Below are 63,059 nucleotides of genomic sequence, written 5' to 3'. Positions count from 1 at the left end.
AGCTAATTCCAACAATCAAGTCTGCCCTTTTTCTTGGTAATCCCATCTTAATTTTCTTAACCAGTCAATGCTGCAAATGTTACTTTTTTTTTTCATGGAGAATTCTGTAATGTTTCAGTTTATGCTCTTAAAATTTGAAGATTGCATCAATTAATTTTTTCAAGAAAATGAAAATATTTCTTTTCCATATTTTTGGTTCCCCAGTTTCCATTGAAGGCCAAATGAATTTAGGTAGAATATGGTATACTAAGAATATGACCCTTTTCTGTTCTTTTTTAATGTTGGATTGAATAGAAATTCTATTACCTCTTTTGATACATTAAAGAAAGCAAAGTAAATAATGTATGATTGGATCAAATGTGTCCAAATTTTCCTGTTTACTTTTAGATTAGGTTTGATTGGCGATGCCATTTCTAGGAAGCAAGACCAAGTCAATTGACATGGACAGGTCTTCCACTTCTGGTTGTCCCACTCTCATCTTGTCTCTAATGGAGGTAGCACTCAGACTGCAAATTGGCCTCCCAATGGAGGATAAAGGGAGTGACCCTCAAAGGCCTTGCAAAGTTGAAGTGTGAAAACAAACAAAATTAAGTGTTACCTTTTTTATATGTTTTCTTTTAAGGTTATTGGTTTCAATAGCAATTTTGCTTGCTATAAATCTTTGTTGGTGTCTAAAACCAAAGAAATGCTGCAAATATAAATGAAATCAAGGATTTTCTTTTCCATGAACAATTCAAAAAATCTGAAAGAAAAATCATTGAAAGCAAACTCATTTGTAATTTGGATATGTAGCTAGTTAAACGCCAAGGCCAGTTCCATGTTTTCCAGGTACTGCATCGCCAAAGTCTGACATTTCTTTATCCTTCTGTCTATCACTAAAATGTCAATTTCCTTATACAGGTGGTCAAGGTTTTTAGCTGAATGACCCATATTTTGTAATGGTTACCTTAGGACCTTTGTGTATATCTGCTTGTTATAAATTGTTTGGAATTTGGAAATGTTTAGCATTCCTATACCTTTCAGAGTTTCCCCTACTAAATTAGCTTTTTCTTTGCTGGGAACAAAGAAAAGAGGAAAAAATTGACAAAGAGCTACTTTGGTGTTACAACATACAAGTGGTGTCAATTAAATTGCCTAAAAGAGAAGCAGGCTTGATTTATGGGACATTAATTTTCAACATTCTAGGATCATAAGGAGTATAAAAAGAAAAAGTTTCCAAACCACTTTCTTAATTGGTGTAATTACATAATAGTATTTATTACTATTTTAATTTTTAGACAAGAACACTTTACATAATTTCTACCTCAGAGTTTCCTTAGTGTTACAGGTTTTTTCCTTAATCTTTTTTTTTTAATTTATATTTGTGGCGGAAAAATGAAACTTCCCCTTAGTTTCAATGCAATTAATTGAAAATGACACCCATTTCATTGCAAGCAAAATATTTTTCCATAATCTTGTGGAAAATATGTTCCTTTGCAGTGTCCCTGTTTAGTTTGATTGACTGTGCAAAGGAGCTAGTTCCACTATTAATTAACCTTATTGATCATCTTATTTTTGTCAATTAGGCGTAGTTAATACTGCAAGACTTTTTTGTTGGTGCAAAGTGCATATGCCAGCTTTAATAGATTCTTCATAAACAATTGATAAATTTATTACAAGAAAACCTTTGATAGTTGCACTATTGATCAGGTATAATAAGATTATGACCCTTTTTTGTTCTTTCAATTTGGGATTGACTAGAAATTTTATTACCTCTTTTGATACATTAAAGAAGGCAAAGTAAAGTAAATAATGTATGCCTGAATCAAATGTGTCCAAATTTTCCTCTTTGCTTTTAGATTAGCTTTAATTGGCAATGCCATTGCTGGGAAGCAAGACCAAGTCAATTGACATGGACAGGTCTTCCACTTTTAGTTGTCCAGCTCTCATATTTTCTCTAATGGAGGTAGCATTCATACCGCAAATTGGCTTCCCTGTGGAGGATAAAGGAATGACCCTTCAACACGTAGAAAAGACCCTGAAAATTGATCCTATTGAAGTGTGAAATCAAACAAAACATGGAAAAAAATGTCCTAGTTCTTGGCGGAATTTTTGTTGTAATTATAGAAATACGCGACTGTGCCATGTTTGGGACTGGTCGAACTCAGCAGCCTATATAGTAAACACACCCTTCGTTCATAACAATCACATCGTACCAATAATATTGAAATTCTCTTATTGAGAAAGATGTGGAGACCCTATCAATTCCTTTGCCTTGTTTTGTTCTTCCTGTTTATTCAAAGCTAATCTTTCGCTATCTTATTCTCCAACGACTCAGCTTTGCTCTACTGATAGTGATAAATTTTCCAATACAAGGAATTCCAACACAACTCACTGGTTAGTGGTTATATCAAGGAATTCCAATACAACTCACTGGTAGTGATAAATTTTCAAAACAATAACCTCCAAGGTCCTGTTCCATCTTCAATAACTCAGCTTGTGAACCTTGCTACTCTTGATTTATCCTCGAATAATCTAAGTGGTAACGTGGAGTTTGGAATGTTCTCAAAACTCAGAAATCTCAAATACCTTAGACTTCAATATAATAGTCTATCCTTGAACTCTAATGGTTTACATTTTCTAATCTTCCACAATTGCATTTGGCTTCTTGCAATGTCAGCGAATTCCCCCAACTTTTGAGAGGCTTGTTCTATTTAGACCTTTCCAACAATAGAATTTATGGCAAGATTCCCAAGTGGATGTGGGATGTGGGATATGGGGAAAGACACTTTGAGTCACTTAAATCTGTCTCAAACTCTTTGACAGATTTTGAACAACTTCCATGGAAGGAAATTTATATTCTTGATCTAAGCTTCAATTAAAATTCGTGGAGTTCTTCCGGTTCCACCTTCGACTACAATGATCTTTTCCATTTCAAATAATAGATTGAGCAGAGAGATCTCTCCCCTAATATGCAATGCAAGTTCTCTTGAAATTCTTGACTTGTCTTACAACAACTTGAGTGGAATTATTCCACAATTTTTTGACCATTTAAGCCAAAGTGTTTGGGTGTTGAATCTACAGATGAACAAGTTTTCTGGAACCATTCCTCCAACATTTGAAAAGGGATGCCAATAAAGTAATCTTGACCTACATGGCAATCAATTAGAAGAGCCTTTAACACAATCCATTGTTAATTGTAGAGGTCTGGAAGTACTAGATGTTGGTAACAACAAGATCAATGATACATTTCCTCGTTGCTTGGGAAGTCTTTCTCAGCTTCAAGTTCTCGTATTGAAGTCAAACAAAATGCACGGTTCCATAACTAGCATTGGATCCCGTCTTTCTTTCTATAAAATCCAAAATTTTGGCATCTAAAGTAATTATTTTACTGGACCATTACCTGTGAGATATATAAAGAATTTTAGGGCTATGATAAATCCCACAAGAAATGGAAGTACAAAGCCATACATGGCCGTTAGTTACGATAGTAGCTTTTATAGCTATTCCATTGGAATTGTTATAAAAGGACTCGAGATTGAATTGGTGAAAATTTTCACCTTGCTAACTAGCATTGACCTCTTGAATAATAAGTTTCAAGGAGAGATTCCAAAGGTTATTGGAAAGCTTAACTCGCTCAAAGGGCTTAACCTTTCTCATAATAACCTTAGTGGTTTTATATCCACATCAATGGGGAATTTGACTAGTCTTAAATGGGTAGACCTCTCTTCAAACAAGCTGGTTGCAAAAATTTCGAAGCAATTGGTGGATCTGACATCCCTTTAATTCTTTCTTAAACCTTTCGGAGAATGAACTATTTGGGTGTATTCCTCGAGGTGAACAGTTCAACACATTCGAAAACAATTCCCACGTAGGGAATGAAAGATTACGTGGTTTTCCACTCTCTGGAGAATGCAACAACAATGCACCACCACCACCACAACCGCCACCTTCAAACTTATTGGAAGAAGATGGCTCAAAATCAAAACATTGCTTTGGCTGGAAAGTAGTGTTGACAGGTTATAGATGTGGAGTGATATTTGGATTGGTGATGGGATGTGTTATTTTTCCAAAATGGGTTGTGACTATGGTCAAAGGCCAACATCAAAAGAGGCCAAAGAGGTCAAGGATTGGCAATCGCAGTGGTGGAGGAAGAATGACCAAGTCAATGCAATTGATGTTCAAGCAATTGTGTTAGCAGTTTCGTAATTTCTTGTTTTGCTATCTATCAAATGTTTTGCCTTGTTCAGGCAAGTCTTTGTTTTTGTTATTGTATTTAATAATGTGTGTAGTGTTCGCATCTTGTATGGTTGCAGATATTTATGTCTTCTTCCATAACTTTAGTTTCAATTTTCTTACTCTATATATAATCTCTGCTACTGGTCTACAGAAAAAAAAAAAAAATGAAGCCCAAATTGTAATAAAAAAATACAAAAGAATTTGCTGTTTTACTTTGCAAGAGACTAGAAAGGGGAAAGGGCAGAGTTCCATGTTCTGTCAACATTACCCTGTATCTCATGATAAAAGAAACAAAAATTGCATTGAACCTTATTATTCATGAAACCAACAATGAGGTTTCCCCACCTGGAAAACTATATCTAAAAAAAATATTAAGGCCATTGGAAATGGAAGCCATAACTGAAAATTCACCAACAGAATTTATTGGTAAATGGCTTAAAAAAATTCTAAGATATGAGAAATATAGAAAGAAACTGATCTGATTCTTTGCATGTATATTCATAGAGTTAATAAGATTCATATTTTATTTTGGTTCTTAAATTTAAAAAAGTTCTAATTAAATTCTTAATTAATTGTTTAAAATTATTCTATTTTAGTCTTTTCATATATGGAATTATCTAAATTGACGACAAATACCAACTAACACCATGTCAACTAACATCTCACGTAACAAATGAGAGATTAAAATAAAATTCCCTCAAAGTTTAGGGATAAAAGATGAAACTATTTAAAAAATTTTATAAATTTCATATACGTTTTATTAAATTTAAAATTATAAAAATTCAATATCATTTTAAAAATAAAAAATTATTTTCTATTAAAAATATATTTATAAAATATTATAATTTAAAATATTTTTTAACTTTTATTATGATATGATTTATCAATAAAATAATATTTTCAATAGAAATTAATTTTGAAAAAATAAACATGAAATTGAAATTTTCAAAATAGTATTGTTAAAATTACATATCATTTTTAAATTAAGCAAAAAATTTTATATTGGTTTAAGAAATTAAATAAAAACTCTATATCATATTCAAATATTATGTAAAAATTTTTAGATCATTTTCAAAAATAAATTTTTTAATCTATTCAAAAATATAAAAACTTTATATTTATATAAGACAAAAAATATAATTTAAAAAATTTTTATTTTTTATAAATCATATCTTATAAATATATTTAAAAAGGAAAAATAAAATGTATTTAATATTTTAAAAAATAAAAATATTTGGATAGACTATGACTTATGAGTATAGTAATGTTGTTAATAAATTGTTTTTGTTTTTAAAATGTATTAATTTTTTAGAAAAAGAATTTGAAAATTTTAACTTAATTTAAAATTTTGATTATCTATTTTCGATTTACTACAAAAATCTATCTAATATGTTTTATTAAACAAAAAAATGCAAATATATATATAAATATAAATATAAATATAATATTTTTATAACATGTGTATAAAATATATAAAATTTTGAGATAATTTCGTTTTTTATCCTCAAATTTTAAGAGAATTTTATTTTGATTTATTATTTATCATGTGAGATGCTAGCTAATATTATTATGCAGTGCCAGCTAACTTTTATTGTCAATTTAGATGGTTTCATATACGAAAAAATCAAAATATGACAACTTTAAATAATTACGGATTCAGCTAAAATTTTTTAAAATTTACTATTCAAAGTATAATTTAGATTAAAGTTTAGAGAGTGCAGATGCTATTAACCCATATTCATATAGTTCTTTCAGGCATGCCTCCCATCTCTTCTTATTTTACACTTCAAACGATGGTGGTTTTTTTTTTTTTTTTGCAGCAAACAAATTCAAATTTTTACCAGTAATCTTGATTCATCAATTAATAAGGTTAGAATTTATTTTTCACCTAATCTTTTACATCTTTAATCAAAAGATGGTATGTTGTATTGTTTATTTGTAGTTATGTACAATTGTAGCAGTAAAATTCTTTATCTTGATTTATCAATTCATAAGGTTATAATTTACTCTTTACCAAATTTTTTACGTGGATGAAGTTGAAATTTTCCTATTCATTTTACCAAATTTTGTGTTGATTTTAACTGAATGAAGCAATGACATGAATTAGATTGGACATTTTTATAACCCTCAAGCAATAAGACGGTAGAAGAAAATTCTCCTATTTAGTAGTATATCTTGCTAATCTGATTCCAACAACGGACAAAAAACACAAATTCCAGGGCAATAGCTTTAATTCTAATTTACAACAAATGATGGGTCGTGTTTTAAAGAATAGAGTATGCCTTCTCCACATTTTGATTACCAGTAATGTACATGGAAGAAATGAACAAACTACCAACATTGAGTTGTTTACTCAAACAAACAAATGGTGAAGCTGAATTTGAAGATTCAAAAGTTGCTTCAGCAAAGAGTGACTTGTCTATGAAACAGAGATTTCACAACAGAGTACTTGGACAAGACCACTGATTTCGAAAAATAATATCTACAAGCAAGCAAGAGAATGAAATAGTATAACTTTTCAGAAGAGAAGTAAAACAACAGAAGCAAGCATCACAGTTTTCTTACTTGAAAGTTCATCACATAATTGTGGAAATAAGAAGCTCAATCTTTCAGCAATTTTTTTTTTTTTATTTTTGAAATACCAAATACTGTTTCTAAATATAGATTGGAAGATTCCGGTTAGTTGTTTTGGGAGAAAATTGTAATTTCAAATTCTATGGTGGCAGGTTTTGTAATTTCCGCTTCGGTCACTTCCCAAGTGCAGGCAAAATCTTTCCTTCACCAAACACAAGCCTTCTCGCAAAAACCCCCTCTTGGAGTAATGAAGAGACCACCTTTGGAATTCTCTTTATCCCAATAAAACCTGAAACTCCCCTTCTTTTTCCTTTTTTCCACTTCCAATTTTGTTTAAACAAGTTTCAATCTTTTTTGCTTTTTTTTTTATATTATTTACTTATTGATGGAAATGGCACTTGAACCCTCAATTCTCCGCCAACCCACTTCCATTTCTTTAACAAGGTCATCATCTTTCATGCTTTTTAATCGAAATTTGAGGTACCCATCAAAATTTTTATCCAAAACTAATTACTACCCAACTCCTGTTATTTCAAGCTTTCCTAATCCCCAAGTTTTCAAAGCCTTTGAATTGCTGAAAACGGGTGCTTTTGGAAGTCAAACCAGTTTGGGATTGTTAAGTGAAGAAAATGAAGATGTCGGTAATGATCAGAATTTGGCTTCGGTGAAAAGAGGAATTTTGGAGGCAATGGTTTGTGGTGTGTTGGTCTTTGATTGTAACAGTGACTACTGTAGAAGGAGGGGTTAATGCTGGTTATGGAGTGATTGGGCGGTCCATGTTGATGTTAAGGAATGCTTGGCCTAAGGTATCTATGCTTCCTAAAGTGTTCAAGGAGCAAGGTTTGGCTTTGACAGCGCTTTTAGTTTTGTCTGCTTTCTTCTCAATGGCAGAGACTGCTATAACTACATTATGCCCTTGGAAGGTATTGATTTCTTTGACTCAGGATTGGATAGCTTTTATACTCATTGAATGCATATTAGTGGTTGTTTAGTTTTGGAAATCAAAATGCAATGATACAGATTGTTGCAAGTTGGAAAGAATGTAGATTCTTTGGTCAATTTATAATGCAGTCGATTGAATATTTTCTTTTTTGTGATTATTGTGCAAATTTCTTGGGTGACTTGATATATATTTGGCTTAAGTTAGGAGAGTCGAGAAAGGCAAGCAACTTATATAAGCCATAGCGAACAACAACATAAAGTATTTATCATCTCAACTGTTAAACCCCAAGTCTTCATATGTTCTTTACTATAGCATTTTGGTAAAGGAATAAGACAAGTTTTCTGAAGCATAGATTGCCCTTTATTTTTCAAGTTAGGGAGGGTTGAAGTAGATTTGATGCAAGTTTTCTTCATTGTATACTGGTTTTCTCTAGTTTGTCATGTACTCATGTTATCAAGCCTTAAAGAAATCTGTCATCCATTGTTCATTTGGTGTTAATCCATGTCAGATACGTGAGCTGGCCCAAAAAGAGTCCGAAGATGGTGCTTTCAAAATGCTTCATAGTGATGTAAGTCGGTCTCTTACAACCATTCTTATTGGCACCACATGCTCCTCTTTTCTTGCGATCGCCTTGCTATGTTCCTTTTACATTTTTTTCAGCTTAAGATTTATTATAGATTTTATTTCTGTACTCTGTGTGGTCAATGTTGGAGCAACTGCTTTAGTCACAGACGCCGCAACAGCAATATTTGGGGAAGCTGGTGTTAGTGCGGCAACTGGAGTAATGACTGTATGTATCAATATCCTGTTGTTTGATTTGTTTTTGGGTGTGTGTAGCATGTCTGCCCATCTTTGTGTCTTTCTCATATTGTGAATTTATGTTAAGTCAGTAAAATTATTAATCAGTTAACTTGTGGTTGGCCAGCACATGAATATAGGCAAGTGAACTGATGTATATACTTCATGCAATAAATATGCAAAACCAGTTAACGTTTCTTGAATGGTGCTAGGTTGCCATATTGCTTCTAACTGTGATCACTCCAAAGAGTATAGCTGTTCGCAACTCCACAGAAATTGCCAGTTTTGTGGTAAGTTTTTTCTTTTCTTTCCCCATCATTTGGGTCTTTAAATTTCATTACCAGCCGAATGTGTGTAATACCCCAGCCCAAATGATAATTGGGCTAGATTATTACTAGCACCCATTGGTTTATTAAGAGATTAATTAGTAAAATAAAAAGTGGCTGAGGTATTATATGAGAGAATACCTAGTCTTCTTTGTTTATCCTACAACAGAGAAGAAAATGGGAGCTCTTTTTCTTCATCTTCCTTAGGGTTAGGGAGCTTGAAAAATCAAGTTGGAGATTTGAAATCAGAGATACAATCGAATTAATCTCCTAAATGTGACTATATGCCCTCTTTATATTTAAGAAAAATATAATGTTGGTTGCTATTATTTGGAGTTGAAGTTATAGGAGAAAAATAAAAAAAAAATTGTGAAATCTTTCATTAATCTTCATGATCTATTTGGGTAAATTCTTAGGCTTTGTTTACTTCCAAGTTATTAAGATTTAAGGTTGATTATTGAGTGGATTTTAAGGGTTGAAAGTTGAGATTTGGGTTTTTAAAGGTTGAAGGAGAAATTCTGTTTTTGGATGAGATGTTATTATCTGCAACAATGAACTTAAATGATATTCTGTATTAATGGGTAAGTTATTACTATAAGTATTATATACTGTTGGAAAGCTCATTGAATCTACTTTCGAATGAAATAAACGGAAGTTGATTCCGAGTTTTTCTATGAAGAGTTATCTAATTTTTACTTAAAGATATGAGGTTGCATGGCAGCAGCATCAGTGATGAATTATGAAAATTGTCTTAAATTTTATAGAAGGAGTTACAGAATAAGCCATATATATTTGAAAAGTGTATTGAGTCTATTTTCTAACGAAACAAGCAGAACTGAATTCCAAGTCTTCTATGAATAAATATTTAATTTTTACTAGAAGGTATACATGCTGTCTGGCAGCAGCATATGATGTGGATTGCAAAAATTATCACAATTAATCTACAAGGAATTACATGTGAGCCATATATGGGTAGAAAGCTTATCGAGTCTAATTTCTAACATACTAAAAATATCTTAATTCCAAATTATATATCTTGAGATATAGTCATTTCAGTGAAAGGAGCTCAGACTGCCAGTATTAATTAGTTGATTTAACTCTTGTATAACTTAGTTGTTTTTGGTATAAATGGTCTCAAAAAGGGTTAATTAATTTTTGATATGTTAAAATGATCTTGAATAGGTTGTTAATTATTTTGGGGAGAAAAATTAAGTGATGGAATCGAAAGTAAGTAAGTAAAATCTCACACATTTTGCTTGTTTTCGAATCTATGTATATATATATGTTTTTAAATGAGTAAGTGTTTTATTTCTTTATTGTCTATATATAAAAATAGGATCAAGCATATAATTATTGTGTATTTTGCTATGTAAATGATGAATCATGCTTATGAATGAAATGACAAAAGTATTTATGCTTAAATAACAATTTTATGATATCTACAAAATTATATCCCTAGGAAGTACGTAGTATGATTGACACTAGAACTAGTTCTAGGTCATGGCTAACGGGTTATAGTAGTTAGCATATCCATTATCATATAGCCCTGACTAATGAGTTATAGTAGTTAGCATAAGGCCTTGGCTAGCAGGTTATAATAGTTAATAGTGATCATAAGGATGAAATTATCGATATGGCCAATGTCACGAGTTATAGCAGTGACCGTAGTTAATGATAAACTAATTATTTATGATGATTTGTGATGATTTTTAAGATTGATCTATGATTTGGTTTGATTATGATATTTGAATGATAGTATATTTTACAATGATTTATGAATTAATGTGTTTTTTTATTGATTTATGATCTACAAAATGTTTGACGTAATGATTATTTTTGAAATGTTTTGACATTATGATTTAATGGTTGTTTTTGAATGATTCATATAGTATGCATGACAATGATCTTGATCCAATAAAATATGTGAACCTATACTTGCTGAGTTGTGGCTTGCTCATTCTCTTTTTTCTCTCTTTATAAATGAGTAAGTGATAAGTTTCCTTAATCTTGTGAGAAGCTAGAATATCAAAATGGGAAAGATTAATTAGTCATCGCGGACAATGTTGGCCATTGAGATCTTACGAATTGGTTTTGAATTTTTTATTAGTTTACATTTAAATATGTAAAAAATTTTATCCTTAGTTGAATTAAAGATATGGATGTTACTTGAATAGATTAATTTATTAAAGAATTTTAAAATGATTAAGAAAGAAGGTTTCATATTACTTTGGGGTTTTAATTCAAGGTAATATGGCCATATTGCGTCTTAGTCTCAGGGCATGATAATGCGTGTTAAAACAGCATAGCCTTTTTTCTTGTCTTTCATTCTACATGCTTTGTGGCTCTCTTTGGACTTTGCCAAAGTTATCAGTACTAATTCAAAATTAGCTGACTAATTTTGGTTGCAATATTTCTAGGTCAGGCCAGTTGCATGGCTTTCTATAATACTTATCCAGCGGGAAGAGTTGTTACATATCTATCAATGGGAATGCTCAAAATTCTAGGTCTAAAAGGAGAAAGGTGAAGAAAGTAATTACCTACATATAATCTATCTGCAATTTCTAACTCATGCATTTTCAGTGTAGTTTATTTCCAATGGTTTGTCAAATTTTCAACACATGCCTTTATTGTTTTATATGTTTTCTGAATGCCTTGTCCCTTGTCTAGTTAAATTTAGCAAACCTTATGCTACTGAAGATGAACTAAAGCTAATGTTACGAGGGGCAGAGTTGTGTGGAGCAATGGAGGAGGAGCAGGTAACCGTATGTATCACGTATTGCATAAGTTCGTATGTATACCTCTGATTGAGCATTTGATTAACATATAATAATTTATCTGCGATATATATTTTCTTTTACCTTTTGTAGTATAACCCCAGATCAGTGGGTCTTTGTATGCACCCAAAATGAAATTTTCTTTCTTTCTTTCTTCTTTTATGTTTGTTTGGAGGCAAATGTCAGTGACACGTGCTTTATTATCTCCGTGTCTTCTTGATGCTTATTTGTTGTTGGACTAATCTGTATGGAAAACTTTGTTCTCAGTGAACATCTCAAACTATGGTGATCGATACTAGGGTTGCAATTGCTGTTTCTTCTATCTGTCTGTACATGTGTGAAAGTTAAATGGAGCCCATCGGAGAAGTTTTTGGGTGGATTAAAGAGAATATATTAAAGGAAAAGTAGCTAGCATAAACAAACTAGTTTTCTTTTGTACATGCGTGTATGAGACATCTATAATTCAATAAGTAGAATCAGCATACAGACAGTTCTAATGGTAACAAATTAAGTTTCAGATAGCAGTAAAAGTATCAGAAATCAGATTTGGGAAAGTGATTTGTCTTCAAGTCCAATGCACTGACGTGAAGTTTGGGGTTCTGATGGTGGTGGATCCCATGTCCCTATTTGCTTTTTAGGTAGCTTAATTGATGGTGCATAGAACCTATTTCCAGCATTCAGGTCTCCCCTTCTTGGTCATCTCATGTTAATTTTGTCAACCGGTCAATGGGGTTCTGCAATTGGTGGATCTCTTGCCCCTGTTTGCTTGTTGGGTAGCTCAATTGATGGTGCAAAGAAACTAATTCCAACATTCAGGTCTCCCCTTCTTCTTGGTCATCTCATCTCAATTTTCTGAACCAGTCAATACTGCATCAATTAATTTTTTCAAGAAAATGAAAATATTTCTTTTCTATATTTTTGGTTCCCCAGTTTCCATTGGAGGCCAAATGAATTTAGGTAGAATATGGTTTACAAAGATTATGACCCTTTTTTGTTCTTTTTAATTTTGGATGGAATTGAAAATTTTTTACCTCTTTTAATACAATAAAGAAAGCAAAGTAAATAATGTATGATTAGACCAAAGTGTCCAAATCTTCCACATTGCTTTTAGATTAGTTTTGATTGGCGATGCAATTTCTAGGAAGCAAAACAAAGTCAATTGACATGGACAGGTCTTCCACTATTGATTGTCCCACTCTCATCTTTTCTCTGAAGGAGGTAGCGCTTAGACTGCAAATTTATCGCCCTTTAGATTAGTTTCAATATTGCAGTATTTTATCAACTGATGGTAACTTGTAAGAAAAAAAGAGTTTTTTTTTTTTCAAGTCATTAAAATGTCATTTTCCTTATACAGGTGATCAAGGTTTTTGGATAAATGACCCATATGTTATAGTGGTTACTCTATGACCTTTGTGTATATCCGTTAGTTATAAATTGTTTGGAATTTGGAAATGTTTAGCATTGCCATACTTTTTAGAGCTTCCCCAACTAAATTAGCATTTTCTTTGCTTGGAATAAAAAAGAGGAAAGAAAATTTGTCAAAGAGCTAATTTGGTGTTACAAGTGGTGTCAATTAAATTGCCAAAAAGTGAAACAGGATTGATTTATGGGACATTAATTTTCAACGTTCTAGGATCATAAAGAGTTTAAAAGGAAAAAGTTTCCAAACCACTTTCTTTAATTGGTGTAATTACATAATAGTATTTACTATTTTAATTTTTAGGCAAGAAAACTTTACGTAATTTATGCCTCAAAGTTTGCTGAGTGATACAGTTTTTTTTCTTATTCCTTTTTTTTTTAATTTAAATTTGTGCAGAAAAATGAAGCCTCCCCTTAGTTTCAGTGCAATTAATTGAAAATGATACCCATTTAATTGCAAGCAAAATATTTTTCCATAATCTTGTGGAAAATATGTTCCTTTAAAGTGTCCCTTTTTAGCTTGATTGACGGTGCAAAGAAGCTAGCTCTACTATTAATTAACCTTCTTGATCATCTTACCTTCTGTCAATTAGGCGTAGTCAATACTGCCAGACTTTTTGTGGGGGCTAAGTGCATATACCAGCTTTATTACAAGAAGACCTTTAGATCTTTTGGTCTCAATAGTTTACTATTAATTGTTTCTAAATGAGGATTATCGTCATTCAAGTTTTATCCAACCGGAAACCAGAACTCATATGGATGTGTGAACATGTGGAAAATGTTCCTTGACTTGGAAATATGACTTTAGAAAATCTGATATGCATAGGAAAGGTAGCCGAAGGTGACTATTTATTTACTTGAAATCATATATAAATGTCCTACCCACTCTCGTGTCTCTCAACAATTATCATTTCTCAAAGAAACATGGAAGTGTTTGAACTTCGGTGGTTTCATGTCCTTTATTTCCTGATCCTGCTCCTGCATTTTCAGTTTGATTGTTCATTGTCTTTCTCTTTCAATTCCTCTAGTACTCCCCCACGGCATTGCCCTCCTGACCAGAGCTTTGCCTTGCTCCAATTCAAAAATATCTTATCAGTCGATTGCTCTTCTTGTCCTGACTGCTACTATCTTGATAGCATTGGGTCTATTTATAATAGCAATATGTCTTATCCTAAGACAAGCTCTTGGAAAGCGGGTACGAATTGCTGTTTGTGGGATGGGGTTATGTGCGATACAGAAACTGGCTATGTGATTGGTCTCGACCTCAGTTGCAGCTGCCTTCGTGGAATTATTCCCTCCAACACTAGCCTTGTTCTCCTTCGCCACCTGCGCAAACTTAACCTTGCTTTTAATAATTTTAGCTCATCTCCAATAGCATCTGAGTTTGGTCAGTTTACTACTTTGACCCATCTAAATGTTTCTAACTCAAATTTTTCGGGCATAATCCCATCTGCAATGTTCTCTCACCTACATAAACTTGTTTCTCTTGATCTATCAGATAATGATTTGAGATTTGAGGGCAATAGTTTTGAAAATCTTTTGGGAAACTTGACGCAAATAAGAGAACTTTTTCTTGATGCAGTCAATTTGTCTTCGGTTGCACCTACTTCTTTTCATAACTTGTCTTCTTCCATAATGGTCCTCAGCCTCGGTAATAATCACCTGCATGGAGAATTACCTGAAGGTATTTTCCGCTTTCCATACCTCCAGAAGCTCAAAATTACTAATTATTTTCGATATGGTTCCTTGGAAGTTAACTTCCCAAAAGCTAATTGGAGTAGTCCCCTCAGGTCATTAGAACTCTCATTCGTGAACTTGGCAAGAGAACTATCCCTGCTTAGTTCTATTGGTAATCTTAGGTTCCTGGAGGTATTGGATCTTTTTTCTTGCAATTTAAAAGGGTCAATTCCAGAGTCTTTTGGCAACCTTACACGACTCACTTATTTAGACCTTAGTTATAACAGTATTATTGGGCAGCATCCTTCTTCGTTTTCAAATTTTAAGCAGCTCAGATATTTAGATCTTTCTGGTAACCAACTACATGGGCAAATTCCTCGTGCTTTTGGAAACCTCACCAAACTTTTTCATTTGTCTTTAAGAGATAATCAATTTAGCGGGCATTTGCAATTTTCTGTATTTGACCTCGCAAACATTTTTTATCTTGACTTATCTGGTAACTTCCTCAGTGGCAGAATCCCACCTTGGTTGTTTACCCTTCCATCTTTGTTTGTGTTATATCTTAATGATAACAAGTTTACTGGTCCCATTGACCAATTTGAGCAACCCTCTGCGTCATTGGAGTATGTATACTTGCAGAATAATGAGATACATGGCCCAACTCCAAGTTCTGTCTTTGAACTTGTAAACCTTACTTATCTTGACCTTTCATCAAACATGTTGACTGGCATCTCTGAACCCAACAATCTTTCAAGGCTCAACAAACTTGAGATATTAGATCTTTCAAATAATGCCTTACTGTCATTTAAGAGTGGAAGCAAAGCCAATTACATTATGGCTCCCAATCTTTCCGTTTTGAAGTTGTCTACCTGCAACATCAGTGAATTTCCATATTTTGTTGGAACTCTAGAAGGTTTGGAAGAGCTAGACCTTTCTTATAATAGAATCAATGCTATTGAGGCAGATATGTTTTCAAAGCTCAAGAATCTCAGGTTACTTGATCTTTCCCACAATGGTCAACTATCACTGAGCACCACCAACAATGTCAGCCTTTTTCTTCCCAACCTTCTGTCATTGTCATGTTCTTCTTGCAATATCAGTGAATTTTCAGATTTTGTAAGAAATCTAGAAGGTTTGGAAGATCTAGATCTTTCTTACAATAGAATCAATGTTATTGAGGTAGGTATGTTTTCAAAGCTCAAAAATCTCACGTCGCTTGATCTTTCCCACAATAGTCGACCGTCACTGAGCAACACCAACAATGTCAGCCTTTTTCTTCCCAACCTTAGGTCATTGTCATGTTCTTCTTGCAACATCAGTGAATTTGCAGATTTTGTAAGAAATCTAGAAGGTTTGGAACACCTAGACCTTTCTTGCAACAAAATCCGTGTTATAGAGGCAGATATGTTTTCAAAGCTCAAGAATCTCCGGCGGCTTGATCTTTCCTACAACAGTGAACTATCACTCAGCACCAATCTCAGCCTTCTTTTGCCCAGTCTTGGGACACTGCGGTTATCTTCATGCAATACAACTGAATTTCCGCATTTCTTAAGAACCCTTGAGAAATTATTTCTGTTAGATCTTTCCAACAACAGCATACATGGTAAAATTTCCATGGGGCAATCTGAGGGATGGCCTAGTTTGACATCGCTTCATCTTTCTAACAACTTTTTGACAGACATAGAGTATTACCCATGGAAGAATTTGCAGATTCTTGACGTTCGTTCCAACCAGCTTGGAGGGTCACTTTTAGTGCCACCACCTTCAACACGTGTTTTCTTAATCTCCAAAAACAGATTGAGAGGACAGCTTCCATCTTCGATTTGCAGTTTGAACTCACTTGAAATTCTTGACTTGTCCGATAACAACTTGAGTGGAACCTTTCCCACCTGTTTGGGAGCATTCAGCGATGGTCTCAGTATCCTTGATCTGCACAGAAACAACTTTCATGGAAATATCCCTGATTCTTTTGTCAAGGGAAATGTGTTGCAGACAATTAATCTTAGCAACAATGATTTGGATGGGCCATTACCAAAATCCCTGATGAATTGCAGTATGTTAGAAGTGCTAAATGTTGGAAACAACAAAATCAATGACACCTTTCCTCATTGGTTGGGAGCTCTTCCGGAGCTAAAAGTTTTTGTGTTGCGCTCTAATAACTTCCATGGACAAATAAACAATTCCAACATTGGATCTTCGTTTCCAAACTTACGAATCTTTGACCTCTCTCGCAATGAGTTCTCTGGTTCTTTGCCAACATGTTTTGAAAGTTTTAATAGCATGATGGCTTCAGCTGATGTTGTAGTGAGTTATATGGGAGGTCCAAGTGCTTATTACCATGATTCTGTGGTAGTTACAATGAAAGGTGTGGACGTCAAATTTGAGAGAATTTTAACTATTTTTACAGCCGTTGATTTGTCAAGCAACCTATTTGGTGGAGAAATTCCAGAAATAGTTGGGAAGCTCTCTTCTCTCCAAGTGCTTAATTTTTCCCATAACAACCTCACAGGTTATATTCCTTCAACAATGGGGAACATGACAGAACTTGAATCATTGGATCTCTCTTCAAACAAGCTCGTCGGAAAGATTCCTACTCAGTTGGCTGGTTTGAGATTTCTTGAAGTGTTAAACCTTTCACAGAATCAGCTCATCGGACCCATACCTCTGGGAAATCAATTTAATACCTTCCTCAATGATTCCTACTCCGGGAACCTGGGATTGTGTGGATTTCCATTGTCAGAGAGATGTGGCGAGACTCGGCCTGGGAGTCCTCTTTTTTATGAGGAAGCTGATTCTGAATCCGGATTTGAATGGAAAGCGGCATTGATGGGTTATGGAAGTGGACTTGTGATGGGAATATCTATCAGATATATCATCTTCACACTTGGAAAACCAAAATGGCTTTTAAAGATGGTTGGAAGAGCAGGCAACAAATTGAACAGACATTGCAGAGGACTAAGAAATTTGTAAGGATTGTTGTTGCAGTCTTTTTTATTTTGGTAGAATAAATTGTACTTCGTGCTGATGAAAGTATTATCATGTTATTGATGGTATGTGGAATTAAAATTGAATTTCTGTTCTCTTATAGATTTTTCCTGGGAATATTAGCTGAATTTAATAAATCAATGAAATAATTTTTTTTATATTTTTACAAATTTTTTCTTATTACATTTTTAAAAAATACGTTAGTTCAATATTCTTTATTATTTGATGAAAGTAAAAATCTGATTCAGAACATGATTTTATTTTTTATTGGAAGATCAATGAAATATTTAAATAATAAGATTAAATATTTTAATTAATTTTTAATTTATCGTAAATATTTTTATTCTTTTGTTGACAATTTATATATTTTGTACTAAAGCCAAAGTAAATAATGTCAAAGAAATAGCCAAACAAAACTTATTTGTTTTTGTGATACATAGGTCAAAAACTCATTTAACTTTTTGAAAGAAAAAATTTAATGAGTAAAACTTGAAATTGAAATTTAGAAGTTTTAACTCTGAATAATTTAGGATATCATTTAGCAATGATTTAAGATATATATATGTTTTTAAATGAGTAAGTGTTTTATTTCTTTATTGTCTATATATAAAAATAGGATCAAGCATATAATTATTTTGTGTTTTGCTATGTAAATGATGAATCATGCTTATGAATGAAATGAGAAAAGTATTTATGCTTAAATAATAATTTTATGATATCTACAAAATTATATCCCTAGGAAGTACGTAGTATGATTGACACTAGAACTAGTTCTAGGTCATGGCTAACGGGTTATAGTAGTTAGCATATCCATTATCATATAGCCCTGACTAATGAGTTATAGTAGTTAGCATAAGGCCTTGGCTAGCAGGTTATAATAGTTAATAGTGATCATAAGGATGAAATTATCGATATGGCCAATGTCACGAGTTATAGCAGTGACCGTAGTTAATGATAAACTAATTATTTATGATGATTTGTGATGATTTTTAAGATTGATCTATGATTTGGTTTGATTATGATATTTGAATGATAGTATATTTTACAATGATTTATGAATTAATGTGTTTTTTTATTGATTTATGATCTACAAAATGTTTGACGTAATGATTATTTTTGAAATGTTTTGACATTATGATTTAATGGTTGTTTTTGAATGATTCATATAGTATGCATGACAATGATCTTGATCCAATAAAATATGTGAACCTATACTTGCTGAGTTGTGGCTTGCTCATTCTCTTTTTTCTCTCTTTATAAATGAGAAAGTGATAAGTTTTCTTAGTCTTGTGAGAAGCTAGAAGATCAAAATGGGAAAGATTAATTAGTTATCGTGGACAATGTTGGCCATTGAGATCTTACGAATTGGTTTTGAATTTTTTATTAGTTTACATTTAAATATGTAAAAAATTTTATCCTTAGTTGAATTAAAGATATGGATGTTACTTGAATAGATTAATTTATTAAAGAATTTTAAAATGATTAAGAAAGAAGGTTTCATATTACTTTGGGGTTTTAATTCAAGGTAATATGGCCATATTGCATTTTGGTCTCAGGGCATGATAATATGTGTTAAAACAGCATAGCCTTTTTTCTTATCTTTCATTGTATATGCTTCGTGGCTCTCTTTGGACTTTGCCAAAGTGATCAGTACTATTTCAAAATTGGCTGACTAATTGTGGTTGCAATATTTCTAGGTCAGGCCAGTTGCATGGCTTTCTGTAATACTTATCCAGTGGGAAGAGTTTTCACATATCTATCAATGGGAATACTCAAAATTCTAGGTCTAAAAGGAAAAAGGGGAAGAAAGTAATTACCTACATTTAATCAATCTGCAATTTCTAACTCATCATGCATTTTCAGTGTAGTTTATATCCAATGGTTTGTCAAATTTTCAACATATGCCTTTATTGTTTTTTATGTTTTCTGAATGCCTTGTCCCATGTCTAGTTAAATTTAGCAAACCTTATGTTACTGAAGATGAACAAAGCTAATGTTACGAGGGGCAGAGTTGTGTGGAGCAATAGAGAAGGAGCAGGTAACCGTATAAATCGCGTATTGCATAAGTTCATATGTATACCTCTGATTGAGCATTTGATTAACATATAATATTTTATCTGCAATATATATTTTCTTTTACCTTTTGTAGTATAACCCTAGATCAGTGGGCCTTTGCATGCATCCAAAATGAAATTTTCTTTCTTTCTTCTTTTATGTTTGTTTGGAAGAAAATGTCAGTGACACGTGCTTTATTATCTCCATGTCTTCTTGATGCGTATTTGTTGTTGGACTAATCTGTATGGAAAACTTTGTTCTCAGTGAACATCTCAAACTATGGTGATTGATACTAAGGTTGCAATTGCTGTTTCTTCTATCTGTCTGTACATGTGTGAAAGTTAAATGGAGCCATCGTTGAAGTTTTTGGGTGGATTAAAGAGAATATATTAAAGGAAAAGTAGCTAGCATAAACAAACAAGTTTTCTTTTGTACATGCATGTATGAGACATCTATAATTCAATAAGTAGAATCAGCAAACAGACAGTTCTAATGGTAACAAATTAAGTTTCAGATAGCAGTAAAATTGTCAGAAATCAGATTTGGGAAAGTGATTTGTCTTCGAGTCCAATTAACTGACGTGAAGTTTGGGGTTCTGATGGTGGTGGATCCCATGTCCCTATTTGCCTTTTAGGTAGCTTAATTGATGGTGCATAGAACCCATTTCCAGCGTTCAGGTCTCCCCTTCTTCTTGGTCATCTCACCTTAATTTTGTCAACCGGTCAATGGGGTTCTGCAATTGGTGGATCCCTTGCCCCTGTTTGCTTTTTGGGTAGCTCAATTGATGGTGCAAAGAAACTAATTCCAACATTCAGGTCTCCCCTTCTTCTTAGTCATCTCATCTCAATTTTCTGAACCAGTCAATACTGCATCAATTAATTTTTTCAAGAAAATGAAAATATTTCTTTTCCATATTTTTGGTTCCCCAGTTTCCATTGGAGGCCAAATGAATTTCGGTAGACTATGGTATACAAAGATTATGACCCTTTTTTGTTCTTTTTAATTTTGGATGGAATTGAAAATTTTTTACCTCTTTTAATACAATAAAGAAAGCAAAGTAAATAATGTATGATTAGACCAAAGTGTCCAAATCTTCCACATTGCTTTTAGATTAGTTTTGATTGGCGATGCAATTTCTAGGAAGCAAAACAAAGTCAATTGACATGGACAGGTCTTCCACTATTGATTGTCCCACTCTCATCTTTTCTCTGAAGGAGGTAGCACTCAGACTGCAAATTTATCACCCTTTAGATTAGTTTCAATATTTCAGTATTTTATCAACTGATGGTAACTTGTAAGAAAAAAAGAGTTTTTTTTTTTTTTCAAGTCATTAAAATGTCATTTTCCTTATACAGGTGATCAAGGTTTTTGGCTAAATGACCCATATTTTATAGTGGTTACTCTATGACCTTTGTGTATATCCGTTAGTTATAAATTGTTTGGAATTTGGAAATGTTTAGCATTGCCATACTTTTTAGAGCTTCCCCAACTAAATTAGCTTTTTCTTTGCTTGGAATAAAAAAGAGGAAAAAAAAATTGCCAAAGAGCTAATTTGGTGTTACAAGTGGTGTCAATTAAATTGCCAAAAAGTGAAGCAGGCTTGATTTATGGGACATTAATTTTCAACATTCTAGGATCATAAAGAGTTTGAAAGGAAAAAGTTTCCAAACCACTTTCTTTAATTGGTGTAATTACATAATAGTATTTACTATTTTAATTTTTAGGAAAGAAAACTTTACGTAATTTATGCCTCAGAGTTTGCTGAGTGATACAGTTTTTTTCCTTTTTCTTTTTTTTTTAATTTAAATTTGTGGCAGAAAAATGAAACTTCCCCTTAGTTTCAGTGCAATTAATTGAAAATGACACCCATTTAATTGCAAGCAAAATATTTTTCCATAATCTTGTGGAAAATATGTTCCTTTGCAGTGTCCCTGTTTAGCTTGATTGACGGTGCAAAGAAGCTAGGTCCACTATTAATTAACCTTCTTGATCATCTCACCTTTTGTCAATTAGGCGTAGTCAATACTGCAAGACTTTTTGTGGGTGCTAAGTGCATTTACCAGCTTTATTACAAGAAGACCTTTAGATCTTTTGGTCTCAATAGTTTACTACTAATTGTTTCTAAATGAGGATTATCGTCATTCAAGTTTTATCCAACCGGAAACCAGAACTCATGTGGATGTGTGAACATGTGGAAAATGTTCCTTGACTTGAAAATATGACCATATAAAATTTGATATCCATAGGAAAGGTAGCCGAAGGTGACTATTTATTTACTTGAAATCATATATAAATGTCCTAACCACTCTCGTGTCTCTCAACAGTTATCATCTCTCAAAGAAACATGGAAGTGTTTGAACTTCGGTGGTTTCGTATCCGTTATTTCCTGATCCTGCTCCTGCTTTTTCAGTTTGATTGCTCATTGTCTTTCTCTTTCAATTCCTCTAGTACTCCCCCACGGCATTGCCCTCCTGACGATAGCTTTGCCTTGCTCCAATTCAAAAATATCTTATCAGTCGATTGCTCTTCTTGTCCTGACTGCTACTATTTTGATAGCATTGGGTCTATTTATAATACCAATATGTCTTATCCTAAGACAAGCTCTTGGAAAGCGGGTACGAATTGCTGCTTGTGGGATGGGGTTATGTGCGATACAGAAACTGGCTATGTGATTGGTCTCGACCTCAGTTGCAGCTGCCTTCGTGGAATTATTCCCTCCAACACTAGCCTTGTTCTCCTTCGCCATCTTCGCAAACTTAACCTTGCTTTTAATAATTTTAGCTCATCTCCAATAGCATCTGAGTTTGGTCAGTTTACTACTTTGACCCATCTAAATGTTTCTAACTCAAATTTTTCGGGCATAATCCCATCTGCAATGTTCTCTCACCTACATAAACTTGTTTCTCTTGATCTATCAGATAATGATTTGAGATTTGAGGGCAATAGTTTTGAAAATCTTTTGAAAAACTTGACGCAAATAAGAGAACTTTTTCTTCATGCAATCAATTTGTCTTCGGTTGCACCTACTTCTTTTCATAACTTGTCTTCTTCCATAATGGTTCTCAGCATCGGTGATAATGATCAGCATGGAAAATTACCTGAAGGTATTTTCCGCTTTCCATACCTCCAGAAGCTCAAAATTACTAATTATTTTCCATATGGTTCGTTGGAAGTTAACTTCCCAAAAGCTAATTGGAGTAGTCCCCTCAGGTCATTAGAACTCTCATTCGTGAACTTGGCAAGAGAACTATCCCTGCTTAGTTCTATTGGTAATCTTAGGTTCCTGGAGGTATTGGATCTTTTTTCTTGCAATTTAAAAGGGTCAATTCCAGAGTCTTTTGGCAACCTTACACGACTCACTTATTTAGACCTTAGTTATAACAGTATTATTGGGCAGCATCCTTCTTCGTTTTCAAATTTTAAGCAGCTCAGATATTTAGATCTTTCTGGTAACCAACTACATGGGCAAATTCCTCGTGCTTTTGGAAACCTCACCAAACTTTTTCATTTGTCTTTAAGAGATAATCAATTTAGCGGGCATTTGCGATTTTCTGTATTTGACCTCGCAAACATTGTTTATCTTGACTTATCTGGTAACTTCCTCGGTGGCAGAATCCCACCTTGGTTGTTTACCCTTCCATCTTTGTTTGTGTTATATCTTAACGATAACAAGTTTACTGGTCCCATTGACCAATTTGAGCAACCCTCTGCGTCATTGGAGTATGTATACTTGCAGAATAATGAGATACATGGCCCAACTCCAAGTTCTGTCTTTGAACTTGTAAACCTTACTTATCTTGACCTTTCATCAAACATGTTGAGTGGCATCTCTGAACCCAACAATTTTTCAAAGCTCAACAAACTTGAGATATTAGATCTTTCAAATAATGCCTTACTGTCATTTAAGAGTGGAAGCAAAGCCAATTACATTATGGCTCCCAATCTTTCCGTTTTGAAGTTATCTACCTGCAACATCAGTGAATTTCCATTTTTTGTTGGAACTCTAGAAGGTTTGGAACACCTAGACCTTTCTTGCAACAAAATCCGTGTTATAGAGGCAGATATGTTTTCAAAGCTCAAAAATCTCAGTTGGCTTGATCTTTCACTCAATAGTCAAATATCTCTGAGCACCTCCACCGATGTCAGCCTTTTCTTTCCCAACCTTCGGTCATTGTCATGTTCTTCTTGCAACATCAGTGAATTTTCAGATTTTGTAAGAAATCTAGAAGGTTTGGAATATCTAGATCTTTCTTACAATGGAATCAATGTTATTGAGACAGGTATGTTTTCAAAGCTCAAAAATCTCACGTCGCTTGATCTTTCCCACAATAGTCAACTATCACTGAGTAACACCAACAACGTCAGCCTTTCTCTTCCCAACCTTAAGTCATTGTCATTTTCTTCTTGCAACATCAGTGAATTTTCAGATTTTGTAAGAAATCTAGAAGGTTTGGAATCGCTAGATCTTTCTTACAACAGAATCAATGTTATTGAGGCACGTATGTTTTCAAAGCTCAAGAATCTCAGGTGGCTTGATCTTTCCCACAATAGTCAACTATCACTGAGCAACACCAACAATGTCAGCCTCTTTCTTCCCCACCTTGGGTCATTGTCATGTTCTTCTTGCAACATCAGTGAATTTTCAGATTTTGTAAGAAATCTAGAAGGTTTGGAAGATCTAGATCTCTCTTACAATAGAATCAATGTTATTGAGGCAGATTTGGTTTCAAAGCTCAAGAATCTCCGGTCGCTTGATCTTTCCCACAATAGTCAACTATCACTGAGCAACACCAACAATGTCAGCCTTTTCCTTCCCAACCTTGGGTCATTGTCATGTTCTTCTTGCAACATCAGTGAATTTTCAGATTTTGTAAGAAATCTAGAAGGTTTGGAAGTTCTAGATCTCTCTTACAATAGAATCAATGTTATTGAGGCAGATATGTTTTCAAAGCTCAAGAATCTCAGGCGGCTTGATCTTTCCTACAACAGTGAACTATCACTCAGCACCAATCTCAGCCTTCCTTTGCCCAGTCTTGAGACACTGATGTTATCTTCATGCAATACAACTGAATTTCCTCATTTCTTAAGGACCCTGGAGGAATTGACTTTGTTAGATCTTTCCAACAACAGCATACAAGGTAAAATTTCCATGGGGCAATCTGAAGGATGGCCTAGTTTGACATGGCTTGATCTTTCTAACAACGTTTTGACAGATATAGAGCATTACCCATGGAAGAATGTGCGGATTCTTAACCTTCGTTCCAACCTGCTTGGAGGGTCACTTTTAGTGCCACCACCTTCAACAAGTCTTTTCTTAATCTCCAAAAACAGATTGAGAGGACAGCTTCCATCTTCGATTTGCAGTTTGAACTCACTTGATATTCTTGACTTGTCCGATAACAACTTGAGTGGAACCTTTCCCACCTGTTTGGGAGCATTCAGCGATGGTCTCAGTATCCTTGATCTGCACAGAAACAACTTTCATGGAAATATCCCTGATTCTTTTGTCAAGGGAAATGTGTTGCAGACAATTAATCTTAGCAACAATGATTTGGATGGGCCATTACCAAAATCCCTGATGAATTGCAGTATGTTAGAAGTGCTAAATGTTGGAAACAACAAAATCAATGACACCTTTCCTCATTGGTTGGGTGCTCTTCAGGAGCTAAAAGTTTTTGTGTTGCGCTCTAATAACTTCCATGGACAAATAAACAATTCCAACATTGGATCTTCGTTTCCAAACTTACGAATCTTTGACCTCTCTCGCAATGAGTTCTCTGGTTCTTTGCCAACATGTTTTGAAAGTTTTAATAGCATGATGGCTTCAGCTGATGTTGTAGTGAGTTATATGGGAGATCCAGGTGCTTATTACCATGATTCTGTGGTAGTTACAATGAAAGGTGTGGACGTCAAATTTGAGAGAATTTTAACTATTTTTACAGCCATTGATTTGTCAAGCAACCTATTTGGTGGAGAAATTCCAGAAATAGTTGGGAAGCTCTCTTCTCTCCAAGTGCTTAATTTTTCCCATAACAACCTCACAGGTTATATTCCTTCAACAATGGGGAACATGACAGAACTTGAATCATTGGATCTCTCTTCAAACAAGCTTGTCGGAAAGATTCCCACTCAGTTGGCTGGTTTGAGATTTCTTGAAGTGTTAAACCTTTCACAGAATCAGCTCATCGGACCCATACCTCTGGGAAATCAATTTAATACCTTCCTCAATGATTCCTATTCCGGAAACCTGGGATTGTGCGGATTTCCATTGTCAGAGAGATGTGGCGAGACTCAGCCTGGGAGTCCTCTTTTTTATGAGGAAGCTGATTCCGAATCCGGATTTGAATGGAAAGCGGCATTGATGGGTTATGGAAGTGGACTTGTGATCGGAATATCTATCAGATATATCATTTTCACACTTGGAAAACCAAAATGGCTTGTAAAGATGGTTGGAAGAGCAGGCCACAAATTGAACAGACATTGCAGAGGAGTAAGAAATTTGTAAGGATTTTTGTTGCAGTCTTTTTCATTTTGGTAGAATAAATTGTACTTCGTGCTAATGAAAGTATTATCATGTTATTGATGTTATGTGGAATTTAAAATTGAATTTCCGTCCTCTTATAGATTTTTCCTGGGAATGTTAGCTGAATTTAATAAATCAATGCAATAACTTTTTTTATATGTTTACGTATTTTTTCTTATTACATTTTAAAAAAATACGTTAGTTCAATATTCTTTATTATTTGATGAAAATAAAAATGTGATTCAGAACATGGTTTATTTTTTATTGGAAGATCAATGAAATATTTAAATAATAAGATTAAATATTTTAATGAATTTTTAATTTATCAAAAATATGTTTATTCTTTTGTTGCGAATTTATATATTTTGTACCATTTGCTTCCTAAAGCCAAAGTAAATAATGTCAAAGAAATAGCCAAACAAAACTTATTTATTTTTGTGATACATATGTAAAAAATTTAATGGTTAGAACTTGAAATTGAAATTTAGAAGTTATAACTTTGAATAATTTAGGATATCATTTGGCAATGATTTATAAGATGAGAAATGATTCTTTTAATTAAGATATCAAAGACTTGATTTTAAATCAAACATCTTTTTTTTTTTTATTTGTATTATGATTTTGTTTTTCTGATGTAACAAACAAAAAGAAATGATTATCTTAATCAAACTATGATCGTTTTTTTTTTACTTTCTTTACAAGAAACTTAAAATGATGAATCAAAAATATAGTTTTTATTTGTAATGAATCAAATCGGAAATCAATAACTAAATCATTATTTTATACAAACTGAGAAAATTCTACAAAAACACTTGTGTTACTTGCGCTTTCTATAGTGAATTGTTTCCTTCACCCAAAATTTTCTTTTTTAAAATCTCACTAATTAATTCTTTGCATAGGTAAAATCAAATATTCAAATTTGTTTTCAAGGGTCTATAGAGAGAAAACTTTTGAATTTTTAAAAGATTCTTCAAACACAATTAAATTCAGGGACAATTGTAATACCACTGATTCGGATCTCTCTTCAAACAAAGCTTGTTGGACAGATTCCTAATCAGTTGGCTGGTATGAGATTTCTTGAAGTGTTAAACCTTTCACAAAATCAGCTTGTTGGACCCATACCTCTGGGAAATCAATTTAATACCTTCCTCAATGATTCCTATTCCGGGAACCTAGGATTGTGTGGATTTCCATTGTCAAAGATATGTGGCAAGACTGAGGCTGAGACACCTCCTTTTCATGAGGAAGCTGATTCTGAATCCGGATTTGAAAGGAAAGTGGCATTGATGGGTTATGGAAGTGGACTGGTGATGGGAATATCCATCAGATATATCATCTTCACACTTGGAAAACCAAAATGGCTTGTAAGGCTGGTTGAAGGAGCAGGCCACAAATTGAACAGGCATTTCCAAGGACGAAGAAATTTGTAAGGGTTGTTGTCGCAATCTTTTTTGTTTTGGTATAATAAATTGTACTTCGTGCTAATGAAAGCTGTATGCGTTATTGATGTTAAGTGTAATTTAAAGTTGAATTTCTATCTTTTTACAGATTTTTTCTGGGAATTTTGGTTGAATTTACTAAATCAATGCAGCAATTTTTTTTTTTATATTTTTACGTATCTTTTCTTCTTATATTTAAAAAAAAAATCATAAATTCAATATTTTTTATTATTTAATGAAAATAAAAATGTGATTTGAACTCGGTTTATTTTTAATTAGAAGATTAATGAAATATTTTAATTAATTTTTAATTTATCAAAAATAATTTTATTCTCTTATTGTGAATTTGTATGTTGTGTCCCATTTGCTTTCTAAAGCATTGGATCCTGTTTTTCTTTTTTTAAAATCCAAAAATTTTACCTCTCATGTATTTATTTTACTGGACCATTACCTGTGAGATATAAAAAGAATTTTAGGGCTATGATAAATCTTACAAAAAATGGAAGTACTAAGCCACACGGGGGTTGAGGATAGTTTTAGAGGCTTTTATAGCTATTCCATCGGAATTGTTATAAATGGACTAGAGATTGAATTGGTGAAAATTTTTACCATGCTAATTAGCATCGACCTCTCAAATAATAAGTTTCAAAGTGATTCCAAAGTTTATTGGAAAGCTTAACTCGCTCAAGGGCTAAACCTTTCTCGTAATAACCTTAGTGGTTCTATCCCACATCAATGGGGAATTTGACTAGTCTTGAATTGCTTTCCAATCTCTGGAGATTGCAGCAACAATGCACCACCACCACAACCGCCACCTTCAAACTTATTGGAAGATGATGGCTCAAAATCAAACATTGCTTTTGGCTGGAAACTAGTGTTGACAGGTTATGGAAGTGGAGTGATATTTGGATTGGTGATGGGATATGTTGTATTTCAAACTGGTAAGCCAAAATGGGCTGTGACTCTGGTTGAAGACCAACATCATTGGAGGCGAAAATGGTCAAGGATTGGTGATCGCAGTGGTCGTGGAAGAAGGACCTAGTCAATGCAAATGATGTTCAAGCATTTATGTTAGCATTTTCATAATTTCTTGTTTTGCAATCTATCAAATGTTTTGCCTTGCACAGGGATGTCTCTTTTTTTTTTGTTATTGTATTTAATAATGTCTTGTATGGTTGCAGATATTTATGTCTTCTTCCATAACTTTAGTTTCAATTTTTCTCCATATATAATCTTCGCTACTGTTCTACAGAAAAAAAGCCCAAATTGTAATAAAAAATACAAAACAATTTGCTGTTTTACTTTGCATGAGACTAGAGAGGGCAAAGGGCAGAGTTCCATCGTTTGTCAACATTACCCTTTTATCTCATGATAAATGAAACAAAAATTGCACTGAACATTATTATTCATGAAACCAACACTGTGGTTTTCCGATCTGAAAAATTATTTCTGACAAAAATATTAATGCTATTGGAAAAGGAAGCTAGAACTGAAAATTCACCAACAGAATTTATTGGTAAATGGTGTGAAAAATTTATAAGAAATGGGAAATATAGAAAGAAACTGATCATATTCTTTGCATGTATATTCACATAGTTCTTACAGGTATGCCCCTCATCTCCTCTTATTTTACACTTCAAAAGATGGCAGTTATTTATTATTTTTTTATTTTTTTTTTGCAGCAAAAAGATTCAAATTTTCACCAGTAATTTCAATATCATGATTCATCAATTAATAAGGTTAGAATTTATATTTCACCTAATCTTTACATCTTGATTCAAAAGATGGTATGTTGTATTGTTTATTTGCACTTATACACAATTGTAACAGTAAATTTCTTTACCTTGATTCATCAATTCATAAGGTTACAATTTACTCTTTACCAAATCTTTTACATGGATGAAGTTGAAATTTTCCGATATGCTTTACCATTTTTTGTGTTGATTTTAACAGCCTAAAGAATGAAGTAATGAAATGAATTAATTTGGACATTTATATAACCCTCAGGCAACAAGACAGTGGACAAAGATTATCCTATAGTACTAGTATATGTTACTAATCTGATTCCAACAAGAGACAAAAAACACAAGTTCGAGGGCAAGAACTCTTAATTCTTGATCGATTACTAGTAATGTACATGGAAGAAAAGAAGAAACTACCAACATTCTTACATCAAGTAGCTTACTCGAACAAATAAAGGGTGAAGCTGAAATTTGAAGATTCAAAAGTTGCATCAACAAAGAGTAGCATGCCTATGAAACAGAGATTCCATGACAGAGTACATGGGTAAAGACATTGATTTTGAAAAGCAATGTCAAATGCAAGTAAGAGGATGATATAATATAGCTTTTCAGAAGAGAAGTAAAACAAGAGAAGCAAGCATCACAGTTTTCTTACCGAAAAGTTCATAACATAATTGTTGAACAAGAAGCTCAATCTTTCAGATTTTTTTTTTTTGAAATACCAAATGCTTTTTCTTAGTATAGAGGGTAGATACTGGTTAGTACTTTTTGGGAAAAAATTGTAATTCTAAATTCTATGGGGCAAGTTTTGTAATTTCTGCTTCAGTCACTTCCCACTTGTAGGCAAAATCTTTCCTTCACGAAACACAAGCCTTCTCGCAAAAACCCCCCTCTTGGAGAAATGAAGAGACCACCTTTCCATGGGAATTCTCTTCGTCCCAATGAAAACTGAAGCTCCATTTCTTTTTCTTTTTTTTTTTCCACTTCCAATTTTGTTTAAACTAAGTGTAAATCTTTTTTGTTTTTGTTTTTTTTTTGTTTTTTTAGATTATTGACTTGTTGATGGAAATGGCACTTGAAACCTCAATTCTCCGCCAACCCACTTTCATTTCTTCAACAAAGTCATCATTTTTCATGCTTTTTAATCGAAATTTGAAGTGCCCATCAAAGTTTTTATCCAAAACTAGTCACTACCCAACTCTTGTTATTTCAAGCGTTCCCAAATCAAGTTTTCAAAGCCTTTGGATTGCTGAAAACGGGTGCTTTTGGAAGTCAAACACGTTTGGGATTGTTAAGTGAAGAAAATGAAGATGTGGGTAATGATCAGAATTTGGTTTTGGTGAAAAGAGGAATTTTGGAGGCAATGGTTTGGGGTGTATTGGTTTTTGGTTGTAAAAGAGTGTTTGCTGTAGGAGTGGTTAATGCTGGTTATGGAGTGATTGGGCAGTCCATGTTGATGTTGAGGAATGCTTGGCCTAAGGTATCGATGGGAAATCTCAAAATTCTTGGTCTAAAAGGAAAAAGGTGAAGAAGGTAATTACAATATTTAATTTATCTGCAATTTCTAACTCATCATGCATTTTCAGTGTAGTTTCTTTCCAATGGTTTGTCAAATTTTCAACACATGCCTTCATTGTGTTATATGCTTTCTGAATGCCTTGTCCCTTGTCTCGTTAAATTTAGCGAACCTTATGTTACTGAAGATGAGGTAAAGCTAATGTTACAAGTGGCAGAGTTGAGTGGAGCGATTGAGGAGGAGGAGCAGGTAACCATATTTATCACTTATTGCGTAAGTTCAGTAGCTATTTGCTTTTTAGTAGCTCAATTTATGGTCCCTAGAACGTAGTTCCAGCATTCAGGTTTCCCCTTTTTCTTGGATATCTCATCTTACTTTTCTCCACCAGTCAATGGGGTTCTGCAAGTGGTGGATCCCTTGTCCGTATTTGCTTTTTAGGTAGCTAATTGATGGTGCAAAGAAGCTAATTCCAACGCTCAGGTCTCCCCTTCTTCTTGGTCATCTCATCTCAATTGTCTCAACCAGTTAATACTGCAAATGTTACTTTTTTTTTCATGGAGAATTGTGCAATGTTTCAGTTTATACTCGTAAAATTTGAAGATTGCATCAGTTCATTTTTTCAAGAAAATGAAAATAATTCTTTTCCATATTTTTGGTTCCCAGTTTCCATTCGAGGCCAAATGAATTTAGGTAGAACATGGTATACTAAGATTATGACCCTTTTTTTGTTCTCTTTAATTTTGGATTGAATTGAAAATTTTTTACCTCTTTTGATGTAATAAAGAAAGCAAAGTAAAGAATGTATGATTAGATCAAATGTGTCCAAATTTTCCTGTTTGCTTTTAGATTAGTTTTGATTGGCGATGCCATTTCTAGGAAGCAAGACGACGATTGACATGGACAGGTCTTCCACTCTTGGTTGTCCCACTCTCATCTATTCTCTAATGGAGGTAGCACTCACAATGCAAATTGGCTTCCCTATGCAGGATAAAGGGAGTGACCCTCAAAGACCCTGCAAAATTGAACTGTGAAAATAAACAAAATTAAGTATTACATTTTTTATAAAAAAAAAAAAAGTGTTACTCGTTAGGCATGTAATAGTGGAAGTTTTGTACAACACAAGCCTAGCCGTTTGCTGGTTTAAATAAACATTAGTAACATATTTTCTCTTAAGGTTATTTGTTCGATTAGCAATTTTGCTTGCTAGGAATCTTTGTTGGTGTCTAAAACCAAAGAAATGCTGAAAATATGAATGAAATTTCTTTTCCAGGAACAGTTCAAACAATCTGAAAGAAAAATCATTGAAAGCAAACTCACTTGTAAGGATGGTTGAAAGAGCAGGCCACAAATTGAACAGACATTGCAATTTTGGTTTATTTTTATCTATATTTTTCATTCAAAAAATCAAGATCCAATTGCATTTTAAAAAAAGAAAACGTTACTGAAAATAAAATTGTTTTTCGAATTTGACTTACATTTGATTGGGAGATTAATGAAATATTTTAATAATAAAGTTAAATATTTTAATTAATTTTTAATTTATCAAAAATATTTTATTCTATTATTATGAATTTTTTTAATTTTATATCATTTGCTTCTTAAAGCAAAACTAAATAAATAACGTAAAAGAAACAATTAAACAAAACTTATTTATTTTTAGATGCATAGGTAAAAACTCATTCAACTTTGCGAAAAAAAAAAAAAATTTCATGGTTAGAATTTGAAATTGCAATTTAGAAAAGCAATATCTACAAGTAAGAGGATGCAATGATATAGCTTTTCAAAAGAGAAGTAAAACGACAGAAGCAAGCATCTTAGTTGTCTTAGTTGAAAGTTCATAACATCATTGTTGAAATAAGAAGCTCAATCTTTCAGAAATTTTTTTTTTTTTAAATAGCAAATACTTTTTCTTACCATGGAGAGTTGACACTGTTTAGTCATTTTTGGGAGAAAATTGTAATTCAAAATTCCGTAGGGGCAAATTTTGTAATTTCCGCTTCAGTCACTTCCCACTTGCAGGCAAAATCTTTCCTTCACCAAACGCAAGCTCGCAAAAACCCCCTCTTGGAGTAATGAAGAGACAACCTTTCCATCGGAATTCTCTTCATCCCAATAAAACCTGAAACTCCCTTTGTTTTTCTTTTTTTTCCCACTTCCAATTTTGTTTAAGCAAGATTCAATCCTTTTTGTTTCTTTCTTTTCTTTTTTTTTGTAGATTATTGACTTATTGATAGAAATGGCTCTTGAATCCTCAATTCTCCGCCAACCCACGTTCATTTCTTCAACAAAGTCATCATCTTTCGTGCTTTTTAATCGAAATTTGAAGTACCCATCAAAGTTTTTATCCAAAACTAATCACTACCCAACTCCTGTTATTTCAAGCTTTCCCAATCCCCAAGTTTTCAAAGCCTTTGGATTGCCAAAAACTGGTGCTTTTGGAAGTCAAACACGTTTGGGATTGTTAAGTGAAGAAAATGAAGATGTGGGTAATGATCGGAATTTGATTTTGGTGAAAAGAGGAATTTTGGTGGCAATGGTTTGTGGACTATTGGTTTTTGGTTGTAAAAGAGTGTCTGGTGTAGAAGGACTAGTTAATGCTGGTTATGGAGTGATTGGGCAGTCCATGTCGTTGTTGAGGAATGCTTGGCCTAAGGTATCTATGCTTCTTAAAGTGTTCAAGGAGCAAGGTTTGGTTTTGACAGCGCTTTTAGGTCTGTCTGCTTTCTTCTCCATGGCAGAGACTGCTATAACTACATTATGGCCTTGGAAGGTATTGATTTCTTTGACTCAGGATTGGATTGCATTTATACTCATTGAATGCGTATTTGTGGTTATTTAGTTTTGGAAATCAGAATGCAATGATAAAGATTGTTGCAAGTTGGAATGAATGTAGATTTTTTGGTCAATTATAATGCAGTCGGTTGAATATTTTCTTTTTGGTGATTATTGTGTAAGTTTCTTTGGTGACTTAAGAGAGTAGAGAAAGGCAAGAAACTTACATAAGCCGTAAAGAATAACAACATAAATTATGTGGGCAAGCAACTTATATAAGTCATAGAGAACAACAACATAAATTATGTATCACTTCAACTGTTAAATCCTAACTCTACATATGTTCTTTAGTAAAGCATTTGGTAAAGGAATAAGACAAGTCTTCTGAAGCATAGATTGTCCTTTATTTTTTAAGTGAGAGAGGGTTGAAGTAGAAATATCTGATGCAAGTTTTCTTCATTGTGTTTTCTCTTGTTTGTTATGTTATCAAGCCTTAAAGAAATCTGTCATCCATTGTTCATTTGCTGTTAATCTGAGTCAGATACGTGAGCTGGCTGAAAAAGAGTCCGAAGATGGTGTTTTCAAAATGCTTCGTAGTGATGTAACTCGGTTTCTCACGACCATTCTTATTGGCACCACGTACTCCTCTTTTCTTGCCATCACCTTGCTATGTTCCATTTACATTTTTTTCTACTTAAGATTTTATTGTAGATTTTATTTCTGTACTCAGTGTGGTCAACATTGGAGCAACTGCTTTAGTCACAGATGCCACAACAGCAATATTTGGGGAAGCTGGTGTTAGTGCGGCAACTGGAGTAATGACCGTATGTATCAATATCCTGTTCTTTGCTTTGTTTTTGGGCATGTGTGTGTGTGTGGCATGTCTGCCCATCTTTGTGTCTTTCTCATTTTGTGAATTTATGTTAAGTCAGTAAAATGATTAATGAGTTAACTTGTGGTTGGCCAACACATGAATATAGGTAAGTGAAAAGACATATATACTTCATGCAATAAAAATGCAAAACCAGTTAACGTTTCTTGAATGGTGCTAGGTTGCCATATTGCTTCTAACTGAGATCACTCCAAAGAGTATAGCCGTTCACAACCCCACAGAGGTTGCCAGTTTTGTGGTAAGTTTTTTCTTTTCTTCTGTCATCATTTGGGTCTTTAAATTTCATTACCAGCCTGGTGAGTGTTAAAACAGCATACCCTTTTTTCTTATCTTTCATTCTATATGCTTGGTGGCTCTCTTTGTGCTTTTCCAAAGTTATCAGTACTAATTCAAAATTGGCTGACTAATTGTGGTTGCAATATTTCTAGGTCAGGCCAGTTGCATGGCTTTCTGTAATACTCTATCCAGTGGGAAGAGTTGTCACATATCTATCAATGGGAATGCTCAAAACTCTTGGTCTAAAAGGAAAAAGGTGAAAAACGTAATCACCTACATTTAATCTATCTGCTACTTCTAACTCATCATACATTTTCTATGTTGTTTCTTTCCAATGGTTTGTCAAATTTTCAACATATGCCTTCACTGTGTTATATGTTTTCTGAATGCCTTGTCCCTTGTCTCATTAAATTTAGCGAACCTTATGTTACTGAAGATGAACTAAAGCTAATGTTACGAGGGGCAGAGTTGAGTGGAGCAATAGAGGAGGAGGAGCAGGTAACCATATATATCACAAATGGCATAAGTTCATATGTATACCTCTGATTGAGCATTTGATTAGCACATAATATTTTATCTGCAATGGATATTTTTCTATCTCCTTCGTTAGTATAACCCTAGATCAGTGGGTCTTCATATGCACCCAAAATGAAATTTTCTTTCTTTCTTCTCCTTTTATATGTTTGTTTGGAGGAAAATGTCAGTGACATGCCCTTTTTTATCTCCATGTCTTCTTGATGGGCACAATAGATCGAAGATATCTTATTTGTTGTTGGACTAATCTGTATGGAAAACTTTGTTCTCAGTGAACATTTCAAACCATGGTGATTGATACTAAGTTATCTGCTGGATTAGCATACCAAAAGAGAAAAAGGGTGCAATTGCTGTTTCATCTATCTGTTTGTACATGTGTGAAAGTTGCATGTAACCTACCTGCATGGAGGGAACCCCTAGGGGTTCTTGGAGAAGTTTTTGGGTGGATTAAAGAGAATATATTAAAGAAAAAGTAGCTAGCATAAACAAACAAGTTTTCTTTTTGTACATGTGTGTTTGTCAGCAGATTCCTCATGGCTTCATTAATACCAGTCTATTGCATATAGTAAGCCAGTACTTCCATGCCAAAATGAATTTTAAGAACCCTTTCTCCATTTAGACAAAGCTCAAAATGATCATATTATCCCCCCAATAGCTCCAGCTTAGCTATCTGGCACAATGGCAATGTGCAGGCATGCTGCAGTCATTACTCTTTGTGGTCCATGTTTATACTTGACTACTGGCATAAATCCAAATGGATCATCAATTGGTTCCTCTTTCTTTGATTATGGTTCTTTGCTCTTATTATTGGAATCCCCTTGCAGGATATGATTGAAAATGTGTTAGAGATAAAAGATACCCATGTTAGGGAGGTGATGACACCTCTTGTCGATGTAGTTGCAATTGATGCAAGCTCAACACTTGTTAATTTCCACAATTTGTGGTTGACTCATCAATATTCAAGGTAGATTATCTCAGTACTTCATCTCTTAGGTTCTTTCTAACATAAAATAACATGCTAAGATATTTGTTGACATTTTTGCAGGGTACCTGTTTTTGAGCAGCGTGTTGACAATATAGTGGGTATTGCATATGCTATGGATCTACTAGATTATGTTTCAAAGGTCAGAAAATTTCTAATCTTTTTTTTTTTTTCCTCATCATCCATAAGACTTTGCTTATTAATGTATGCAACAATATCATAGTGTGCAGAATTATGATCTGTTTGATTTTGAAGGGTGAACTACTAGAAAGTATTACTGTGGGAGATATGGCTCACAAACCTGCATACTTTGTGCCTGGTAATTTTCTAGCTTACTTTCTTCTGTTGATTATGTGCTTTGAGATCATGTGAGTTGAATTTTACCTTGATATCTTGGTATATTAGGCCAATTGTCGCTGATACTTCAGTTTATTAGTTATTTCCATTCATTAACATGTTTTGTCCGCATTTCACTATAGATTATACTCTGAGAAGGTACTACAAATAGAGTTGCCAATTTTTTTTTCAGATTCAATGTCAGTCTGGAATCTTCTTAGAGAGTTTCGCATCAGGAAGGTTCACATGGCTGTTGTTCTTAATGAATATGGTGGAACTGTTGGAGTACGTGCTACACTTAAAATTCTGATTTGATTTTGAATTTAGAATTGTACTCTTGAATGATTCTTACCTTTTGAAGAACCTCAAAGTAAGATGGATTTTTCTTAGAAATGCACTTTTCACTGATTAAGGTGTTATGTAGAAGTGCCTCCTTAGCATAGCTAGTAGCATGTTTGTATGCCCATGCCCACTTAAAATAGCATCATTGATTTTTATGGGATAACTTTAACCGATTTTATATGCAACATGAATATGAGATTGAACATGGAAAAGTTTTACCTGCAGTTGAAAAGTTGAATGAGCTGTCAAGTGTTCCAAAATCCCTTTATCTCTTGTTAAAAATTAGTTGAGAGTGGATTCTCAATATGCTCAAATCTTAGCAAACCCCATCAGGCAACAACTAATATACATTTATAACCCCACCTGCTCTCTTTTGGATTACCTACTATATATTCTTTTATCTCATTTTTTATGCTGGAACAGATAGTCACCTTAGAAGATGCAGTTGAGGAGATTGTTGGTGAGATTTTCGATGAAAATGATTCAAAAGTAAGATTGCTACATCTTTGATGACTTTATCAGTGACTTAGTTCTTCTGCTACAGACTTTAAATCCTAATTATTTTGAATGCTACTTCTATTATTCCGCAATAGTGGGATGCTAGTGAAACTTGTTGAACAAGTACAAAATGAGTTAATATAATTGATCTGCTTAAAATTATATGCTCAATTATTCAGTTTGCTTGTTCTTATATTTATTGTTAAATCTCTTCTTGATTTGGGTTTTTGATCATCGCTTAAGTATATTACCTTGGCATGTCTTCACTTTCACAAGATTTGGAGACTGAATGAGGACAAAGTAATTCTATTTCATGACTATGCTATCAATACATATGTGGACCTTAATAGCTTGTGAACTTTATTTTCAAGGTTCTGTGGTCTTAAAAACCTTAATAGCTTGTGAAGTTTGTTTTCAAGGTTTTGTGGTCTTAAATACTTTCATTCTTTCCTGCCATGACAGGAGGAGATCCAGAAGAAAACTGGCTACATTGTAATGCGAGCAGAGGGAATCTTTGATGTTGATGCTAATACATCTATTGATCAACTTTCTGAAGATCTAAATATCAAAATGCCAGAGGTATGTTACTTTTATTACTCATTATTATTGATATAAATCCTCATGCATAAGTTTTCATTCTACTTGCAAGTTTCTGCCAGTATGGTTGAAATGTTCATGAATATGCATTCAGATGTTAAAATAGAGGGTCCTTTGTTAATACCAGAGGAAAAGGAACTATTAATTGGAACTCCCCTCCCAGTATGAAGAACTGGGTCCACATATATAAACTGTCTGTCAATTATACAGGAATTCTCAACATTTATTTTCTTATTGCTGTTTTATAGGAACATCAATACGAGACAGTGTCAGGTTTTGTCTGTGAGGCATTTGGATATATTCCAAGGACTGGTGAGAGTATTAAGGTAGTCCTTGAAAAGGAAAATGAAGAAGATGATGAGAATTCCGAAGCTGGATCTGATCGCCAAGATCTGAAGGAAAGGCATCAAAATTATAAACTTGAGGTATGGTTGAACCTTTGTGCCATATTCATTTATATTGCATAACATTGCTTTTGAATAATGTAACAATTATCTGAGTACATTTTGATGTCATTGTTTATAAATGTTCCTCAAAGGACTGTAGTTGGGTACATACAGAATGAACGCATTTAGAATTTATGGCATCTTGATTATGGATAAATTAGAATCTCAGAACCAAGACACAACAGTTGCAATGTCAAAGCTTTAGTCATTGAAATTATAATGAACTTTTGTCACTATGATATTATCCTTATAAATCAGTTTCTTCTACCTTAATTGTGAAAGTGTCCATCTCCTTTCTTTAGCCAAATCACTCAAATATTGATATTCTTCTGAGATATTATGAGAATGATCATCATACTAAATCATGATGAAAGCGAAGAAAATGGTCATTAAACATATCTTACATAGAAGATTAAGCACTGGATGAAATTCAGTAAAACCATTTAGGAAGGGAACGCTGATAAGCACACATCATATTATCCCTTCTTCATGTAACTTTTCGAATTACTGCTGCTGCACATTACAGCCAATTGATGGCTGTTTTTTACAATGAAAGTGTTCCTTGCATTCCTATTTTCTTTTGCAAAGGCTAACTTAGTTTATTACATAAAGGCAGCTTTTCTGTATGAGACTCTTAGTTTTCTTATGATTCCAAATCTTAATATATCTTCCTGCAAATATTTCATCAATCTGACAAACATATTGGCCAAATGAGGCCAAACCTTGATCAAACCTTGATCAGATATATCACTAATACATTTATATGGGAAACTTGTCTTTGTGAAGATATTAGCAGGAAATGCCCGAAAAGTTAGTGCCATTCGATTTGAACGGATAAACAATGGAGAAGCACTATTAGATGCCACAGCAGTAACTCCGATGATTCCAAAAATCATGAAGAGGAAATGGACCAGTGATGAAGAATCAAATAACGGTAACCATGATGAAGATACATTTGAAAAGAGGCAAGAGGATGACATCTCAGATGACTATGTAATTGCAGATTATAAAGAGGATAAAGAGAGTCCCAATGGACAGTAGCTATATTACACTATTTGTTTTTTCTCTTTTTCCCCTCAACACTCCTTTTTTCCCTCCAAATTTCTCACAGCTCCATAAGAAGAGGTAAAGACTTGAAAAACGGGAGAAAGAAACAAAAATATGAGATAGACTAACATTGTACAATTTTTCACAGATGAAGTGAAGTGTCAACATCTGAATCATTATGGATAGATGTATGCATGACAGTATCTCTCGGTCGTGAATTTGACAAAATTGGAGTCTCAATAACTTGATGCTGGGTATGCATGCTCTGCATTCTAGATTCACTGTAGAGATATCTTTGGAGAGGAGCTCTAGGCTGAAGGATGAAGGATGAATGGAAAAACGATTGGGATGCTTCATGAGGTATGGCTGGATTGATCCACTCTGCATCGGAGAGCAGCCCCTAAAACCTCTCTCTGCTGCCTCATTTCCTTCACTCTCTGCTGCTGTCTGAACCTCTCTTGCAAGAGGGCAATGGATGAATGAACTGCTGGGTCACTCTGCCTTCCCATCAGCAAAATGAATTGGAGCCTGTCAATGGTACTGGGGAGAATGCTCTATATGGCGGTTTGATGTTGCTATATTCCTATTTATAGGACATTGGTAAGTTTTGAAATCATTAATCTATTTGATGTAAGGCCTTTAATTGATTATCGATGATGTAGAAGGAAAAGGTAGAATCGGCCGCTGGGATGAAGAGTCCAAGAAGGCAGAGTTATGTGGCAATGTTTTGAGGTAAAAGTACATGATAGGAAGAAAAGGGTAGCAAAAAAAATCCAAAATTGAGGTGGAATGTAGCATTTGGAAGGTTTTCTTTTTGCAGAATAAAAGGATGGTTGATGCACTGTTGGCTTGTTGCCAAGAGCTATTGGCCTTTGGAGAAGATGGTGCCCCATTTTGTTGGGGGATTTGGTGCGATCTTATATTATTCACCTATCAACATTCTCTTCTCACTTCTGTTGAGAGAGCAAAAAAAAAAGTTGAGATTGAGGATGTCGTAGCAGGACAAGAGTTGGAACATAGAATAGAGTCTGAACTTTGAGGTTGATGTTTGTATCAATGGAACCCTTTTATGGAGAAAAGAGAAGTCTCCTTTTTCCATTTTCTGTTTTGTCTGGAAGTTGTTGGATAGATATGGCATGGAAGGAGAAAGCTATAGATATTGGATTCTTTTAGTGGCTCTTCTTGTTGGAATACTCATAGTCTTTGAACTTAATTGTTGGAAGAGCGGGCACAGGTTCAAAAGCAGGCTACCCAACTCTAGATATTTCATCGACTTTGCTTTAGCCATGCAAAATCACTGAAAAAGGAGATGAGTGGTGCAACTTTTTTGAGCTTTCTCTTGTCTGAGACCTCAACTATCTGTGGTCATAGTGTTGGCAAACACTACACAGTAAAAATGCATGTCAAACGGGTGAAACATATTTTATATTGGTTAGATATAGAGAACCAATTCTTGTCATTCTGTTAACAAAATCATGGCCAATGCAAAGATATTGCAGAAAAGCAAGGCTTCAAATTGTTTATTTCAATGGTGATTAAACCAACTAAAGCAGGCTGTTTCATAATCCCAAAGCGGGGAATTATTAGCTTAAGCTGCAAATTAATTGCCCAAAAATCAAGTTTCCATTTTGGAGTTCTAACTAGAAATCCAAGACTAAAGGTTGTTGGGCGAAAAGCTTTCAGCAGCTACAGATCCAGTTTCTATTGGACAAAGGCCTGCAAATTTTCAACTTTTAAGTCCAATCTAGGCCCATATCTTTGGGCACCCTAGCCATTAAGATTACCAACTAACTCCGTTGGTTCTTTAGTTTTCATTCCTTGTGCTACTTTTTAGTAGGGAAAAATTATGTAGTTTTTTTTTTTTTTCAAAAAAATTTTTTTTTTTAAGATGAAAAAAGAAGGCATCGGCACAAATTTCTAACAAATTATAAATCACAAAAAATTTTAGGCATGGAAACATTTAATTTCTTACACTTAAATATCAAATTCAATGATAAATGCATGTATTTTCTGACTGAAAATTCGGACTCTAAATCCTCTACTCCCGAAATCTTAAAGCTTTAACACGAAGGCAAAGGCAGAAAGGAATGTTGTTGCAGTGAGGTTAGCCATGACTGCATCACCAGAAATTATCAGTTACTGTTTTTTATTTTCGTTTGATCTTAATTGATCAAGCAAAGTTATTGAAATTATTTATGTGATTGTTGGAATTTTATGAAATGTCAGTTTGATTCAATGGATGTTTGTTGCAAGGCTATTTCACTATATATATTTTTTATTCATGCTAATGAGGTGTAAAAGTCTTATTAAGAAACTAACCTATACAGATTTATATTCACATCTTAAATTTCAAATAAAATTTATGAACTTTTTAATGATGTGAAATTTGTTAGAAATATATGGAGTCCAGCCCCATTGTTTTAATCAATCAAAGGTCATAGGCTTTTTTACTTTGAATCTAAAATAAAGCCTTAAACAATAAAAGAGAGAGGTTGTGTTTTAAGATGTAAACGAGTGACATGACAAACCGAAAAGAAAAAAAGAGTAGTAAAAAAAGATAGAGTTGATTGAATGGAAGTTGATTTGTGGTTTGATTGATTTGAAATTTTATCAGTAAATTCATGATTCAATGTTCTACATTTTAAATAGTAAAATTCAGATTTGATCTTTTAAAAAATAAATTTACTATATAATTATTGAGTTACCTATCTGATGGGATTATTTTAATTGTTTCTCTAGTTGTTAATTAGCTCTAATTTTAATTAGAAGAGAATTTTGTATATTCATTATTTGATGGTGGAGATTTTTCTAATGATCCATGATTTTTGCTTTTTACACTGGAAGGTTTTTCACATAAATTTTGATATGCTTTTTTTTTTTTTTTTGTGTTTTGAATTATTGATTGTTATCTATTGCTATAAGTTTATTGTAATATATTATTTCTATGTTGATGTGTTTATTACTTTGAGTTCAATAAAATCATTTATATTTTTGTTTACGGTCCAAATGTTGAATGTTCAATTTATATGACCTACATTTAAATTATTTAATATTAAATAAATATCTTTTAATTTTACTTAAAAAGTAATAATGATTTAATGAATGGTATGAGTTAAAAAAATACTTATTAATCAAATAAAAATGGAGTTGTTTTGTTGAACTTACATTGATGGAACGTGAGAATAAAAATTATTAAATAATAAGAGTTTGTTTATGAATGAATTCCAATTAAAAACGCTCCTTTTTGCTTATAAAATGATACTTTATATCTATTAACAAGTACGTGAAGAGAAAATAGGTCAAGAAAGAGAAACTGAAAAAATATATATAAAATATTTTTTTAAAAGAAAATTATAATGGATCAAAATATGACTTTTTTTTAATTAGTAAATTATGAAAATTATCTTGTTTTAAAACTTTAAATATTAAGATTATGCAAAATTAAGATTAGATTTGCATAATAAAAAAAAATTTAACATTGAATTCCACTTTTAATGCGCAATCACTCATTGTATTTCAATGATCTTTTGATTAATATTTTGCAAACATGTAAATTGATGAAAATACATAGCAAAGAAAACCAAATGTCAAGGGGTTCCTAATTGACTACTTGAAAATAAAATCAGTACATCCCAATTGATTAATTAAAAATAAAATCATTACTTGTGCATTTTGCGGAATCAAAACTACTATATATTGACAAAACTAGTATATATTGATTGAAAAAGAAAAGTAAAGACAAGAAAAAGATTATCAGCGGCCACGTTATCTATCATGTAAGATCATTGCATCACTAAAAAATTTTACTAATTTTTAATTTAATCCTAATTAATCATGCAAAGTAATTGTTCAAATTATGTGAATGTTGAAATTTCATGAAAAATGAATTAGTTTACCATTTTCAAATATCAAATTAATTTTGATGATATTTTTGACTTTTACACGTATAATTGAGTGCTAAAGGTTCGTACTTATGGTCCACATGTTGAATTCCACTTCTAAGAGCTAACCACTCATTTCATTTCAATGATCTTTCGATTAATATTTTGTACATATGTAAATTGATGGAAATACATAGCAAAGAAAAGTAAACATCATTCGTACAACCTAATTGACTAATTAAAAATAAAATCACCACTCGTATATTTCATGGAATTAAAGTTAGTATATACTCATTGAAAAAGGAAAGGCAAAAACAAGAAAAACGTTGTTGCATGGCGGTCATGCTATCTACCATGCAAAGTAATTGCTCAAATTATGTGGTCGTTGGGATTTCATGATTGAATGTCTTTTTCATTCGATGGATCTGTTTTTGGAAGGCAACTGATGATAGTCCTACCAATTATGAGTAAAGACTAAGAAAAAATTAAGTAAACTTGAAAATTTTATGATCACATGTGAATTTTCAAATAAAAATGAATTATTTTACTATTTTCAAATATTAAATTCATTTTAATGATATTTTTAACTTTTTCATGTATAATTAAGTGCTAAAGGTTTTTGGCTAAATTCATAAAATTGAAATAAATATAACAATTCATGCATTTTTATTTTATCTGTTTGTGTTAAATATATATATAAAATATGAAAATTATTATATCATATTTCGTGTTAATATATACGTCATAACGTCTTGATCCGGAGATCTATCGCTAGATATTGACTTGATGGAGTCGCCACCAATCTTTTTTATTTAGGTGCGATTGGCCACCTAAGGAATCTATCCTTTCAGGGAACACCTAAGTTTAAGGGTCCTTAAAAAGAATAGGTTCGGGTCTACTAACCAGAATAGGATTCGGGAGTTCGATTACATGTGAGGAAGGTTATAGCCCCCTCACAACGCCCATCAAAAGATGGTATCAACTTAAATTTATGTTATCCAATGAGCCTTAAAAATTTACCTAGTGATTAATTATTGAAAATTATTCTCAATTGACTCTAATACTTTTAGCAGAAAATTGAGAAAATTTTCTCACCTCAGGAGTATGCAAAAAAAACTACTGTTTCACCTGCAGAGGCTCCATCGTCGGATTATTTAATATTAAAAAAAAATAAAAAGGAAGAAAAAATGATTGTTTTTGTGCAGGAAAAATTGACACTTTTAACTTTTTTTCAAAATATTTTTTAGAAATTTTAATCTCGAGGAAAATTGATACTTTCAACTTTTTCCCAAAATATCTTTTTAAACTTTAATTTCGAGGAAAATTGATACTTTCAATTTTTTCTCAAAAATATTTTTTGGAAACCTTAATTTCGAGGAAAATTGATACTTTCAACTTTTCCTCAAAAACAATTTTAAAAATTTATTTTTAAGAAAAATTAATACTTTCAATTTTTCCTCAAAAACCGTTTTAAAAATTTATTTTTAAGGAAAATTGATACTTTTCAACTTTTCCTCAAAAATTTTTTTTTTTGAAAATTTATTTTTAAGGAAAATTGATACTTTCAACTTTTCCTCAAAAATTTTTTTTTGGAAACCTTAATTTCGAGAAAAATTGATACTTTCAACTTTTCCTCAAAAACTTTTTTTTTGAAAATTTATTTTTAAGAAAAATTGATACTTTCAACTTTTTCTCAAAAATATTTTTTGGAAACCTTAATCTCGAGAAAAATTGATACTTTCAACTTTTCCCCAAAATTTTTTTTTTTGGATTTTATTTAAAGAAAATAAAATAATAAAACAAAATAAAAGTGAAAATAAAAAAATAAAATAAAAAAAATAAAGAAAAGTAAAACAAAAATAAAAATAAAATAAAGATAAAAGAATATTAAATAAACCTAATCTAATAATAAATAAATAAATAAATATAAAATAAATATATAAAAAAAACTTGGAACGGCTCGGCTAACGACTCGGCTCGGCTCGGCTTAAGGAAGAAAAACGGCTCGGAGAACGTGGCTCGGGATGTCGGCTTGGCTAACGGCTCGGGAAAGCAAATCATACACGGGTCAAAAGCGGATCGACACTCGGGTCTGGTCGGATCTTAGCAAAACGCGCGGATCCTCTAGGTTACTTAACGCAAAAATGACGTCATTTTTAGAGGGTATATAAGGCTGATTCCTTTATTTTTTCAGCAAACTGAGCCTCCTCCCTCTCTCTCTTCCTTCCTCTTCTCCTCTTTCTCTTTAGAACACCCGAAGAACTTCGGTTGAATATTCATCGGATTCTAGAAATTTTCGTCGAAATCTAGGTTTTTCACCGGAAGTTCGTCAAAAAACTGATCAGTTTTTGGAAATATTGTCAAAAATTAGAAAGTTGGCCGAAAACTTCAAACTTCAAACTTAGCCGAAATTATTGTCGAAAAATTCAACGTTCACCGAAAAATTTACCTGAATCTGGAAATTTTCCAAAAATTTTCAGAAAAAAATTTCGTAAAAAAATCTCCAAAAAAATTTCCTCGATTCCTAAAGCTATTCTAACGCCTCTAAACCCTTTTTAGCCTTCAAATCTTTTCTGTATGCCTTTTTCTCTCAACCAGTAGCTGTTTTTCTCTTCTTTTTCTGTGTGTTTCCTTTGATTCTGAGGATCCTTTTATAGGGATTGATCAGAAGAGTTTCTGATCAATCCCAACTCTTTTTTGGATCGAGATTCAATCATTGAATCCAATATGGACTATTCTGATTGAATCCCATCCAATTTTCAGTCGAATAAATCACAAAAATCAAATAAAAATATTAATGAAAATAAATCAGATAAATCAAAAAATTAACAGATAAATTATAACATATAATCTGATAAATATACATATAAATATTAACAAAAAAAGAGAAAAAAAATAATAATAAGGATATATATATATATATTAATAAATACATAAGATAAAAATAAAAGAAAAATATACATAAAAACAATAATAAAAATAAAATAAAATAAAAATAAAATAAAAATGTAAAAATACAAAAATAAAAAAAATAGACTTACCTATTTGGACCAGGCCTAACTGATCCAGGCCTGGACCAAATTGGGTGTCTACAGCTGCCCGTCTTTGCACATTTTCTGTGAAACAAAATTTGTGCAAAGACGTAGACACACAATCAAGACTCAACTTGACATTTTTTTTTTTTTTAGATTTGATCAAAACTCCTCTAAGCAGAGGCTTAACGACTTTGGAAGAATAAATGGCTCCTCTAATCAGAGGCTCGACGACTTTGGAAAGTAAATTGCTCCTCTAAACAGAGGCACCACGACTTTGAAAGTAAATTGCTCCTCTAAACAGAGGCACCACGACTTTAAAAAAGTAAATTGCTCCTCTAAACAGAGGCACCACGACTTTAGAAAGTAAACTGCTCCTTTAAACAGAGGCACCACGACTTTGAAAGTAAATTACTCCTCTAAACAGAGGCACCACGACTTTGAAAAGTAAATTGCTCCTTGACAATCATGTCCAAAGGAGTTGAAAATTGTGTTTGAAGGAATTTCAGGAGATTATGTCCAAAGGTCTTACAAATCAATCCTGATACCAAAAGACATCCTATTTCAAGGATTAGGAACTTACCTGACAAGTTTCTTCTCAAATTTGAAAATATCTTCATATCTGGTTTCTCTATGTGGGATTTTGAAACACCCCTGCTTCTTGAATTTATACACTATACTTTCTTGAAAGTAGTATATGCTATGCAATGCATATGAATTTCAATGCATGCTATACAAATGTTGGCCAATTAATTCCTATTCAATGTATGGCACTCAAGTTTCTCAAGCTCTTTTCTTGGGCATCAAACCCTTTGATTCTTTAAAAATCAGATTACGCTGCTTTTTTGAGATCGAACCAGTGTAGCTCTCAATCATCTTTTCCACTCGTATTCTTCTTGTAAGAAATCTCTTTCCAAATTCAATGTCCTAATCAAGAACTGAACATCTCTATTCTGTCTTTATCACTTTTGACTTATTCAATGTAATGTAAAAATCTTTTATGCTGTTATTCATTCATCAATCATTATTTCAAACTCAAAAAGTAAGAATGCATTTGTACATTTCTTCCATGGTGGGGTATTAGGAAGAAAAGAATATGAATGGTTGAGAAATAGTCATCAGAAAAAGACACAAATAGTGAAATAGAATGTCTTTTATTAGCAACATATTGGCTAATTTCGGCCAAGAGAGAATTACAAGGATAGGTATGGGGATAAAGCCTAAAATGAACAATCAGATAATCATGATAATACATCTTAAAGTTTTTTCTGAAAACTTAACCCTCTGATATACTTAACAACTTGAAACTCTTCCGAATTTGCCAGCCTCCATGTCAGCGGACTTTTAAATTCGATGCTGTATTCTCTTTATCTAAGCTGCCTTTTCAGGTTTTCAACTTAAACAAACCCCTTATGACTCAAACCGCCCTTTTAAGGTTTTCGCCTTAAGTCCTCCTTTTTCATTCACTTTTTTTTTAACTTTTTATTTTTTTTTAAGCATAGTATTTCTTCACAGCATCAAAATTTATACAATGGGATAAATCATTTCCATCTATCTCAGTCAGTATCAGCGCTCCACCTGAAAAAGTCTGTCTCACCACATACGGTCCTTCTCAATTCGAAGTTTATTTTCTTCTACTATCGTGTTGGATATGAAGGATTCTCTTCAAGACTAACTCACCTTCTCGAAAGCAACGGGGTCGAATCTTCTTATCATGAGCCCTCATCATTCTTCTTTGATATAGCTGACCATAGCACAATGCAGTCAATCTCTTTTCTTCTATGAAATTTAACTGTTCATAACGTTCTTGAATCCATTTGGCTTCTTTCAACTCAACTTCTTTTAGAACCCTCAAGGAGGGAATCTCTACTTTCACTGGTAGTACAGTTTTCATCTCATAAATCAAAGAAAATAGGGTTGCCCCAATAGAGGTACGAACTGACGTTCGATATGCATGTAATGCAAATGGTAACTTCTCATGCCAATCTTTGTAAGTCTCGATCATCTTCTCCAAAATCTTCTTTATGTTCTTATTGGCTGTCTCAACTACCCTATTCATTTTCGGACAGTATGGTGTCGAGTTATGATGCTTGATCTTGTATTGAGCATATATTTCTTACATCATCTTACTATTTAGATTCTTAGCATTATCTAAAATAATTCTCTTCGGAAGCTCATATCTACAGATGATCTCTCTCTTTATGAACTTATAAACCACAGAGCGTGTCACACTTGTATATGATACTGTCTCTACCCATTTTGTGAAGTAATCTATCATCACAAAAATGAATCTGTGCCCGTTAGAAGCCTTTGGGGTGATTGGGCTAATGACATCCATGCCCCACATTGAGAATGGCCATGGTAGTGTCATAACATGTAAAGCAGATGGTGAAGCATTGATCTTATCAGCATATATCTGGTATTTATGACATTTACGAGCATAGTCAATGCAATTATTCTTCATCGTCAACCAGTAATATCCTTCTCTCATAACCTGTTTCGTCATCATATGTCCACTGGTATATGCCTCACATATTCCCTCATGTACCTCTTTAATGATTTTTCTCGCTTCAGTCTTACTTACGCACCTCAATAACATCTGATCCTAGCTTTTTTTGTACAGAATATCCCCATCTAGGAAAAAACTCATAGCCAATCTTCGGATGACCCTTTTATCATTTTTTATTACTTGAACTAGGTATTGCTGATCCTTAATATACTGTAGAATATCATAATACCAGGGCTTTCCATCTTCTTCTTCCTCTACATTAGAGTAATAAGTTGGTATATCCTTAATATCTAACTTGATGGGCTGAATGTCGGTATTATCATTAATTCGAATCATTGTAGCCAAAGTAGCCAATGCATCAGCAATCAAATTCTCTTCTCAAGATAAATGGTCAAATTGGATACCTTCAAATTATCTCGTCAACTCTAGAATATATTTATGATATAGAATGAGTTTTGAATCTCTCATCTCCCATTCTCCTTTCAACTGATATATAACTAGAGCTGAGTCTCCAAACACTTTCAGTGCTTTCACTCTTCTATCTATAGCAGCTTGTAAGCCCATGACACATGCCTTATATTCAGCGATGTTGTTTAGGCAATTGAAATTTAACCTTGCTGTTACAGGGTAGTATTGTTCTTCTGAAGAGATCAGAATTGCCCCAATTCTATGCCCCAAGGTATTGGTAGCTCCATCAAAGTATATTCTCTAACATTTTTCTCCATGCTCCCCTTCTTTCAGTTGGGAAATAGTCATTAGGTCTTCATCAGGGAATTTCAGCTTCATTGGCTCATACTCTTCAGTAGCATGATCTGTAAGAAATTCTACTATAGCGCCCTCTTTTATTGCTTTTTGGCTCACGTATATAATATCATATTTCGAGAGCATTACTTGCCATCTAGCAATTCTTTCAGACAAAGAAAGCTTCTCAAAGATATACTTAATTAGATCCAGTTTTGCTATAAGCCATGTAGTATGATAGAGCATATACTGTCTGAGTCTTTTGGTAGTCCACGCTAATGCACAACACATTTTCTCCAATGAAGAATACTTGGATTCATATTTTGTGAACTTTTTACTCAGATAGTAAATAACTCTCTCCTTTTGGCTAGCCTCATCTTGCTGCCCTAGCATACATCCCATTGAATTTTTACATACAGTTAAATATAAAATTAAAGGTTTCTCTGAAACAGGTGACACCAATACTAAAGGGTTCGATAAGTATTACTTAATTTTATCAAACGTCTCTTGACATTCTTCATTCCATTTCCCAAGATTATTCTTACGGAGAAGCTTAAATATGGGATCACATTTGTAAGTAAGCTGAGAGATAAATCAGGAAATGTAGTTTAATCTCCCTAGAAAACCTCAAACTTCTTTTGGTGTGCTAGGAGGTGAAAAATTTTGAATGGCCTGTATCTTATCTAGATCAACTTCAATTCTTCTTTTACTGATCACAAAGCCTAGCAACTTCTCTGACTTTATCCTAAAGGTACATTTGGCTGGGTTTAAATTGAGCTAAAATTTTTTTAACCTCTTAAATAACTTTCTAAAGCTGGTGACATGATCTTCATCCTCACAAGACTTTGCAATCATATCGTCTACATATACCTCGATCTCTTTGTGCATCATGTTATGAAAAAGTGTTATCATGGCTCTTTGATATGTTGCCTCAGCATTCTTTAACCCAAAAAGTATGACTTTGTAGCAAAAGATTTCCCACATGGTCATGAAAGTAGTTTTTTCCATATCATCTGCAGCCATTTTTATCTGATTATACCCTAAGAAACCATCCATAAAGGAAAAAATTGAATGCTTAGCCGTGTTATCTATCAGTGTGTCGATATGATGCAAAGAAAAGTTATTCTTTGGGCTAGCCTTATTTAAGTCTTGATAGTCTACACATATTCGTACCTTTTCATCCTTCTTAGAAACTGGGACTATATTGGCTACCCACTCTGGATACTTAGCCACTTGTAAAAAACCTGAATCAAATTGTTTCTTCACCTCTTCTTTAATTTTTAGTAGCATTTCGGGCTTCATTCGTCTTAGTTTCTGCTGAATTGACTTACATTCTGGCTTTAGGGGTAATCTGTTCTCCACTATCTCTGTGTTCAGCCCTGACATATCCTGGTAAGACCAAGCAAATACATCTACAAATTTTTGAAGTAGGTCTGCCAATCGTTGCCTATCTCCTGATGAAAGTGAAGTGCCCATTCTGACCTCTTTCTTATTCTCTTCATCTCTCAAATTCACTAAGTCAACTCTCTCTTGATGAGGCTCAATTGGCTTATTTTCTTGTTCAATCAATCTCATTAGGTCCAGAGGCATAACATATTCTTCAAAATTCTCTTCATTGTCAAGTTCATCAGTGTTACTTGAATTCTCAAAGCTAACCTCTTGATTGTTATCATGATTATCTTTATGTTCATTTAAAGACCTGAAATTGAATGAAATGGGATATGTTGACAAGATGTGCTTGGAAAGATGAAAATAATAAAGACACAAGAAGAAATGAATGAAAATGTATCCTTCCTATTTTTTATTAAAAATAATAAAAGATAAATGGCCTAAACAAAAAAGATCACCCCAATACCTTGGACAATAGCTATTGAGATGTTACAATTACATTGTATTAGTATCAAAAGTCACAGGCATCTTGATGGCACTCCAATTATTCAGCTCATAATCTAGCGGACAAAGGCAAACCCACTCATCTTGATTAAGTCCCACTTCATCTTCAACAGCATTAATGGTTAACTGGGCAAAAGTGTCTTCCACATTTTTTCCTGTATCTGAGTACATGAATCCTCCAGATCTGAAAGTCTCATACAGGTGTGGGATAACCATTAGTCTTGCTATCTTTCCTGATGGCCTTCTTTTGACCTCCCATTCTGCCATCTCATAGCCTAGGCCTACCCTGTCGCTATTGTCTATCACTATCGGAGGTTTTTTATTCCCTGTAAGTGCTTGCCCAGCCCCAGTCCTGGATACCAGCCCTTGTTGATGACTTGGCTCATCACTATCCTTGAAAAAGTTTGACTTTGAAATCTTTCACCTACAGAATTAACCAATTCAAAAGATCGATAGGAGCATTCTAATACTTTTTCGACAGCCTCTACATATAGAGTATTCAATGGTTGGGTCACTAGCATGTCTTCTTCCCCAACTACCACTACTAATTGACCTTCTACATTGAACTTGATCTTTTGGTGCAAAATAGAGGGCACAACTCCTGCCATGTGAATCCATGGTCTTTCTAACAGACAGCTGTAGGATGGAGAGATATCCATCACTTGAAACTTTACATTGAAAGTGCATGGCCTAATTTGTAAGGGTATCTCGATATCTCTAAAAACTTCTCTTTTGGTCTCATCAAAGGCTCTTATAATCATCTGACTATCATTCATATGAGAGTAGTCAATGGGTAGTCTTGCCAAAGTTGACATAGGCATAACATTGATAGCAAAGCCATTATCGATAAGGACCTTGGCTATGATATGGCTCTTGCACTTGACTGTGATATGCAGAGCCTTGGCATTTCTTTTTCTCTCTAAAAGAATCTCATCATTGCTGAATGAAATATGATTTGACATGACTAGATTTTCAGACAGGTGGTTCACATATTCAACAGATATATTATGTACCACATATGTCTGATTCAACACTTTCAGTAAGGCATTTCGGTATGGCTTTGAGTTTAGCAGCAGTGATAGTAATGAGATTCAGGCTGACATTTTATTCAACTGTTCAACAACTGAGTACTCACTATGTTTTACCAGCTTAAAAAATTCACAAACCTCTCTTTTCAATACTAACTTCAGGCAATCTTCTTTAGGTTCTATTTTAAGATTATTTCATCTTTCTCCTTCTTTAGCCTTCTCCTTTCTAGCCTTCTCTAACATTTTTGAAGTGTAGCACCTCTCATTTTGGGTAATGTCTCCTACATTAGTTATATTGGAAACGTCGACTTTGGAGACATCTTCTTCTTGCTCCTGAACTATCACAATCATATATCTAGGGTACAACTTTATCATCCTTGTACGAGAAAAGAGTCAGGACTTTAAAAGTTACCTACCTGAGGATAAGTTTGTCTCTGATTGACTTCGATTTGTTCCCATACTGAATTGTCACTGGTTTTGAAAATAACTTTACAGGCCTATCAGTCATGGACACCTCAACATTCTTTAAGTCTTTTCTTCCTTTATAGACCTCTATTTGATATGAATCCAAGAGTTTTTGTACCTCTTAGTGAAACTGCTCACAGATTTTAATGGAATGGCCTATTGCCCCATTATGATACTTACAACTAGTACCAGCTATATATGCTCCATGATAGCTATGTGGACTTACTAATTGTATCATGTCAGCTCTCCGTAAAACATCGAACAGTTGGCTGAGAGGTGTCTTAATATCTGTCATTTTTTTTTTCACATGACGCTCCTGCTTTTCACTTATAGCATTCATATTATGATTCGGTAAAAGTAACATTCGGTGCAGTCACCCCTCCTATGTCAAAGCAAATCATTCCATCCTTGATCAACCGTTGCACTTTGTGTTTCAGGGTGATGCAATTTTCAGTGGAGTGACCGACAATCTCATAATGGTAGTCACAGTGGGCTATGGGATCATACCACTTGGGGTAAGGTGGCTTGATGGGTTCCATTTTACTTTGAGCAATCAAATGACTGTTGTAAAGCTCTTTATATAATTCTGTATAAGTCATTAGAATCGGGTCAAACACAGGTTTTTCACGGGTAGTTCGTTGCTCTCGCGAACCACCAATAGGGTTAGTTGGGCAATTTTGAGGTCTTAGGGTAGGCTGAATGTTAGGACTGTACATGGTATTTTGAGGCGTATGAGAGGTTTGATATGTTTAGGGGTATGGTGATTATACAAATGGTTGGTATGGGTGAGGGGAAGTGTTATTTACAGTAGGGTAATATGGCAGATATCCTAGTGGTGAGTAGGGTTGATAGCCTCTAAATTGCTGTCTATCAAAGCTTATAGCCTGAGCTTTAATTTTTTTTTTCTTCGGGACTCTCTTGCTAGATGCTTCATTTTTCTTCTAGCTTGTCATTCTTGATGGTACTCTCAATAATTTCTCTCAAAATTACCATATCAGTAAAGTTTTTCGTTGCATTCCCTATCATCTTTTCATAATATGGAGGTTTTAAAGTGCTAACAAACAGCACTGTAGTCTCTTTCTCAATCAGAGAAGGTTGTACTTGAGAAGCAATATCTCTCCACCTCTAGGCATACTCTTTAAAAGACTCGTTTGCCTTTTTTTCTAGATTCTGTAAGACAAACGATCTGGGGCCAAATCGATAATATGTCGATATTGACTGATGAAATCATGTGCCATATCACTCCAAGAGCGAATGCGGGTTCTGTTCAGCTGAACATACCATCTGGCCGCAGAATCAGTAAGGCTATCCTGAAAGACATGCATTAAGAGTTTTTTATCATGAGCATGAACTGTCATCTTCTGACAATACATGGTGATGTGAGTTCTGGGGCACTTCATACCATCATATTTTTTAAATTTTGGTACTTTAAACTTTTGAGAAATGATCACATCAGGGACTAAGCAGAGTCCAATAGCATCAACTGACCCATAAAAACCAAATCTTTCAACAACCCGTAACCTTTGCTCTAGCATACTAATCTTGGAGCTTTCCTGAGTTTCCACTCTTATCTTTTCTTTCTCCTTCTTTTTTAAATCATCTAGATCAGGAATTGGTTCTGCTACCTTTTCAGTAAAGACAGGATTTACATAGCTATTATAATGCCTTAGGTTGGAAGCTGACGGTATTTCAGGATATGTTGGATAGGTGAAGTGTTACAGTGGAACCTCTTGAGCAGACTGGGTTTGAGGTGGGCTAAAACCTGAAGGATATAAAGGGTCAGTCACTTTTTGCAACGGAGAAACTTGTTGGCTTGCATTTTTTTCAACTCTTTTTTCTTTATTCAGGTTATTAAGAGCATCCAAAATCTTGCTCAACTCGTTTTTAATCTTCTCCTGTGCTTTTTCTATCTTTTCAAATCTGTGAGAATTTTTCTGCTCCATTTACTTTGCTCTGGATTTTGTGTTGTATCGATGGGTAGGGTTCTCGCTAGATGAAGCTATCCTTGAACCTTGAGTACCATATCTTAGAATTAGTAAATTTGCATGACTATCACATGGTTACTTTGTTAAATGTAAGGAATGAAAATGCAGTGAATGAAAAATGCATGTATGCAAAGAACATTTACCTTAAAAATGGTATTCAACTAAAAGATTTATTTATTCCAAAAAAAACTTTTATCTACATTAAGTTTATCATCATAGAATTATAACCATAAAATTGTTTGATCTGTTCATACTGGGCCTTGGCTTCTTAGATGAAGTTCAACAGACGCTGTCCATGTTCTCCTACTAGGGTCACCATTTGTCTCAATGCCTCTGCCTCTTCCACCATCTCTCTTACCCTGCATACCCTTTTAAAGATTTGGGTCGTTAGGTGCTCAATGTATTTCTGTCTTCCTAAGTTCTCTCTTTTACCACACCAGACTTGGTATGATAATTCTCTATGCTCCCTAACCAATGCAACAATGTGGTCTACTTGTTCACTTAACTTTTACCTTAGCCTGCTCAAGTAACTGTTTAGCATGTTATTTTCTGTCTATACTTTGATACTTTCTTCTTCCAGTTTAGCATATTCTTGCTTTAATCTTGTATTTTCCTCAGTCAGTTCGACAATGGTTATCTCTTTGGCCCTTTCTCTCACACATAACCTTTTATGCTCTTGGTGTAGCTTCGCTAGGTCTTCAATAGTTGTATCACATTCTCTAGCAATCTTGTGAACTTTAACTTCATGACTTTCGGCTCTATCTTTCCACTAGGCTTTTTCTTCTTGAAGCTTCTGGATTTTTTACTTTAACTTACCCTTTTCAGACTCAAATTTTTTTGTTGCAAGCTCTAATTCTGATAGTGTCTCTTCAAGTTTTTCTTCTGTTGGAGGTTGAGAGATTTCATAAGTGAATACCATTTTTTGTCTTCTTTTTGTTCTCCAAACCAAGTACCCTGGGGTGACTTTATCATTAAACGGTCCAGGACTCACTCTTCAGGGATTTTTCTATGCTTTAATCATCTCATTCATCCTCTGAAATGCTTTTAGCTCACTGTAAGAGAAATCTAACTGATGAAGCCCATAAGTCATAGGAATGAACTGTTCTCCCCCAAATTGCCTTCTCACTAGGAGTGGTGCATAATTTGTCGCTCCCTATAAACCCAGAAGTGGGACTACTGTACTATACCCACATTGGTACAACATAAGCTCACGATTCATCCATGGGGCCAACCATCTCACCTTGGTGCTTTTCAACTTTTGTAAGAAAGTTATCCATTCTTGTTTAGACTTTCATTCGAACCACCCACTTTCACAGAATTCCTTGATCGAAACACGATTACGGATATAAAGCTTCGAGAAAGCACCATTTTCTTATTCAAAATGGCTTTTCATCCATAAGTACAATAACTGTATGTAACCTATGAAGTGCCCTCTATTCTGACGATAATAACTCAAAGATCTGATAGTCTCTGCTAATATTACCGTTGAAAGATTACAGCCATTGATCACACTCTCGAAGAAGTCAACCACCGCTATTTCAATATATCTCAAAACTTTTGGAAAGATCACCAGTTCGTATACGATCAAGGCGAATACATTTAACCCCCGTTCTTTATTGGCATGTTGCATCAGAAACTCATGAAAGAACTTTCAAGGTAGGCAAACCTGTTCTTACTTCTTCTTTGTATGAGAATCCATAATTTCCTTATCTATCCTCATGAGTTGAGCCAGACCTTTACGAAATCCTGACTTATGTTTTTTGACATATATCTTGTCAGGAGCCTTGAGGTACAAACCCAACAAGATCGAATATTCTTCAATGGTGGGAGTCATATCAGCTTCATTAAAGATGAAACACTTGTATGCAGGATCCCAGAATTGTACCGCAGCTCTGATTAGTTAATCATTAACAACTACTACTAGAAGATATGCTATATGCCCGTGTCTCTGACAAAACTGCTCTTGTCTTGACGGACTCATCTTCTTCCAAATATCAATCAAATCCTCTAGATTATTCTGTTTGAGGAGGATATATGTTTTCTTGAGACAAAGTAGAATCATACCCAATTGGCAAGCAATCTCCCATTTTTAGTTGAATTTTTTCTGACTGGGCCCTTACTTCGTTGGGTGTCCCACAAGGTGCTAATACGGATGAAGAACAAACTAGTTGTTCAGTAGAGTCCATGAAAAATTTTGTTGAAGATCATTTTTTAAGCAAATGTTCTTTATGTAATTTTATGATATGCATATGAACCAATGCAAAAGAATAAGAAAAAGGTTAGTATACCCAAAAACAAAATAAATAAATAACTAAGTAAATTTAAACATCACATAGAGTAAAAAGAATGAATCATATGCTTTTGGTCAATTCTAAAAGGGAAGAGTGATGGCTCTATCTATAGGTTAGGCACACTTAAGGTTCACTATATGCGATTTTAAGGTCAAAGTCTAAAGGTTCCCAAATTGCTCCTTACATCCTTGTCCATCATAGACTAGTAAGGTACCCTAATCCTCACCCATTACAGGCTACAAGCGGAAAATGTTCAATTTGAGTGAGAGTATTTCGCTAGCCACTGCGGAGGCATTAGACTTCATGAAAGCAATAGGTACTTTACTCCCTCCTAGAGGGACAGAGCTCGAGTGTAGAGCTCATATTATGCACATGCATATGAATGACATAATTAACAAAGTAAATAAACATGAATGAATAATAACACATATATACAAAAAGGTTCAATTTTATTAGGCTTTTGGATAACACAAATTATTTGCTGGTCTGACTCTCAGAGTTCCCCAACGGAGTCGCCAAGCTGTCATAACGTCTTGATCCGGGGATCTATCGCTAGACATTGACTTGAAGGAGTCGCCACCAATCTTTTTAATCTAGGTGCGATTGGCCATCTAAGGAATCTATCCTTTCAGGGAACACCTAAGTTTAAGAGTCCTTAAAAAGAATAGGTTCGGGTCTACTAACCAAAACAGGGTTCGGGAGTTCGGTTACATGTGAGGAAGATTATAGCCCCCTTATAACTCCCATCAAAAGATGATATCAGCTTAAATTTGTGTTATCCAATAAGCCTTAAAAATTTATCAAGTGATTAATTATTGAAAATTATTCTCAATTGACTCTAATACTTTTAGCAAAAAATTGAGAAAATTTTCTCACCTCAGGAGTATGCAAGAAAAACTACTGTTTCACCTGCAGAGGCTCCATTGTCGGATTATTTAACATTAAAAAAAAATAAAAAGGAAGAAAAGAATGATTGTTTTTGTGCGGGAAAAATTGATACTTTCAACTTTTTCCCAAAATATTTTTTAGAAATTTTAATCTCGAGGAAAATTGATACTTTCAACTTTTCCTCAAAAATTGTTTTAAAAATTTATTTTTAAGAAAAATTGATACTTTCAACTTTTCCCCAAAAATATTTTTTTGAAAACTTTAATTTCGAGGAAAATTGATACTTTCAACTTTTCCTCAAAAACCGTTTTAAAAATTTATTTTTAAGGAAAATTGATACTTTCAACCTTTCCTCAAAAGCCGTTTTAAAAATTTATTTTTAAGGAAAATTGATACTTTCAACTTTTCCTCAAAAACCTTTTTTTTTGAAAATTTATTTTTAAGGAAAATTGATACTTTCAACTTTTCCTCAAAAACTTTTTTTTTGAAAATTTATTTTTAAGAAAAATTGATACTTTCAACTTTTCCTCAAAAACCTTTTTGAAAATTTATTTTTAAGAAAAATTGATACTTTCAACTTTTCCCAAAAAAATTTTTTTTTTGGATTTTATTTAAAGAAAATAAAATAATAAAACAAAATAAAAAAATAAAGAAAAGTAAAACAAAAATAAAAATAAAATAAAGATAAAAGAATATTAAATAAACCTAATCTAATAATAAAAAATTATTAAATTAATAAATTATTAAATAAATAAATAAATAATAAATATAAAAAAAAAACCTGAAACGGCTCGACTAACGGCTCGGCTTAAGGAAAAAAAATGGCTCGGAGAACGCGGCTCAGGATGTTGGTTCAGCTCGGCTAACGGCTCGAGAAAGTAGATCACGCGCGGGTCGAAAGTGGGTCGACGCTTGGGTCGGGTCGGATCTTGGCAAAACGTGCGGATCCTCTGGGTTACTTAACACAAAAATGACGTTGTTTTGGGAAGGTATATAAGGCTGATTCTTTCATTTTTTTCAGTAGATCGAGCCTCCTCCCTCTCTCTCTTCCTTCCTCTTCTCCTCCTTCTCTCTAGAACACCCGAAGAACTCCGGTTGAATATTCACCGGATTCTGAAAATTTTCATCAGAATATGAGTTTTTCGTCGGAAGTTCGTCGGAAAACTAATCGGTTTCTAGAAATGTTACCGAAAACTGGGAAGTTGACTGGAAACTTCAAACTTGGCCGAAATTGTCGTAAAAAAATTCAACATTCGTCGAAAAATTCATCGGAATCTGAAAATTTTTCAGAAATTTCCAGAAAAAAATTTCGCAGAAAAATCTCCAAAAAAATTTTCTCAATTCCTAAAGCTATTCTAATGCCTCTAAACCCTTTTTAGCCTTCAAATCTTTTCTGTATGCCTTTTTCTTTCAACCAGTAGCTGTTTTTCTCTTTTTTCTCTGTGTGTTTCCTTTGATTCTAAGGGTCTTTTTATAGGGATTGATCAGAAGAGTTTCTGATCAATCTTAACTCCTCTTTGGATTGGGATTCAATCATTGAATCCAACATAGACTCTTTTGATTGAATCCCAATCCAATCTTCAACCGAATAAATAAAAAAAGCAAATAAAAATATTAATAAAAATAAATCAGATAAATCAAAAAATTAACAGATAAATTAAAATTAAATAACAGATAAATTATAACATATAATCTGATAAATATACATATAAATATTAACAGAAAAAAGAGAAAAAATAATAATAAGGATATATATATATATATATTAATAAATACATAAGATAAAAATAAAAGAAAAATATACATAAAAACAATAATAATAATAAAAATGTAAAAATACAAAAATACAAAAAAAAAAAATAGACTTACCTATTTGAACCAGACCCAATTGATCCGGGCCTGGATCAAATTGGATGTCTACAATATATAAACCAAAATCACTTTTTTTTCCCCAAAGTTAATTATATGTTTTTTGTCAAAATTTTAACTCCTAAGCTCCCTCTCCTTAATTAAATTTAAACCTCATTTCATGTGCCAACAGCTGGTTTACTTAATCTGATAACATTATAAATAAAGTGTCATGCCACTGCTTCTTCTTGCAATTATATCAGAACAAAGCAACGATTTTCTGGTGCTTGAGAATATGAAGGTAAGCTACTCATTTTCTTCTTACACTCAAATTGGAATCTCAAAAATATTTCTTTCATTGTCCTTAATTTTGCAATATTAGTATCTAAATTAAAACCTTTTACTTCACTCTTTGGACATACAATTATTTCACACTTTCACTAGAAATGTCGTTTCATTTGATGGTGCAGCAAAAGATTGTTATCAAGGTCCCAACGCACTGTGACAAATGTCGAACCCAGGCCCTGAAAATAGCTGCTGGGACATGTGGTACATATGTTTTTATCAGATCACCTATTAATTCAACAAAAGAACTAATGTTTTCGGTCTCTTTTTTCTTGATGGCATAGGTGTGGTATCAGTTGCATTAGATGGTCCGGAGAAAGATAAATTGATGATAATTGGAGATGGGGTTGATGCAGCCTGCTTGACTAGTTCCTTGAGAAAAAAGTTTTGCCATGCAAGCTTGGAGATACTGGAAGAAGTGAAAGAGAAAAAGAATTAAAATAAGAAGGAAGATGGAGATAAGAAAGACCCAAAACCTATAACTCCAGTTGTTTGCTGTCCACAACCTCAGCTAGAAATTTTTAAAGTGGTCACTGATCCCCATCCATGCTCTTGCACTATACTGTGATTATAGAATAGAATCCAATGGTATCATCACCTAAAGTCTAAGTAATTAAACAGATTTGATTCTGTTGATGCTGATTCTCCTGTAGATTTCTATTTTTATATTTTATCTTGAGTAGTAATTATAGTTTCCTTACCCACAAAACGTTTTTAGATTGAGAATAAGTTCAGTTTTTATTTCTATTTTTATCAGATCATCAGCCACAAAAGTTTAAAATTTTCCACTTCAACAGCAATATTCAGTTCAGTCCACTATAAATCAGTTTCTTCTACCTTAATTGCGAAAGCTAAGTGATCCATCTCCCTTTTTTTTTTTTTTTTATCCAAATCACTCAAACATTGATATTTTTCTGAGATATTGTCAGACTAAATCAAGATGAAAGCGAAGAAAATTTTCATAAAACATATCTTACATAGAAGTTTAAGCATGGGATGAAATTCAGTAAAACCATTAGGAAGGGAACACCAATAAAGCACACATCATTTTGTACACACTTAATTTTATTCGGATTATTTGAAATGAACCTCGATTCCATTCGATTTTAAATTCATTCGGTTTATCGGATTTGATTGCCTGAATTAAAATTCGATTCAAAGGTGTAGGCTGAAGCCCAATTTTTTTACTTAATGGAAAATTTTGTATGTCATTGAAATCAAATCTCAAGGTTGTAGCCCATAATCCATATTAGAACTCAAATTCAACCTCTTTGAATCAGGATCCAAAAATTTGGCCCATAATCCATAAGAGAGCCCAATTGTTTCCTTTTTGTTTTTTATTTAACTTTTTTATTTTTTTATTTATTATATTTTGTTATTTTCTTTTCTTCTATTTTCTTTTCCTCGTTCATGGTCTTTGTTTGAACTGAAAGCTTGGTGCATTAAATGCACTGCCTACCTACACCACCTGTAGTCCAAGATTTTGGCGGCCCACACAGCCGCATCGCCACCTAACAACCAACACCCCAGTTTACAATTTTGACACCGACGACGGCGACCACCCCCAATTTCTACCAAAATTTCATATTTTTTGGGATTTGGATATTTCAAGACTATAAATAGAGTCTTCCAAGAACACCTGCGGAGGAGGGATATATTTTTGTTTATGGTCCAAATGTTGAATGTTTGATTTATATGACCTACATGCAAGTTATTCAATATTAAATAAATATTTTTTAATTTTATTTAAAAAATAATAATGATTTAATGAATAGTATGAGTTAAAAAAATACTTATTAATCAAATAAAAAAAAAGTTATTTTATTGATAACTTACATTGATCGAATGTGAGAATAAAAGTTATTAAATAATAAGAGTATGTTTATGAATGAATTCCAATTCAAAACGCTCCTTTTGCTTATAAAATGGTATTTTATCTCCGTAAACAAGTACGTAAAAAGAAGATCGATAAAATAAAATATTTTTTTTAAAAAAAAATTATAATAGATCAAGATATGACTTTTTTTTAATTAATAAATTGTGAAAATTATCCTGTTCTAAAACCTTAAATATTAAGACTATACAAAATTAAGATTAGATTTACATAATAAAAAAAATTTAGCATTGAATTTCACTTCTAACGGGCAATCACTCATTGTATTTCAATGATCTTTTGATTAATATTTTGCAAACATGTAAATTGATGAAAATACATAGCAAAGAAAACCAAATGTCAAGGGGTTCCTAATTGACTACTTGAAAATAAAATCAGTACATCCCAATTGATTAATTAAAAATAAAATCATTACTTGTGCATTTTGCGGAATCAAAACTACTATATATTGACAAAACTAGTATATATTGATTGAAAAAGAAAAGTAAAGACAAGAAAAAGATTATTAGCGGCCACGTTATCTATCATGTAAGATCATTGCATCACTA

At 33.4% G+C, this 63,059-nt stretch overlaps 3 protein-coding genes, 1 long non-coding RNA gene and 4 pseudogenes across 6 annotated transcripts; 7 read left to right on the top strand and 1 right to left on the bottom strand.

Annotated features, from left to right (window-relative positions):
- The first annotated feature begins 3,411 nt into the window (after positions 1-3,411).
- On the top strand, positions 3,412-7,078 carry LOC149511767 (uncharacterized; annotated as a pseudogene).
- LOC149511766 (putative DUF21 domain-containing protein At3g13070, chloroplastic) lies at positions 6,926-11,836 on the top strand (annotated as a pseudogene). Its single transcript, XR_016333698.1, has 5 exons — positions 6,926-7,715; positions 8,244-8,525; positions 8,746-8,823; positions 11,277-11,379; positions 11,527-11,836. The product of XR_016333698.1 is annotated as a putative DUF21 domain-containing protein At3g13070, chloroplastic (transcript).
- Positions 11,837-13,707: 1,871 nt separating this feature from the next.
- Positions 13,708-17,833, top strand: LOC149511765 (receptor-like protein 6). Its single transcript, XM_089754513.1, has one exon. The coding sequence runs from the start codon at positions 13,926-13,928 to the stop codon at positions 17,697-17,699; it is 3,774 nt and encodes a 1,257-aa protein (XP_089610639.1). The 5' UTR covers positions 13,708-13,925; the 3' UTR covers positions 17,700-17,833.
- A 3,807-nt stretch (positions 17,834-21,640) lies between these two features.
- Positions 21,641-26,450, top strand: LOC111275608 (uncharacterized). The gene has a single exon (XM_022861035.2). It carries the CDS (start codon positions 22,114-22,116, stop codon positions 26,272-26,274), a length of 4,161 nt encoding a protein of 1,386 aa, XP_022716770.2. The 5' UTR covers positions 21,641-22,113; the 3' UTR covers positions 26,275-26,450.
- A 3,889-nt stretch (positions 26,451-30,339) lies between these two features.
- Positions 30,340-31,638, top strand: LOC149511764 (uncharacterized). Its single transcript, XR_016333555.1, has 2 exons — positions 30,340-31,006; positions 31,157-31,638. It is a non-coding gene; the product is annotated as an uncharacterized LOC149511764 (long non-coding RNA).
- A 1,366-nt stretch (positions 31,639-33,004) lies between these two features.
- LOC111275611 (putative DUF21 domain-containing protein At3g13070, chloroplastic) lies at positions 33,005-41,167 on the top strand. Its single transcript, XM_022861038.2, has 14 exons — positions 33,005-33,759; positions 34,303-34,400; positions 34,492-34,585; positions 34,814-34,891; positions 35,082-35,185; positions 35,346-35,427; positions 36,288-36,427; positions 36,509-36,587; positions 36,701-36,764; positions 36,975-37,066; positions 37,547-37,612; positions 38,084-38,200; positions 38,467-38,643; positions 39,451-41,167. The coding sequence occupies exons 1-14, from the start codon at positions 33,226-33,228 to the stop codon at positions 39,703-39,705; spliced, it is 1,980 nt and encodes a 659-aa protein (XP_022716773.2). The 5' UTR covers positions 33,005-33,225; the 3' UTR covers positions 39,706-41,167.
- Positions 39,854-40,220, bottom strand: LOC149511763 (uncharacterized; annotated as a pseudogene).
- Positions 41,168-60,651: 19,484 nt separating the features above from the next.
- On the top strand, positions 60,652-61,291 carry LOC149511762 (heavy metal-associated isoprenylated plant protein 47-like; annotated as a pseudogene). The gene is made up of 2 exons (XR_016333768.1): positions 60,652-60,821; positions 60,902-61,291. The product of XR_016333768.1 is annotated as a heavy metal-associated isoprenylated plant protein 47-like (transcript).
- Positions 61,292-63,059: the final 1,768 nt, after the last annotated feature.

Source organism: Durio zibethinus, chromosome 25, assembly GCF_047325235.1.
Source record: "Durio zibethinus cultivar Kanyao isolate XHJ-2024 chromosome 25, ASM4732523v1, whole genome shotgun sequence".
Lineage (NCBI taxonomy): Eukaryota > Viridiplantae > Streptophyta > Magnoliopsida > Malvales > Malvaceae > Durio > Durio zibethinus.
Note: the sequence above shows the minus strand (reverse complement) of the source record. Positions and strands in the feature narration are given on the sequence as shown.

Bases quoted from the DNA above. Each gene is read 5' to 3' on its own strand.
- LOC111275608 (XM_022861035.2), top strand. From the start codon at position 22,114: ATGGAAGTGTTTGAACTTCGGTGGTTTCGTATCCGTTATTTCCTGATC.
- LOC149511765 (XM_089754513.1), top strand. From the start codon at position 13,926: ATGTCCTACCCACTCTCGTGTCTCTCAACAATTATCATTTCTCAAAGA.
- LOC111275611 (XM_022861038.2), top strand. From the start codon at position 33,226: ATGGCTCTTGAATCCTCAATTCTCCGCCAACCCACGTTCATTTCTTCA. The intron at 37,613-38,083 runs GTAAGATTGCTA...CTGCCATGACAG, and splicing joins TCGATGAAAATGATTCAAAA to GAGGAGATCCAGAAGAAAAC. The intron at 38,201-38,466 runs GTATGTTACTTT...GCTGTTTTATAG, and splicing joins TAAATATCAAAATGCCAGAG to GAACATCAATACGAGACAGT.